Source organism: Trachinotus anak, unplaced genomic scaffold (genome assembly GCF_046630095.1).
Source record: "Trachinotus anak isolate AG129_WGS33_773 ecotype Australia unplaced genomic scaffold, CSIRO_AGI_Tana_v1 ptg000032l, whole genome shotgun sequence".
In the NCBI taxonomy this organism is placed as follows: Eukaryota; Metazoa; Chordata; class Actinopteri; order Carangiformes; family Carangidae; genus Trachinotus; species Trachinotus anak.
The window spans coordinates 28920535-28992623 of record NW_027273883.1 but is presented as its reverse complement, the minus strand read 5'-3'; the positions used below and the strand labels follow the sequence as shown (position 1 = coordinate 28992623).

The window sequence follows — 72089 nt, the reverse complement described above, 5'->3', positions numbered from 1 at the left end:
TGTCCATAGCACTGAAATCAGAGGGGGGATTTAAAGGAATAAGGAGATATGTAGAGGAGCATTGGGTCTCATTGTATGCTGATGACCTTTTTCTGTATGTAAGCGATCCCCAGTTAAGCCTTCCACCTATTTTCTCAATTCTGGACTCTTTTAGTATATTTTCCGGATATAAACTCAACATCTCCAAAAGTGAGTGGTTCCCAATAAATCAACTAGCTACAGAAATTCCAACTCACCTCATACCATTTAAGACCGTTGTGGTGGGCATAAAATATTTAGGAATAATGGTCACACGATCTATGCGCACCCTGAAAGAACAGAACTTTTGACGGCAGCGGTCAAACAAGATCTTCAAAAATGGAGCCGTTTACAGCTATCTCTAGCAGGCAGAGTGCAAACAGTGAAAATGAATATCGTACCAAGGTTCCTTTACCTTTTCCAATGTTTACCAATCTACCTCCCACGTTCATTTTTCAATCTTATTAACAGCATCATATCTACGTTCATTTGGGCAGGTAAGCGGGCCAGAGCCAATAAATCCTTGCTCCAGAGGGGCAGATCAGAGGGTGGCCTAGGACTCCCCAATCTCCTTGGGTACTATTGGGCGGCTAACGCACAAAAGATATTACTCTGGTTCACCTCTCCGCAACATGGCTGGTACCAATTGGAAGCGAATTCATGTGCCACATCCCTTCAAGCACTAGCCTGTAGTACCCTCCCCCTTTCTCTCGCAAATTTCACATCCAACCCCATTGTAATTAATACGTTAAAAATTTGGATTCAAATCAGGAAACGGTGTGGATGGCTTTCCCTCCCCCAGACTACACCTATTCATAATAACCACTTATTTGTACCGGCCAAGATTGACCCACGTTTTGCGGCTCTAGAAAACAAAGGCCTGAGATGCCTGGGAGACTTGTACATGGATGGACTGTTTGCCAGTTTCAGCTATGTTCAACTTTCGGACTAAATAATACAGACTTCTTTCGCTTCTTCCAACTTCGTGATTTTGCTCAAACCTACTCTCCTCAGTTCCCACAAGCCCCACCCCCCAGCAGCAAGGATCTGGTACTCCAGGCTAAGTCCCTGCCTAAGGGCCATGTCTCATATCTCTATAATCTCTTATCACCAATAAACAATTCATCTGTGAATAAGAGCAGGGCGGACTGGGAAACTGAACTACAGATAGGCATTTCTGATACCTTATGGAAAAAAGCGTTGAAAGCTGTTAATTCCTCTTCTAGCTGCGCCAGACTTTCTGTTATCCAATTTAAAGTACTTTTTAGGCAGAACGACTAAAAAACTCTTCAAATTTTATCCAGACAAGACTTCTGAAACTTGTGACAGATGCTCTCAGATGCCATGCAATCTGACGCATATGTTCTGGGTATGCTCTAAGTTGTTGAGTTACTGGCAATCAATTTTTAAATCTATCTCTGACATCCTAGGTATACCTGTAAGTCCTTCACCACAGATAGCTTTTTTTGGGGTGCCTCCTGATGAACTTGTAACCACATCCCTGCAGGATAATGTTATAGCTTTTGCGTCCCTGATTGCACGCAGGAAAATTCTTCTTCTATGGAAGTCTTCCCAGCCACCTTCCTTTAAATCCTGGCTACATGATTTATTATTTCTACTGAAACTGGAGAAAATCAAATTCAGCCTTAGAGGCTGCCCTGAGAAGTTCTATTCACACTGGAAACCACTTCTGGATTATGTCTATAAACTTCCTGCCGCTGAAACGTCCCCCTGATTCTAGGAGGAATGGTGAGCTGATCAGCTGAAACATGCAGAGACGCAGGTAGCAAACAACTTATGTCGCATCATTTTTTCCTTTTTTTTTCCTTCGTTTGTTCGTTTGTTTGTTTGTACCACTACTATTTTTGATATTTGTATTATTTGTATTGTATTATTTATTCATTTATTTATCTTGAACAAGTATGCACTGTTATCCAAAACTGATTTGGCATATTATGCTGTTGATGCAATGTTTGAAGGGTCTCTGGGATAGGTGGGAACGGTCCGGGGCTATACAAAATGAAAATGAAACAGTCTTTGAATGTACTGTTTACTGCAAATGTGAAATCAATAAAAAAATTATTAAAAAAAAAAAAAAAGAATCAAGTCAGTGTTACCACTGAGTTGGTCCACCCACAAACTGAGTGAGACCAACGTGTCAGTAATCCCCAGAAAGGCTTTACTTAGAAGGTCACAGGCTTAAATTAGATAAATATTAAAGTCACCAATAATTAGAAAGAAAGATGGAATGGTTGGAGTCTTTCATCCTGGAGTGGGCAATTCATAACTGGTGGAAATCATTTCAATACAAGAGCCTCAAAAGAGTTAAAGGTCGCTTCAAGATTAGAGCCTAGTTTGAAATTGGACTTATTAAAAAATTTAATTAAATTAATGCCACACCCCATGTTTAACACTGACAATGGCAGTCAGTAGTCAAGTTATCACGTTTTGGCAGTCATTAAGTGCCAATTCCATACACCTGTGTGAGCCATACACTCTTATGGAAGTTAGAATTTACACTCTTACCCAAGGCCGAGATTGAATTTAGAACCTTTTATGCCCTAAAGTCAAATCAAGTGGCAGATGAGTTAAGCACTTAGCCACATAGACATAGACTACTGCAGAATTCCTTAACTTCACATTTTGTTGAAGAACAAATGTTTAGTTAGAGCTTGTTCATAGTTTGTGTAGCTACACATGAGAATATTATGTATGTTTCCACACTCCAAACACTAATTTGTTACTAATTTAAGAAATGTGAAGCTGAGGAGAAAAGCTGAGAAAGTCAGTCTGCAGTTTCTGTGGCAGTAAATGAAAGCTTAACTATAGGTTACCCATCAATTAAGTAAATCTTAATTGTCTCACTCAGTCTCAAATTATATTTATTTTTATTTTTAGTTGTTTAGTGATTATGGGAACCTTGAGTACTTTTATTATGTTTTTCTGTTGTCTGTGTGTTTGTAAAATGTGTGTCACTATGGATGTTTCATCTACTGCAAACAAAATAACCTTCGATTATCATCTCTGTCTACTTTTCTTAATTGTTTACAGTGTGATAATAAGTCTATTTTCAGTCTTTATATTCACAATCCTTATCTTACCTTAAGCATTTCTTCGATAAGGAAGGTGGGAATGTATTTTGCTAATTAATACAATCCACTGTATGCTGTCCCACCACGAATGTCGTGTCACAGGTACTTCTTCATGTACCATTTGATTAAAAGGTCAATTCCAAAGTAACATGCTCTTATTTATTGTTTTCTCTGGTGGGTTGCAATGGTGGAAGTGTTGATTAATGCGATTGACTTTGGAAATGGTATTCTGCACTTTTGAAATTCATGATCTACTTTATGCACTACCTGGAAAAAAGAACAAGAGCTCTCTTTCTCATATCCTATCTGTGGTAACAGACTACTCTGCATAGAAGCTGCAGCATAATTCCACTGGGCCGATTTGTTTATATCTGCTAAGTGCTAGTGTCACATTAAATGTAGTACACTGGAGACAGGGTAGAATATATTTTGTGAGTGAGTGTGTATTTCTCCATGTATTCTAAACTAATAAATTGGTCCAATTAGTGGGCCAATTAACAATACCAAGAGCTGTGCAGTTCTCCAACAACATATATAATAATTCATCTTAAGTTCAAAGTTCCAGGAATCTCCAGCACATTGATGGGGCTCTCTGACAACCACAAATCGTATTGTGTGCATCAGCCCATGAAACCCCTGTTCTGTGCATCTTGCCCTGTCTGGTCACTTGTACTGTATTTTAATACAGACATATTTATGACCTACGCTTACCAAGCACTTTATCAGGAACGCCTGTACACCAGCTTAATCATGCAATTATCAAATAGGCCAATTATAAGGCAGCGGTGCCACGCAGAAAATCATGCAGATACAGGTCAGGAACTTAAGTAAATGTCCAGAAAAGCCAAAAAAGCAAAAAAAACATTCAATTAATGGCTGTTCTATGAATGTCTTGTTAATGAGAGAGATCAGAGGAAAATGCCCTGAGCAATTCAAGCTGACAGAAAGGCTACAGTGAGCAGGAAAGCATATATACAGAACAGTTTTTGGTTGATTGCTGCCATGGCCTAACATAGCACAGCACGGCTAAGGACAGGACTGTTAACTTTGTTGATGTACATTAGGTGATCTAGTTAATGTGTCTACCAAGCTTTGTTGTTGTTATATATACTCAGGTTATTGGTTAGCCACACTGTTAACTGATACATGTATGTTCACACGTACCTGTAGCACTCCCCAGTACTAGAAATTGCATGCAGCTAACCCTCCTTTTAACCTAGACTACTGGAATTGCCTTAAACAAAGAAACTCACACTCCCCCTCCCCCACATGCCATGTAGTCTCAGTGCCCATCTTTAGGTCTGCTATCTTGTGTAGTTTCTTTGTTCACAGCCATCTTCTTTGTAGTCTTCTTTGGGGGGTGGGGCTTGTGGGAACTGAGGAGAGTAGGTTTGAGCAAAATCACGAAGTTGGAAGAAGCGAAAGAAGTCTGTATTATTTAGTCCGAAAGTTGAACATAGCTGAAACTGGCAAACAGTCCATCCATGTACAAATCTCCCAGGCATCTCAGGCCTTTGTTTTCTAGAGCCGCAAAACGTGGGTCAATCTTGGCCGGTACAAATAACACACACACACACACACTTGTAGATACACTGCCTGGCCAAAAAAAAAGTAATCACCTGGATTTAACTAAGCAAATAGGTACGAGCTTCCTATTGGATAATTACTGCATGGGTGATTATCTTTCAGCTGGCAACAAGTTATTTAACCCCAACTGGTGCAATGAGTTGCTTCTCATTTCTTAAACAACCATGTCAAAAGACACATCCCGTGGTCGTGGAAACGATGTTAGTCTGTTTGAGAAGGGTCAAATCATTGGCATGCATCAAGGAGAGAAAACATCTAAGGAGATTGCAGAAACTACTAAAATTGGGTTAAGAACTGTCCAACGTATTATTAAAAATTGGAAGGCTAGTGGGGACCCATCATCTTCGAGGAAGAAATGTGGCCGGAAAAAAATCCTGATTGATTGTGATCGGCGATCACTTTAACGTTTGGTGAAATCAAATCGAAGAAAAACAACAGCAGAACTCAGGGCTATGTTTAATAGTGAAAGTAAGAGCATTTCCAACTCAAGGGATTGGGACTGAACAGCTGTGTAGCCTTAAGAAAACCATCAGTGAGGGTAACCGGAAAAAAAGGCTTCAATTTGCTAGGGAGCATAAAGATTGGACTCTGGAGCAATGGAAGAAGGTCATGTGGTCTGATGAGTCTAGATTTACCCTGTTCCAGAATGATGGGTGCATCAGGGTAAGAAGAGAGGCAGATGAAGTGATGCACCCATCATGCCTAGTGCCTACTGTACAAGCCTGTGGGGGCAGTGCTCTGGGGTTGCTGCAGTTAGTCAGGTCTAGGTTCAGCAACAGTATGTGCTCAAAGAATGAGGTCAGCTGACTACCTGGATATACTGAATGACCAGGTTATTCCATCAATGGACTTTTTCTTCCGTGATGGCACAGGCATATTCCAAGATGACAATGCCAGGATTCATTGGGCTCAAATTGTGAAAGAGTGGTTCAGGGAGCATGAGACATCATTTTCACACATGGATTGGCCACCACAGAGTCCAGACCTTAACAAACATCTTTGGGATGTGCTGGAGAAGGCTTTGCGCAGCGGTCAGACTCTACCATCATCAATACAAGATCTTGGTGAGAAATTAATGCAACACTGGATGGAAATAAATCTTGTGACATTGCAGAAGCTTATCGAAACAATGCCACAGCGAATGCGTGCCGTAATCAAAGCTAAAGGCGGTCCAACGAAGTGTGTGACCTTTTTTTTTGGTGGCGACTTTTTTTTTGGCCAGACAGTGTATTTAGTGGACACTGTATGTTCTTTACAGCTCTGTAAATGTATTGAAACATCTACTTTTGTCTTTAATGTTGCACAAAGAAGAATCTTGCCAACCTCTTCTCAATAGAACTTCCATACTTCAACTTTACTTACACTTGATGTAGGAATTTTGGTTGTAATTATTAAGTTAATTCTTAATCAGTCCCAAATTAGTAATCCAACAGTGATTAGAGACTGTACAATATTATCTTTTACCATTCAGGCTGGTGCCCTGAGGATAACTCCAATAAATTTTGGAGTTATCATTTATTATTAATATTTTAAATATTAATATTTTATTCATTTTTGATAGTCAGTAATTGATAACTACCAATGCCCAACAAAATGGTTGCTGTTGGCAAGCATTCTTAACTGTGCAATCTTAATTTCAGAACAATTTGGCCAAAACTACAAAAGGGTAGAACTTTAAATTCTAGTTTGCCACAGGAGTCCAGCACGCCTTGAAGTACTTAAGTTTATAGCTAAGGACGTGGAATGCTTTGACCTTGACAACTGTGATTATCACAGTTGGGAATTAGACTACAACCTAACTGACATGCAACCCAAAGGGAGAGTAACGTGTGGAAAACAAGCTCTAAAGCTGTACACAAATTCATATAGTCACTGCCTTCCAGTGTAAGAAATGACTACAAAGAGCTCTGTGAAGCACTGACAAAAGAATTCTCTTCTACTGCTGATGAGATCACACACTGAAAATGGAGACAGACTGAGAGCAGTTGAGGATAAGCTCTGTGTGTGCCTTTCTTCAATTCCTAGCAGCCTTTGAGCTTTGTGTTGATGTAAACAGGTTTTGCAATGAGTGAGTATAACACAGGATTCCTAACAAGTAAGTTTCTTTCAAATATCTTGGGAATGTTTTGGATCAAGCCTTCCTTTTGTGAGCAGGTGAATTCATAAAAAATCACAACGAATTGCACAAACTGAGGGTCTTTGAGGTTATACGACACATTTTAAACAGTGCATAAATCTCTCATATAAAGGGTTTTTACTTACTTTACTTAACATTATGTCCGGGTACAAATACCTGACTGTCATCACCTTCATTGTTTGCATCAGGGAGATAGTACAGGGGCCCCTCTGCAAAGAAAATATCTATTAAAAAAATCATCCCATTTGCCATACATCAGTAAAACTGGTATAAACAGACATGATTTTTTTAAAAATCTATTCTTTACTTTTTTATTATTGCATCTACTGTAGTGTATTTAAATGCTTGCTTTTGTATCGCTTTGTTTTTTCATGCATTGTTTATGTAATGCCTAATGCAAAATTCAATGTTGATTGTCTCTTGTCAATTAAGTTGTTCTGATTTTGAAGTCCAAACAGCTAAGTCACTTCCCAATTTTTATTATTCTGTTATTATTATTATTATATTATTATTCTTCTAATTGCATCTACTCCTTGATCATATGTAGTTTGAATCATGAAGTAAGTACGTTACTTTTGACAAAAGCATCTACCATATGAATGTGATATGATGTAATGTAACTTGACCCCTCTTACACTCTCTGAAATTACTGATATGAAATATTATGAATATTTCTATTTATTTTAAAATGCTTAAGCCATTATTTTACTGTATTTGCATTCTTCTTAAAAAAGTTCCCAATGTCTGAGACCTGTACTTACAGTTAAACTACACACAGAAACAGATCAATGATTAGAGTACAGTAAACTTTAGGAAATTACTTGTTAACAGAAAAGAGGGAAAAATATTTTTGCATTCAACATTCAACAAAAAGATCCTCATGTCTGTTTTTGGTGGCATGATATCTGCAGTGTGTTGGCAAGGACAAAAGGTTATGTGTGCTGTGCAGTTCAGGCAATAGAGGAAAGGGAGTCACCTGAAATACTAAATATTCACCCATGTTTTAGGTATGGATTGACAGCACTGACAACTTTATTTTCAAAGTGATTTGCTTTTAATGTGAATTGGTGAGAGAGTGACAGGAAGGGGTATGATATACAGCCCAAGTGCCCATGCTGGATTTGAAATGGGGAAACTGCGGTAAGGATTGAAGCTTAGTGGTATGCGTTCTACCAGGTGAGCCACCGGGCAACCCCGTGATAAACAATTTATCATTTTCAGTACACTGTTCTTCTCTCATCTCCTCCATGCCCAGCAGTAAATGTGATATTTGTACTTGAAGTGAGCCTTCCGATAGTCTTCCCCCTTTCAGCCAATCAAATACTACCATGCCTAAATCTGTCATCTTGGAGACAAAGCCTCTGGGAGGGCACATTATCTACGATGACATTACTCCAAACAGTGCAACAAGTTCACTCAAATATTGGTAGGGATAATTCTGTTCACCCAAAATATTGGTAGGAACATGTCCCTACCGACCATAGATAAGACACCAATGACAGGCAACAAAATGAAACAGACCATTGCCACAATTAAAATCATGGATTTTGCTAGGTTTGAAAATGGCTGGAAACATTTGGAATAATGTAACTGCACATCTCAAAAATATACAACCTAAGTCTAAGGAATTTTTAGACATTTTGAAAAAGTAACATATTGTAGCTTTGAGATGGTCATTAAAAACAGGATGAAACGCCCTCACCCAATGTCAGCTGGGATTGGCTCCAGCCCCACCATGACCCTGTACGGATAAGCGGTATAGATAATGGATGGGTGGAAATTTAGCCAGTATGTGTGATGTAAATCTTTTTGTCCTTATTTTTCACTCTGTCTTGTTCTGACTCTAAAATTGCCCATAGGTGTGAGTGTGAGAGTGCCTGGTTGTTGGTCTCTATATGTCAGCCTTGTGATAAACTGGCTTCCTGTCCAGGCTGTGCATCGCCAGTAGCCATGACTTTGACTTTCTAATAAACTCAGCAGTTCCATCCAGTATGGGATGTATGCCATCCCTTCTAATTAGGCCAGGTGTGCCCCAGACAGCCTACTAATTGTCAACAAAGCCCACATCGTTTGGTCGACATCCTCTCAACAACCAGCAGTTGAATGATGACATGTGGCTGTACATGTCACCGCTGTTCAGATTAGGCAGGGGCCTAGAGAAAACTACGGAGTCCAACATTGTCTTTGCATATGTACGCACTGACGTCACATTAATCTTAGTTACCTTGGCATAATCGGGTGTCATACGTGAATAGTAATCATACTGCATTTACATTTATCCATCAGTTTTAAATTTGACTCTTGCATCGCCCACTCTGGCCCCAGGAATGCATTTGACTATGGTCAAATTTGACTGTGGAATAATGCATTCCTGTGTGAACAAGTTGGTGGTGAACTTGCTGCTTCTTCTTGTGAACAGTTACCCAGCCGCCCTGGCCTCCCAGCTACTTGGTGTCTCCTGAGGGGAGAGTAGGAGCTACAGGGGGAGCTAACTAGAGTAGTTGACCCCCTCAATGTAGACCGTAAGCATAGTGAGCCTGTGCCTCCAGAAGTCCACCACCATCTCCTTGGTCTTGGAGGTGTTCAGTTGCAGGTGGTTTGACCTGCACCATTTCAAAGTCCTCCACCAGGTTCCTGTAGTATCCCTCCTGCCCATCCCTAATATACCCCAAAAATGCAGTATCATCTAAAAACTTTTGCAAGTGGCATGACTCCGTGTTGTATTTGAAGTCAGAAGTGTACAAGGTGAACAAGACAGGGGAAAGCCCCGTCCCCTGTGGTGTGGCGGTACTGCTTACCACGGTCTCGGAGGAGCAGTCCCTCAGCCTGAAGAACTGTGGTCTCCCAGTGAGATAGTTCATTATCCAGGATACCAGGTATGGGTCCACCCTCATCACAGACAGTTTGTCTATAAGTAGGAGTGGTTGGATAGTGTTAAAAGCGCTGGGCTATCAAACTTGTTAAGGATAGGATAGGATAGGATATGGCTTTATTGTCATTGTAACAGTACGAGTACAATTGCAGCGAAATTTCAACAATCACCCCGTCAACACATAACATAACAGGATGACTGTAGCAAAAAAAGGGGGGGGGGGGGGGTGGGGGGGGGAGAGAGGAGAAAAAAAAGAAATAAGCCAGCCTTAGCCGCTGCCATTATGGCACAGCCATCGGACCCCGCCCGCCGCACTGGATGGGAGGAAGCGGCGAAGGCATGGGATGGGGGTCGGGGGTTGGGGTGCGTGTTGCATATGTACATGTGAGGAGTGCCGTGAATGTGTGTGTGTGTGCATAGGCCTGGAGAGACGCTTCGTCTAGTTCACAATCAGTGCCTCAGTTCGCAGGGTGTCATTGCGAACACAGCAAGTTGCCATGAAGACATCCTTGATCGGGTCCCGGACGGTGTCAACAATCAACAGGTGTCTGTGGAGGAAAGGAGGGAGGAGTAGGAGTAGAAGCGTCTCACTGCAGCGATCTCGTGGGGGAGTTGTTCCAGCACCGGCCTTGGCCAAGGCTGGTGCTGCGGGGGCCGGAACACAGATTAGATTATGATTGTTTGGGTTAGGACGAGCAGTCGTATTTCAATAGACACGGCTTACTCTGTTTGTCCATTCTGGTCATCTTCATCCATTCTCCTTTGCAAAGCTGAAAGCTTCTCCAAGATGTTGCCCATATTGCGATTTATGACCACAGTCTGAGCGTTAACAGCTCTGTCTATTACCACAGACAGGGTGTTGACAGTTCCTTCCAAGGTGGTTCCCAAGTTGCGGTTCACAATCACAGTCTGAGTGCTTACAGCTTTACTCACTCCATCAATTATGTCGGGCAGCGTGGGGATTTGGACTGCTGTCACCGTCTTCTGAATTTTCCGATACACCAGGGCAATGCCTAATCCAATCAGCAGAAAGCCTGATATCACAATTCCGAATATATAAAGATCTTCGATGTCCTCAATGGAAAGAATCGCCAGGCACACGAACCTCCACTGCTCCCAGGAGTCCCTCATGTAGCCAGCGGCATACGTTCCGCCAGGGCAGACAGGTTCCCCCGAACCCGGGCTTCTCGTCGAGAAGATCCTGTCAATTGCGTTGAGAGACCAGTTGACTAATTCCATGATTTTAGATTTAGAGAGCAGTGCGGAGAGAGGCTTCCAAGGTTTAAACAAGACAGGACGAGACGTGAGATGCAAAGCAGGGAAAAAAAAGGGAGAGGAGAGAGGGGGAAGATGCGTCCGCCTTCGTTGAGAGCCGGAAGAAGTGGTTAAGCCGGTTAGCCCTCACCACGTCCCCATCTGCAGCACCTGGGGCTCTGCTTGCCTCCTGTGATGGTTTTCATGCAGTGAAGTTGATGGAGAACAACATGAGGGAGGTCTGGGATGGCATTAAAACCATCACAGGATGCAAGCAGAGCCCGGGTGCTGCAGATGAAACTGTAACTTCATCTATTATTCATATTGAACAAACATGCATACAATAACACACACAGATTATTTTGTTCTGGTCTTTCTCCCTTGTGTTCATTACACACCTCTTAACTCATCTACTTATCAAGCAACCAGATCAAAAACCCCAGCTACTCTCCACTCATTTGTCAGATGGTTCATTCTGCTCATCTTTAAGCATCACTAAGAAAACCATCCACCTAAATTGGAAAAACAGAATAAAATTAAACATCCCACAATGGATATACTTCTTTGTAGAATGCATAACAACAGAAAAACTGACTGCATCTATAAAGCACAAAATGTATCAGTTCCAGAAAGAATGGGAGCCAATCCTCATTGTATTACTTCCTGAATGGCATATACAGCCCAACACTCATCTACATTACTTATACCTACACCCTAACCGATATCAGCCAGACCAATAATCAGAAAAATGCTGAGTATTGCATCCATTGCAGTTATTTTTTTTTAACCAATACAAATGGGCTACTGGGGCTCGGATGCAGTCACTTGTCCCTGTCTGTTGTCAGTACTCTGTGTTCTGGAGCAGTGTCCCACCCAGAGCACCATCTGATTGTTAATCTTGGTTATCATCTCGAATAATAGCCTATCAATGCTGAGGGCTACTGTGCACACAAATGGGCACAAACTAGAGCAGCTCCATTTAGCAAGCTGTGTGTCGAAGGTAAGACAGCAGACATTGCTGAAATTGTAATACACATCAAAATCCTCCACATTTAAGTTACAAAAACACCACACTCTTACGAACAAGTTCATTTCAAGAGAGAAAGGATATTAGGACTGTTAAATGATTAATTTTTTCTTAATCGCGATTAATCGCTAAATTCAATAGTTAATTGCGATTAATCACATGTTTTGTCACAATTAAAATTATATTATTTTTGCATTTCAGAACTGTTTTATCTTGCTTGACATTACATAACTGTCACTCTGTCTGAACTAGAAGCTAACATTAGCATGTCTGACGTGTAATTATGAAGATGTCTGATAATTTATTTATCTGTAGACGAGCTTGTTCCCAAACTCATTCGATCATTACCAACAATGATTCAGGTATTGGATTTAAGACTTTAGATTTCCTGACACGCGCCCTTATGCAGACCAGAACCATCCGCCTTTTGCTCCCATAGACATGACTTGCCATGAAGTATCTTGCTCCACCATGTAAAATCTTTGTAGGAAGTGTCTGTGGCAGACTGACAACAAGTAAGGGTCAAAATAGTAGCAGCCAAAGATTCTAGAATGTAGCGCTCTAGAATCTTTGGTAACAGCACCACTGGTGGTGTAAAATAAAGAATCTTTGGCAGCACATGGTTTCTTTTTTAGATAATATCAGAATCAGAATCAGAATCAGTTTTATTGCCAAGTATGTTTTCACATACAAGGAATTTTTGAGCTGGGATGATTGTGTTGAAGTCCACAAACGGGATCCTGGCATAGGTCCCTGAGGAGTCCAGGTGCTGGAGGATGAAGTGGAGAGCCATGTTGATGGCGTCATCTACAGACCTGTTGGCTCTGTAGGCGAACTGCAGGGGGTCCAGGAGTGGGTCAGTGATGGATTTGAGGTGGGACAGGACAAGGCGCTCAAATGATTTCATGACCACAGAGGTCAGGGCAATGGGTCTGTAGTCCTTTAGTCCTGTGGGCCTTGGTTTTTTGGGGACAGGGATGATGGTGGAGGATTTGAAGCAGGCTGGCACGTGGCAGGTCTCCAGTGAGGTGTTGAAGATGTCCGTGAACACCGGAGACAGCTGATCAGCACAGTGCTTCAGGGATGATGGAGCGACAGAGTCAGGACCGGCTGCTTTGCGGGGGTTCTGCTTCTTAAAAAGCCTGTTGACATCTCTCTCCAGGATAGAGAGAGACGTTCTACGCCTATTATTCACATACTTTTCATACTCAAACCATTCAGTGACTCCTTGTGCCTGATTTAGGGGCATTTTCATTCTGGTTCTCCTCCCATTTGTCACCTGTCATTATATATTGCTGTTTTCTGTTATTAATGCCAGTATGGCTAAAATTATTAACATTATTAATATTATTATAGACACTCGCCACCTCTGATTGATAAAATGTGCAGCATTTCACTGCAGACGTCAAAGGACTTGAGCTTCCTGGGAAAAAAGAGCTGGCTCTGCCTCTTCAATCCACACTGTAAAACCCAATAAGTTAATACAACTCAAAAAAATGTTTGAAACTGATTACATCGAAAATTTTAAGCAACCTTGACTCAAATGTTTAAGTAGAAGAAACTATCTTTACTAAGTATCTTTTACTGAATCATTTAAATTAATAATAACAATACAAAATTTTATCCTCCAAGTCTCTGATCAGAATAAACCTCTTCTGTGTTAGCTGCAAATGTCCATTGATAATGTATTCTGTGTGACATACTGTGTCATTTAGTTCTGAGAATTGATGCAAAGAGAAGTTGTACGATGATGTTAGCTCAAATGACTTTAAATGCTCAATGTACTAACAGTCATAGTTCTTATAAAGAAAATAAGTTGTTTACAAGAAGGATATTTTCAATCCTACTTAAGTTTGGAAGTCCTCCTGCCTGGCCTGCAGACATTCCATTTGTATACTCTATGCCATCTATGGAGACATTTGATGTACTGTATTGGCTATCTGTCTTGAAGTCTTTTGCCACTTGGAGCAGAGTGGCAACTTGGACAGAGGTGACACTTGAGCCTTGTATATGTGGTCTGAAAAATAATGGTGCATTGAGGTGATATGCCATCATGTCCTGATGCCTGTTTGCAAGAGTTTTCAAGATGTTCTTGAATTTCTTTGTGTCTTGTATCACCCTTTTGAAAAATCAATGTTTTCCCTCAATTCTCATGGTCCACAGGTGAACAAGAGGCCCAAAGCGCTTTGTCAGTTCTGGTTAGTGTTCAAGATAATAATGCTTGGGTCGGAGTTTTAGGTCTGGAAACACTGCTTTTGAAAACCTGTTTGTGATCACTTATTTTAGACTGCATATACAAGATGGATTCCTCTGTGGAAGGACACAACATTAGCTGCACAATTTCTTTAAGGTTCATCAATATGGCCCATGCCTCATCTCCTTCAGGCACTTTACCTCTAACCATAAGAGATAACAACCTCAACAAAGTGGAATTTTTATGCCCATTCCCACCAGTGCTTAGCTTGGCTACAAAATTCTTTGGGATTGGCTGTGGTTTATCAAACCGATGAGAATGCTGGTATGGGAATGTGTGAATACTAGATATTCAAGACAGAAATACTTAAGTCGAATCATTTCACGGATGCACAAAGCCAACACAACAGGCACAATACCCTCAAACAGATTGTGCAGTATGTCACGAGGGAAAGTAATGAGATGAAAATGCTGCAGGGCCTTGCTTAGAGCACTCTTGGCGGTGACACTGAAATGTGTTGCAATTTCTCCTTGCACAACGTGTTGTACATGACTATCATGGCAACTCTCCCCCAGAAATGTCACTGTCCTGTATTTGGTATGAAGTACAGTAACAGAATCGGCAGACATAGTTTACTCAGAAAGACTGTACATAGTCTGCAATACCATGAGCACCAAGACTTCCATCCTGCTCAAGAGTGTGAGTGAACACTTAACCACTTAACATAACCACACTTCTGCAAGTCACTTACTTTACATAGCAGAGCTAACCATATGACATGTAGACTGGACCTGTAAATTGGCAAGCAACCAATATACTACACAAAGCTTGTGGATCTTTCTAGCTGTGCCTAAAGGATTTGCTAGTTCAATGTCATCCACATACAAAATCAGTGATAATTTCAGCTCTCCTACTGCTGACAAAAACTGATTTTCTTTGAAATATGTCCGATCTTCATTCGACATATAAATTCCTGGTGGTGATGGTTGACAACTTGACAACTTGACTCTGCATTGGTGAACTGTCAAGATGATGTCCTTCTTAAAATCGGACATCGGAAATCGGACATCATTATCTGGATGATTCCTACTTTTGTGGGCATTGAAGGAGGAATACACATTACTACGGTAGTGGCAATTTTTTAATGGACAACAATCTCATGTTGTTTTAAATGTTCCCTTAAGTGACTAAAAAGGGTTTTATGATTAAAGGGCTGCTTAAATCCACACAAAGGACAAATGATACACACTCCACCTCAGTTCCACAATTCGAAACTGTCTGTGAATGTAACCGTGTTAAGCATATTTTCAAAGCATTCACTGACTGAAATGTGCAAACACAAGACATGGCAATTCACTGACCGAGGAAACATTGCTGTGATGTACACGATAGTGTTCCATCACCTGTGTCATCTTGTCAAAGACAGCTGCACAAAGTTTGCACTTCCAAGCTGTTGGATTGTTTATGTGTAGTGCACTCATTCACATTTTTTCAATTAACGCCATACCAGTCTGAAAACTCTCCACATCAGCCAGCAGCATCAGCTTCATCCTAAAAGGGGGAAGAAAGAAAAACAGTAATGTTAGAACATTTGCAAAAACCTGAAAAACAACTGAGAAACACTTGACAATCATTAGATACCAAATTAATAAGCATCAAAAAATGGCACTGTCCATGACCCCATGATACAAATCCACCCTAAAGAAATTTGGTTTGGAGGTAGGGTATTATATAACAAATATAACAATATGTATTTATATTGAACACTTTATCTTTTGAAAAGTTAAAGGTGAGGAGTGTTGGGGCACAGGTAGGAGCAATTTGGTTATTGGCTTATAATATTAATGATAATCACCAATACATATATAGATGTTTACTACAAGTAGTAACCTCGGGGCACCACCCTGTCACCAGGGACCAATGACCAAATTGATGGCTCAAAATACAATCTCAGAAGGTTGGTTGAAGGATAAATTCGAGCACTGACTGTTGTGAATCCAACTGTTATGACAAATATAATCACAATAATCACAGACAACGACGAGTTAAATTATAACAGGATTTATTAATAAGAGTAATAATTATTCAAAATAACATTACTTAATATTAAACCGATTATAATTCAACTATAACTAAAACAAACATTGGTTACTAACTAGATGATCAAAGGCAAAACACATATGTACAACCGTGTGTGTGTGTGTGTGTGTGAGAGAGAGAGAGAGAGAGACAGGATGTGACGAGGTCACATGAGTGACGTGTCAGTAGGAACCAAGATGACAGCAGAGTGAGGTACTCGCTAGAGCCAAGATGGCGGCTGGCCGCAGCGTGTGAAGGGCGTGAGCAACGAGAACAAGGGAGGAGCCTTGAGCTTTACGTGTATGACGCGACCACACTCTAGGGCCTGAATGAGAGAGAGATGTAGATGAGGTGCGTGATTGGGAGGAAAGAGGGAGAATAGAGGTGAAGAGAGGAAAGAGTCCACAAGAGATCGCCACCACAGTTAATAATCACCACAACATCACTACACAATAACGGAGCCAGAGAACTGGAGTTCGTCTGGTCGGATATTGTCCTTTAACTAGTGATATTTGGCTTATTAAGCTGATCACAGTGAACGATCTAAAACAACAGGATGTGCAGCACTTATATGTCAGATAGCAAAATAAAACATGCTACACTAATTGTGTCTCTGCCCAGACATCAGCCTCTTACTGTGAGTTGCTCCGATCCTTCGGAGTTAGAACAGAAAGTCCGCTCTGGGTCTCCACAGCTCGGTCCTTGGCTGGGAGCTCGGCGGGTCGTGTCTCGCTCTCCTGGCGATGACACTGATGAGTTCCTCGGCGGCAGCAGGAAGATCACAGATAAGGGACGGTGAACTTTGTTTTGTCCTTAACAAAGTCGGTGCTCGTCCTCACAGAACGTGAAATCAGCTGATTGCACAACGATCAGCCTAGTCGCGGAGAGAGCTGGAGTAGCTCTCTACTGTAACTGGTGCATGAGAATTAAGCGCAGGAGGAGGGTCACAGCGCCGCTTTTATTACCTGAGTGACGTCACCGGGGATCCCTGCTGGGAATGCCTGGCCTCGGCCAATGCTGTTGCTGAGTTTCCTTTCAAACTCCAATTTACACATAGGTGTGAATTGTGGGGGTGGTTTTGGCTCCATAGCCTGGAGGGAAATGTAGTCCCCTCCTTTGTTCTTACCATGAGGCATGGTTCGAGACTCAGGCTTCTGGAGGGCATGCAGGCCTCTCCATTGTTCTTTTTCAGAACCCATGGCTTGAGATCCCAACAGGAGCAACACAGAATGTATCAGCTGAATAACAGTGTTGCTGTTTAAACTTGAACAAACTGTTTAAAAACAAAGTATTGCATTAAACATGGGCTGCATCTGACATTTAAAAAAAACAATTATGAATTATTTTTTCTATTAATCCAGCAACCTATCTGTTATTTTTTTGGTCATGACAGATTAGTTCATCACTGGAGTCAAGTGAGGAAAATAACAGATAGGATTTAGTGATTATAACTACACTCACATACTATTAATATGTTTCTATTATTTGGTGGAAAGCACAAGACAACAAAACATGTTTAACAGAACTGATTTTCACTTAATTGCTTCACAAGTGACTCTTTCTGAACAGAGAAGAAAATTTCTGGTCTTCATTAAATATCACATCTTCAACTACAGAAAACTGCTGCACGCCACAAGCATTTAACCTGAAAATGTCTTAAAGGAATTGTGAAAGGAAAAATACCTCATATTCATTGAAAATCTGTGAAAAAAGTCCAAGTTCTTCAGGGAGGCGGGCTCAGGCAACATGGCAGTCTCTGAATTTTCCTCACATATGATGAACATGGATGTAATACATCCATGATGATGAAGCGCCACAAACCTTACGTCCGCGCATGATGTAACTATTTAGACCTACTGTTCAGTTCAAAACCTAAAATAAGTTAAAGCGTTTGGGCACTGTAAACTTAAAATTAAAAATAAGTACAAATGACTCATGATGCAAATTAACTTTCTCTTTGTTTTTGAGTAATTACAACCCAGTTTCTTTATCACACTTTTACTGTTTGGTCTTACACTGCAGTTTACAGATTATTTATCCTTCCAACCATTTCATGTCACTACAAAAAGAGGACATATGATCATTTTTAGCATTCATCATTTTATTCTTGCTGTCTACTAAAATAGTTTTACCTCCTTCAATGTTCCAAAAAGGCAATTATTTCTCTTGTATTGTACATCACATACTGTAGTCTGTTCAGATGGCTTAAGATACAAAATTAGACTCAAGTTGCAAAAGCATGTAACTGTCCTTTTCATGATAAAATATACTTTGAAAGCAGTTGTTAAAGAATAAGGATCAACGACATGTCAAGATAGTTGTCACAGACAAGTAGACGAACACACACAAAGACATGAGCTTTTGTTTTAGAACCAGTCTGCTGGGTTGTCTATTATCTTTTCATTATTGATGAGCCCTGCCTTATGGCCATTTTCAAGTCAGCCGTGCAGCGTGGCTCCTCTGCAATCAGGCGGGGAGTCAGTCTAACTGAGAGGGATGCCAGCCAGTTCTCCAGAGGGAAGCTGGAGTCTAATTTTCCACAGTTTAAGAAAGAGTAAGTGTAAGAAATGCTGGAGCTAAACCTACTATGGGGTTGCATTCCCTCCCCTGCCTGAACCTCAGGTGGGCACTTAATCAAACAGTTGAGACTTTCCTCTTGCACCCCTTTTCTAGGTATGCCAGGGACAGCCCAATTGCAAGTCAGCCTAATATAAATAACTCTAATAATACTTCCCTGCATACCCCAGCCTGGTCTTTTCTCTCCAGAGTCTTTAAGTCTTTTATTAAAAATGAACAAAGTGCTCTCTCTGAGTTGTACAGAGTTACTAACACTGAAAATAAAAAGCAGGTCAGGAAAATAAGAAAGAGGTGGCCCTGTCTAAGACTCTTCTAAATACAGACTATAGAGGAACTAACTCCTACTGTATGCATCAGCAACACATCCTGTTATTCACTGCCATTTATGTATATGGTAAACAATAGTGGCGTGCTGTCAGATGAAACAAGGCAGTGCTTGCCCAGTTAAAGCTAAAACCAGACATCAATTAAAACAATACTCAAGTGTAAGTGATATTTATCTGTGCATCTGATCTCAGAATAGCAATCCCTTGACAGTGAAAAATCTCAAATTTCACAGTAGACTAGTAAATGAGGCCAAGGACAAGGCGAGGAATGACCTGAGGCTCGATCAGTCAGACAGTGACTCCATGCCAGCAGTTTCTTAAACTTAAATTTGCAACTTGTCAGCGGTTTTGCAAATGAAAATGTTCCCTTGATGATAGTCAATCAACACAGTAAAACTAATTTTCATTTTTTCATTCATTTTTTTCCATAATATCAGCAAAGTTCTTACAACTCCACCTGATGGAGGATAAGTATATGGAACAATGAAGGGAAAGGAGAGCTCAAATCTATTTTGCAAATGACATTATTTTTGTATTTTAAAGCCCTTTGTAATCAGAGGAAACTAGCTGCATTGTTTGATATAGATCTGTGCAACATTTGTGTGAAAAGATACTAACTTTTGAAAATTGTTTTGCAATAATTAAAAATACAGAAATCACGGTAGTGGGTCTGCAAACAGTAAAACAAATAAGCATCCTGTCTAGTGAGAGGGAAAACAAGAAGAGAAGCAGAACAAAAACACATCCAGCACAATCTTACTCACCACTTAAACCGCTAAAAGGCGTCAAAAGAACATCTTGGATTATTACTGCCTTTGAGAACAGAGATGCATTTAGAAAATGATCCCCCACTAATCTGTAAACATCCTGGAATCCTTGCTGTCAAAGGAGAAATCCTCAAATCATTTTAGCGCATAACAGCCTTTTTAGCAGAACTGGGTCGTTTTAGTTAATTTACCTATTGCAAAAGACTTTTCATTTCCTTCCAGAGGGAGATGCTCAAACAGCATTTCTAAATTAGGAAATAAAATCTGCACTAGCAGCCTAAAAGATGAGCAAAAGGCAAAAAAAAAAACTTAACCGCTACAAGGAAGGAATGTAGGCTGTTGAAACATTTGTCTTATACTTTTGTATTGGTGACAACACAGACTGACATAAAAGATGGATGGAATGCTAAAACATGCAGAATGTAATGTAAAAAAAAATAAATAAAAAGATAATAAAATCATCTGATCATCTGATATCATCTGATAAAAAAAGGAATCATTGCACAGTACCTGTTGTAATTATCAACACAGAGAGGACTCTTAACCACTGATATTCAAAATGAACTGCATCTGCAAATCTGTCAGATCTTCAGGAGCACCACAGTGAGAACAGAGATGCAAAGCGTTGAGCAGGCCATGGCTCAGTCAAGTACCACCCTCACCATGCTTTCACCAGGAGAGAAGAAGGCCAACCTAATGACCATAAGCATAGAACAGAGTAAGGAAAAAAACTTATGTTGAAATAAGCCATAATCACTTTTTTTTTTTTAATAATGCAAGAGTATTTGTGAGGAGTGAAGTTGTGACCATCCTTCAGTTTGCTGACAAACTCTCTTGTATATTTGCTTTAAATTTTAATACCACTGTAAATTAGTAAGTGTGGTTTAGGTTGACTCAGACTCCCCATGCAGCAAACTATCCATGCAATAGCACAGCAACAGTCCATTCATGTGCACAGGACCACCCTTCACCATGTCTGCTGCTTCAGAATCTTGCTTGGGTAATACAAGACTGAAGATTAACCTGATAATACCCATTGAATACACAAAAAAATATTGGTAATCTCTCCACTATCTGTTGTCTTCTTCAGGCCAAAAGAACCACAACTGATATCAAATTTGGCTCTTCTCAAATGTAGCCTTGCATCTTCGAGATGTATTCAGTATCATCTAGGCATTTTGTGGTTCAAAAACTTTATTTAAGTATATGTGGGAGGACTATTTTAAAGTTGAGTATCAATAAATATAAATACTTTTGATCTAAAACTTTTACTGGCTATCAAGGATTGGAGTTGCATACCAGACCTGCAATTAATTTATACATACTAAAACCAAATTTTTTCCCTCACCTTACTTATTTTAATTGCAGTTATTATTGATATTTTTATAATAACAATGTATACAATTTCATTGCTTAGCTGTCTTACTGTTTTGGTTCATTCTTTATTTGGTTCTTTTACAGAGGCTTCTTCAAGAGATGACCCTGGAGGAGTGGAGGGACCTTGGAAGAGGTCTTTTTGAACAGCAGCCAGGGCTGGTTTTTGATGCCCTAATGATGCATCAGCACCGGCTTGGTGCTCCCCCATCTGCAGGGGTTCAAGAAGTACCATAGCATGTGTGTGGAAACCGCAGAGACATGCCGACAGACATGGAGAGGTGCTGTCACCAGGAGCCAGCCCTTTGCATCAGCCGACTGCCATTGTTCTCCTTGTAGTGCCTGGATGCAGGGATTCTGCGTATTCACAGGAACTTCAGGGAGGACATCACATTACTTGGCAGAGCAAGGGAGCCTGGGGATGACAACCAGGAGTACCACTACGCTGCATACTGATCCTTTATCCATTGACAATATGGTTCAGTGGGCCAGCTGCTGTGCAGGGCAGATCAGGGACAAGTGGCCTGATCCCCAGGGGTAGTATACTGGTTTTATTCCAGGACACAAGCACTTTTGTTGCAGTCCTTCATTTCCTACACACACTACATTTATGGCCACATACATCATCAGGACACCAAAAGCCTAACAATTCAGCCATTTACTGGAGCCTTTTTTGTAAATAATCTACGACTGTATAATGTTTCTAAAATCAATAAAATATTCTTTCAGAAAAATTATGCTGACATCAATTACCTTTCCTAATACTCTTTATCTCTTACAAAATACTCCTCATACAATAAACTGACGGTTTATTTTTAGCTACAGTCACAAGGGAAATTGACAAGATAAATATAAGCCCTTTCTAGTTTATTTGTATACAGCAATGCAAACATATACCCTGTAGATGATGAATGGAAACAAAGGAACTGAAGACATAGAACAGCATAAAAACAGTGCAATAGAAAGAATCTGTAAAAGTAATTTTGTAAATATATACAGAGAAAAAAATATACAATTAGATTTACCTAAACAGTAGAGCACTTATAAAATAGTAGCTGTGGAATATGCAATTCTGAAGTGTAATACAATATTTTTATAGTCTGCAAAGAGTGTGGTGCATAATGGAGGTAGGTGTGCATGTACAGGTTTGGGTGCCGGTGGGTTGCTGTCCAGTGTTTGACATCTTTTGATGAAGATGCCAAAAGTTAATGGGCTTGTCCATCAGCTGTCGTATCACTACTATCACAGTTGACTTGCATTTTCAAAAATTGGACAGTGATAATCAATTATAATTTTGTTAATGTTATTTGTTTAGATTATCTCATCTCAACACATTAGTATACTCAAATTACACAATACATGCATCATTTTATGTTTTACATACCATACCAATTCTGAGTTGTTTCTCAGCAAGTTCTTCAGTGGGTGTGTTGTAGTCATTTTCACTAAAAAGTACTAAGTATTGTAAAATATAACCAAGCATCATGAACATACATCTTGCAATGTGTTATGTGATCTAACATGATTAAGATGTACTCTGTACTGCAAAATATATCAAATTCTGAATTTATGCACTAAACACATCAACTATGTTCATGTTTGAAGATGGAATTATATGATTAGAAATTTGTGATGTAACTTAGTTTGAATAAAGTTGTTTTTTTTTTAAAATAGAGTCAGAGGAACCTTGGAGATAAGGGTGTCAGATTTCCAGCTCTGGTCTACTTGTGGTTTCCAGAGTTTCTAATAGCAGAACGGGGTCAGAGCCTTCAGCTATCAAGCTCCTCAGCGCCCAGTGTGGGTTCAGGAGGCAGACCTTTAGATCCCTGATCTACCTTTAAGATCAGGCTTAAAACTGTCCTCTTTGATAAAACTTATAGTTAGGGCTGGCTCGGGTATGTCCTGAACCATCCCTTAGTTATGTTGCTATAGAGCTAGACTGCTGAGGGATTCCCATGATGCATTGGGCTCTCTCCCTCTCTCTCTCTCTCTCTCTCTCAAATACTCTATGCCATTAACTTTGTTTTTTTTTCTCCCATAGTTTGTGCTTCTCCTCTCTCTCTCTCTCTGTCCACATTCTGCAGGTATCTCTGTTTCTGGAGCAGCAGGATGTACCACTACTCATCATTACTATTAATTATTATAAGTGTTATCTGTCATTATTATTGATAACACCATTACCTATACAGCTGTTCCTGCCCTCTCTCTCTGTCTTTCTTTTCTCCTCTCTCCTCCCCCCACCTGCTCTTTCTCCTCTTAAACCCAACCGGTCGAGGCACACAGCCGCCCACCCTGAGCCCAGTTCTGTTGGAGGTTTCTTCCTGTTAAAAGGGAGTTTTTCCTCTCCCCTGTCGGCAAGCGCTTGCTCTTTGTGTGAACTGTTGGGTTTTTCTCTATAACAGGGGTCGGTAACCCGCGGCTCTGGAGCCATATGTGGCTCTTTCATCCCTCTGCTGTGGCTCCCTGTGACTTTGGAAAATAAATAATGAATATTTAATTTAAATTTATTTTATTTTAGTTCGTTATATATGAACATGAAAAAGTATGCATTTGGAATCTTGTCGATCTTCGGATCCACATACATATGTGAGCAGGTCTTCTCCAACATGAACTATATTGACAACAAACATCGCTCACACCTCACAGACGACAGCTTACAATCCTGTGTGAAGATGAAGGTGACGTCTTACAGCCCTGATGTGCACACACTGTGTGCTGAGGTTCAGTAGCAAAAATCCAGGTAAAATAAATATTGTAATTGGCTATTATTTTGCAAATATATATTTTACATTGTTAAGTGAAAGAGTCCTTTTTTTATTCAGGTTGACAGCTGACTGCACGCTCCAGTACACACGATAAAAGGATGACAGCACACAGAAGCAGACATTTTTGGTTTGCATTTTTGGTTTACTGCAGGTGGATAATTTAAGTTCGGCTTTTTATTTCATAAATACGAGGAGGACTCAAATAAACATTGAGTACTTTATTTGAATGTAACCTTCAACCCAGCGTCTTTTTTTTCGGAGTTCAAAATATTTTTGTTGCATGTAGACATAAAATTTCATTTTCTCTGTAGCAGTTCATTTATTTCATAAATGCAACATATATATAGTTTTTTTTATATACATAGAATAAAGGTAAAAAACGATATATGCAGTGTTATCTTCATTTTAGATGTCAAAAGGGTTTTGTGGTTCCCGGTGTTTTCTTTTCTGTGGGAAACGGGTCCAAATGGCTCTTTGAGTGTTTAAGGTTGCCGACCCCTGCTCTATAACAGTAAGGTCTCAGCCTTACCCTGTAAAATGCCTTGAGATAATGTGTATTATGATTTTGCGCTATACAAATAAAATTGAACTGAATTTAAATGTTGGAAGATACAGTAAGTGTTATAAGAGAGACTCAGACTTAGTCTCTGACCCATATCTGGACTTGTGCTAACCAACAGGTGGCAGGGGAATAGGTGGGAGTGGGCCAAGCCGTTAGGGGTCATCTGGGCGCTGGGTCCTTATTTTTGGCATCCCCACACTCCACCATCTGGCATTTTCTTTGTACAACCTTTTGATTCTGAAACACAGCACTTCAATACTTTTGGCTACTATAGGAAATTTCCTTGCAAGCCATGTGGTTGTTCCCTTTTTGTCACATCCATCCAACAGCAAATACAGATATATTATTTCTCACTGCAATCTGCATTCTTAGAATTTTAATTGTAATTGTATTTGTGTGAAACTCCCATCTTTTTGCCATCTTTAGATAGCATCAGCAGTCTGTTCAGGTGAAAGTTGTAATCCAAGGCAGCAAGCAGAATGCAAAACGTAGCTCAGTAGTAGCTCTATGAGGAAATAAAACACATATTTTTAACATATTCATTTGTCAATTTCAGTGTTTTACACAGGTACAAACACAAAATTCCTTAAGTATTTGTGCATATCCTTTAGCCACTGCTTGTTCTCAACTATATTCGGGAGAGTCTTGTGCGTCACTGAGTTTACCTGGATAAACTCCTTGTGACTGAAGTCCTCCAGTTGGCCATGATGGCAGGTTCCAACAGCCCAGCTGTGACTGCCACAGACATGGTGGATGATTCCAATCCAAAGTCCCTTACAATATTAGAAAAAAATGACACTGTTGTTTTTTATGTTCATGTGTATCACTGAGTGCATTGTTTCCTCTGCATTAATTCAGCAATTGACCTACATTGTAAACACTTAAGCACAACTACTACATAAAAACAAAACAACAAAAAACAACATTATAATTTGTTAAAAGCCACAAAATAGGACAGGCCCAACACTTACAAGTATTTCATTAATTGCAATTGAGTATACAAACAATTCAATTCTATTTTATCTCAAGTTATGGGGTAAGGTCGAGACCAAAGAATATTATACAGAGAAAGCCAACAGTTCCCATGACTCCCTTTTAACAGGAAGAAACCTCCAGCAGAGCCAGACTCAGGATGGACGACTGTCTGCCTTGACTGACTGGGTTTGAGAGGAGAAAGGTTGTGGGGCAGGGGGCATATAACTCAAGTCTGTGTAAGCACATGAAAGATTAAAAAAAAAAAAAAACACTAACAAAAAAACTCTTCTGTTGTCTCTGCCTTCTTGCAGCACCACCAGTAATGGTTGACTGCATGCTTCAACCAGGTGAGGATGCCATTACCTTTGACCTATGCAGCCTTAAGAGATCATGATAGCAAACATTACATTTTTATTTATTTTCCACAAAGCAAAAATTCTCATAGGTAATGAATTATGCTCACTGCTACAGTCTTTTTTGCTAAGTTCTTGGCACCATGCCACATGTCAAGGCTGTGCCTTATCCCAAGGTCTTTATACTTCCCTGTGTCTGGGTCTGCAAAAGGAAGGATTGGGTATTGTGCTGACATACTAGATTCAGCCTATATAGAATATAACCAACTAGCAAAACCATTGTCATGTATACTCACTCATGAGGGCACCAATCTGTACCTGCGCATCTGCGCAGAATTCCAGGAGTTGAATCTCAGTGTGAAGTTTGCCAACTGTCTGGATAAAGGCCTCCTTCTTCATGAAGACCGAGAACCGCCCTGTCTGCTGGCTTATGTCAATGTTCCGGTCAATAGCCCAATATTGTATCAACAGCAACAGCATGCTTTATGATATGATATATAGTACTACCTGGTGAGTCATTCCTCCTAAAAATAAAAAACAAGTAGTAAATTGGGATCCAAAAATATATACTTAAATAAGTATTTTTAAAAGTATATTTCATATACTTTAGTTAACTTTTTATATGCTTAAAATGAGTATACTTTAAGTTGTGTTAAAATGAAACCACTGAAGTTGTACTTAATATACTGAGAGTTAAAGTCATGCTTAAATAAATTAAATGTACACTCTTCTTGTATTTCTTGGTACTTTCGCCTGTCCTAAAATATACTTAATACATCAGAAGTAGAATTTTCCAAATGCTAAAAAAGTATACTGACATTGAATTTATAGGGTTCTACAAATACATTCTGAAATCTAAACAAATTTACTTAAAATATATTATCAGTGCATTTTAACATAATTTTAGTGCAATCAAAGTATAATTAAATTGCACTGGAAATATGGAAGATGTATACTAAGGTATATTTTCTAAAAAAAACATTTTTGTATGCTATGATGTACTGAAAATAAGTATACTTACATTGGGTTAAATTGCAATTACTTAGGGTAAGACTAAGTGCATTAAAAGTTACAGTTTAGATATGCCTTAATATATTAAAATTATATTTGGTGCATATTTTTAGATACTTCAGACTACAGTAATGGCACACTATCCTATAACTACACTATAAGTACTAGAAGTGTACTTTCAGTATCAAATGTGCCCTTATTTACTTTAAAACATTCAGAAATGAACAGATTTTAAAACTATTTCAATATTTACACAAAGCCACCACATTTGAATAGGCCTGCGTGCTAACATCGCTAGCGCGCTAATGCGCTAATCACGATTAGCATCTCATTTTTAACACACTACATATTGATGAAGCGGTATGCCGGTTACCCGTTGATAACGCTCTTTACAGGCATTTTATTCTCCTGCAGCTTTTACAACTTTCATAGCTTCTCTCATTAGGCCGTGGGTTCCTCTCCAGCTCACCTTGATCCTGCTCCTCCCACTTTAGATTGGCTGAAAAACTGAAAAACCAATGAAATTAACAAAATGTCAAGATGGACAAGCTGATGCCTGCTAGCCAAGGAATGCACAGTAAACAAACTATTTGAAATTAAATGAACTTTATGAACACAATGACAAACTGGAAGTGAACTGTAAACACTTTAATGTAATACTTGTAATTTTTTTTAAATGATCTATTCATCGGTATTTGTTTGTAAATATTTGTCTAAAATAAAATATTTTTAGACAGGCTACATCAATAATAAAAAGGAAAATGTTTACTTACCTGATATAATCTTTTTTGCAGGATACAAGTTAAGTTAACTTTACTTAGATGACCAAACAGATCCATTCAGACCCTTCTTCTGTGACCATATTCCAGTTTTTGGTTCTCTGTAAAAAATGATCAAAATAATGGCTGGCAGATGTAAAATAATCATGGTAATAATCCAGTGTTTTTTCCCATGGTGACTATAAAAAAAGATTTGTTTTAACTTACTTTAAAAGAAAGAAAAGAAATATTCCATATTGAGTTTCATTTTAGGCTGTCATACTTAATAAATTGGTTGAATGCTGCAGATGAATAATAACAATGCATTATAAGGTTTTAATAATACCTATACGCACATACACACAGACACACACACACAGTACAGCACATATATTTCCACACATGGTAGGTTTTTAAGGGCCACCAGAAAGGGTGGGTTGGTCATTCCATTCCTTTGCAGGTGTGATGTACGGTGGTTGCTGTGGACACTGGATCACCAAACGTTGACACCTTGGCCATTGCTTAATAAACACCCTATAACCTACTTATGAAAACTCCAGAGATCACCTTTATTTTAGAGCGATTGCCTAACACACACTAGATCCTGCTAATCTTACTTATCTGAAAGTTTGTCATTCTTGCTTCTTCTACTTCCTGTCTGTACTACTGCAAGGCATTAATACGTTGCCTTTTCTCAGTTTGTCAGATTCATTGGCGTGTAGGCGTTGTGCTTTTACACACTCTGACATCACTGATTGGTTGTGGCGAGAGGCGCAAGATGCCCGATAGTACCCTTTCGGGTGATGTAACAGGTACAACCCACCGTGATGTCACCCACTGGTTTGTGAACTGGGCTGGGGCTGCAGCCAAATCCCAGCTAATTTTGGGTGAGGGCAGGGTACAAAGTTCATCAGTCTATCGCAGGGTGATCATATAGAGACAAACAGCTGCGGTGGCAAAAATGATTTACCTTGTTCAATAATTGAAAAGAAGATCTTCACGCGTCAGCTGTCTTTCTTGAGTTTAATAAACATTCATGAATGGAGTCACACAAACACAACCGAACAGTAGTACAGTCAGTGAGTGAGTGGCCTGAAGATGTTACCCAGGGCCACAATCTTATAGTTCCAAAAACACATTCCACAAAGACAAAATACGATACTCTCTCTCATGGGAAAAAGACAGAATATGATACTCTCTCTCATGGGATTGTCTCTGTGCTGAGTCTTCACCTGCTTGCCTCTCCCCCAACGCAATGTATGAACAACACTCTTATCACAACATCCACATATATTGTCTACATGTGTTCTTCATTAGTTCACACAGAGATCTTTCACACAACCATAAAGGATGTACAAAGGTTAGGTTCAAAAACTTCATTAAAACTATCCACACAGTCATTGGTTACACAGTTTTGAATAGGCACACATGAGTTATACCAAAATTTCCCATTACATTCCACCCTTTTTAGCATTCTTATGCTAAACCATAATAAATGGAAAATTTTGTACTTATCTACCTCATGTCCCCTGTTTCCTGCCTCGCACCAGCTAAACGCTAGCGCTCCCAGTCTCCAACGTAGGAGTTGAAACCCCAGGCAGAAGAACACAGGCCATAAGCACAGAGGAGCCAAAAGTCCCCCCCCCATTTGACAAGAGGGGGCAAAAAGACCCATCTGTCTAACTACACTTAGTCTAGGGAAAAGGGAAAAACCTCAGATATGATGAGGAAAAAGCCCTGTTTCTACTACTGGGCTAATCTACTTCAAATAATAAAAGAATAAAAGACAAAAACCCTCTGGTTTTTGGAACTCACACTGTCCTGTACTTACTGTCGTATAATAATGAGAATTAATAAAGAAAAGGATTACAAAGAATTATAACAAATTGAATAACATGAGAATAAAAAAGAAAGAGAAAATAAAATAAGATCAACACAATTATATATATATAATATTGATTGGCTTATTTAAGATATTAAAGAATCAACTTGATCGGATAAGAAAATAAAAATTTTAGAGGAGTTCATCTTGACCATGAAAAGGGGGAACCCACTCATCATTTATTGCATCCATCTGCACAAATCAACCCACTGTAGCCGAAATCATTGATTCCACTAGTGATTTACTCAGTGGCACAAGGCAGCATCCAATGAAACACAGAATAGCAAGAATGATCAGGATTGGGGCAAGCAAATGCAGCAGTGCATTTTTCCAACCTGTGAGTGAAACCCACGACCCCCAATCACTCCCAGCATTTTCTTTGGTGTCCCGGTTCTTCTGGAAATGAAGCAGGTCATTTAGGTGTGCAACAACATGGGTCATGTTATCAGATATATCAGGAATATAAGTACAGCAGTCAGTGCCCACAACATGACAAACCCCCCCTTGGTTTGCTAGCACCATGTCCAGGGCCAGCCTGTTCTGCAGAGCCACATTGCTGAGGCCCTGCACAGCCGGCGTGAGTGTCCCGAACCCAATGGCCACAGTGCTGGTGAGATCTTCCAAGTCCAGGGCAATTGCATTTATCTTTACTGCGTTGTTCGTTGTCCCGTACCCAGGCAGGAGAGCACCGAAAACTTTCTCCACAGTGCTAACACGTTCTGCCTTTGTGTCAGTGTCTCTCCTAGCCCTGTGTGGTGGGTAATAGTGATCATAGTTAGTGTGAAAGTGAGTTAAGTCAGGCACAATCCTGACAGCTGGCAGTAGTTTAGCCAAGTAACATGTGCGACACCAACCTGGCCGTAAAGCCTGATAAACATGTTTTCCACACACCCAGACATGGTGTCTGAGTGATCCAAAACCATCATTTGATGGCATGTAGACGATTGGGTTATCAACACCAGTGCGATTCAGACTCTCGGTACCTGTGAGGTTCAGGGTTCCAACATATGGCATGTGTCCTCGGCAGTTGTTCATGTTGATGTCCCACACTACCCCACATGTCGCTGCCACCCCTTGCACGCATGCTGATGTTCCCAGAAAATGATTTCTGGGAGAGATACAATCTTGAGTGAAACAGACTGTGCCCCTGTGACGGGTAGGATTGGTGGTCATCAGGGAGTGATAGACCCCCTCTTTATCAATTGTGGAAACATTCCAAAAGCGAACTTTTGACCCGTCGTAATTTACGACACTTATGTTAATCTTCAGCAGTTTCTCTGTGAGGTTGTGGATGACGTTGTCAGGGTCATGCTCTCCTTGGGTGAAAGCAATCAGCGCCCCTAAAGTCTCTGAAATATTTAAAGGATAAGGTTGCAGTGGCAATGAATTACCCATTTGATGTGGCATGGCAGCACAGACGTAGCAGCTCTTGTTGGTCAGCCTCCTGGCGATAGCAGCCACGGCTTGGTACCACGTGTTGTCCTCCAGTCTCGATGTTGTGTTGGATGTGATCTCAGCCGGTGAGGTGTGTGTGCTATTTCAGATTCGTTGTCAGGGTGAGATGAGACTGTTGTGCTGTTGTTCTTTACCCTCTGACGTTGGATTTCCTCCACACACAGCACAATCACTCCCACCCAGATGGAAATGACCAGCAGGATGCCAGTCGCCACCCCTAGGCCGCATCCGAGCCGCCTAAGGGGATGGGCCGGTCTTGGCCTCTCGATCAGGTACATGTTGTGCATTTGGATCCGGAACCCGTCTGCAGTGACTGGCATGTATCCACGTAGCCCTCTCTGCAACCTTTACTGCTGTCTCTGTCACCAAAAGCACCTGGAACGGTCCGTTCCACCTGCGAGCTTTCCAGTTCTTTCGTCGGAAGTCCTTCACCACAATGTAGTCGCCCACATTGAGGTCATGGAGTTTCGTCTCTGCTGGTCTGGGCAGGGCAGCTTTCACCTGTTTGTGAATATCAGACAAAACAGACGACAAGGTTGCACAATATCGTAACATTTCATCTTCACACAGGCCAGTGTCTGGCAGCTGTCTCTTAGCGGGCCCAATCCCAGTGTTCAGAGGCCTCCCAAACAGGATTTCAAACGGGCTTAAACCGCTCCTGCTTCTCCTTCTGGCCCTCATATGCATTAGCACAATGGGGAGGGCTTTAGTCCAGGACACTTTAGCGGCCTCGCACACCTTTGCGAGTTAGTTTTTCAAGTGCCATTTTCTCTTTCACATGCTCCACCTGAGGCTGGGTGGTATTCAATTCAATTCAATTCAATTTTATTTGTATAGCACCAAATCATAATATACATTATCTCAAGGCACTTTACAGGGTAAGGTCAAGACCTTACTTTGTTACAGAGAAAAACCCAACAGTTCCCACAACGAGCAAGCGCTTGGCGACAGGGGGGAGGAAAAACTCCCTTTTAACAGGAAGAAACCTCCAACAGAACCGGGCTCAGGGTGGGCGGCCGTCTGCCTCGACCGGTTGGGTTTAGGAGAAGATAGAAAGAGGGGGAGGGGGAGGAGAGGGGAGAGAAGAGAGAGAGAGAGAGAGAGAGACCAGGAACAGCTGTGTAGGTAATGGTGTTATCAATAATAATGATGACAAGTAACAGTGGTTAATAGTAAAGATGAGTAGTGGTGGATCTGGATCCTGCTGCTCCCGAGGCAGAGATACCTGCAGAATGAGGACAGAGAGAGGGAGAGAGAGGAGAAGCACAAACTACGGGAGAGAAAAGGAAACAAAGTTAATGGCATGAGGTCATCGAGAGAGAGAGGGGGAGAGAGACAGAAATAGGGAGAGAGCGCCCAGTGAATCATGGGAATCCCCCAGCAGTCTAGCTCTATAGCAGCATAACTAAGGGATGGGTCAGGACATACCCGAGCCAGCCCTAACTATAAGCTTTACTAAACAAGACAGTTTTAAGCCTGATCTTAAAGGTAGAGAGGGTGTCTGCCTCCCGAACCCACACTGGGAGCTGGTTCCAATGCACAATGTTGTCTTAAATCAATGCCCATGTAATCACCAACCAATTTCAGTGCCCCACTTACAAAAGGAGTTCCATTGTCTGAGCTGATTTTTGCTGGAATTCCCCATCTGGGAATTATCAGATACATCAAGGCCTTTGCCACTGCTGCTGCGTCCTGTTTTGCTGTGGGAAAAGCCTCAGCCCATTTTGAAAACATGCACACAATAACCAAAACAAACCTTTTCCCTTCACTTGGTGTTAGTTCAATAAAATCCATTTGCAAGTGATCAAAAGGTTTGTCTGGTGGTGGGTGAGCAACCTGTGGAAGTTTTAAACCTCTTCCCACATTGTTTGTGGAACAAATCACACATCTTTTACAGAAATCAGTGGCATAGGCTGTGAACCCTCTTGTGAACCAATGTCTCCGTACCTCACTTACCATTCCCCCCTTTGACACATGATCCAATCCGTGTGTCAATTTCGCATAGTGAGGGAAAAGATACCTGGGGAGACAAGGCAGGCCATCAGGGCCTGTCCACACCCTGTCTACTACAGAGCAGCCTGCTTTCTTCCAACAGTGTTTTTCAGCCTGTGAGGCTCTTATCTGCAGGTCCGCTATCTCCACTGTAGTCACAACAGGGGGAATAGAGTTGAAGGTTAGTGAGACACCCAGTGTATCAGGAGACACTGGCCGCTTGGAGGCTGCTTTTGCAGCTGCGTCTGCTCGTGCATTACCTAGAGAGATGGAGTCAGTGTTGTTAGTGTGAGCTTCACATTTACACACAGCAATTTGTTTAGGTAACAAATGAGCAGCAACCAGCACATGATGAGCTATCGGTCTCCCTGTGGAAGTGAGAAAATCTCTGTTTTTCCACATTTGCCCAAAGTCATGAACTACACCCCAAGCACATCTGCTGTCTGTGTAAATGTTAACAGATTTTCCTTTAGCCATCTTGCATGCCTCTGTCAAAGCCACCAACTCAGCCGCCTGAGCTGAGTGTGAAGAAGACAGAGGTTTTGCCATGACAGTGTCATGGAGAGTTGTGACAGCAAAACCTGCGATGTTCTTTCCTGTGTCTGAATCCCTAGAAGCAGAACCATCAACAATGAAATCAAAATCAGCATTTTCAATGGGTACATCAGTCAAATCAGGTCTCGGGGAACAAATAGATGTTATTGTTGCCACACAGTGATGTGGCTCTCCGTCCTCAGCTGTTGGTAAAAGAGTAGCAGGGTTAAGAACAGTACATCTCTTTACCTTAACGTCCAACAAAACAGCATTATATCGTAGCCACCTCGCAGCAGACAAATGTGAATTTTTCTGCTCGAGGAGGATGAGAGACACTGCATGTGGGACTAGTAAGGTCAAATCAGAGTATCCCACTATGTCACATGATGCTATGACTGCCTTCTCTGCAGCTGCTACAGCTCTGAGGCAGTGAGGCAGACCTGCAGCTACAGAGTCAAGCTTAGATGAGAAATAAGCTACAGGTCTTGGTTTGCCCCCGTGGTCTTGCAGTAACACAGAAGTCATGAAACCCCCCTTTTCGTCAACAGTCTGAGTGAAAGGTCGTCAGTAGTCAGGTAACCCAAGTGTCGGAGGCGTCTGTAAAGTCAATTTCAAGTCAATGAAAGCTCTTTCAGCCTCCATAGTCCAGGTGACAGGGTCTGATGCTTTCAGGCCTTTCCCATGAGCGATTGCTGCTAATGGTGCCTCAATTTCAGCATAATGAGTGACCCATTGTCTGCAATAGCCTGTCATGCCCAAGAATGACATCACCTGTTTCTTTGTCACCGGTTCTGGAATTTTCTGAATTGCTTCAATTCTCTTTGATGAGAGGGATTTGCCCTTAGCAGAGATTACGTGACCCAGAAATGTGACCTCTGTGGCAACAAACTGCAGTTTGGACAGGCTGGCTTTGTGCCCCTGTTCAGCCAAGTGGGTCAGAAGAGCCAGAGTAGCTTTAACGCATCCCTCTCTGGTCTCACTTGCAAGCAAAATATCATCAACATACTGCAACAAAGCGCTTCCTTCTGGCAGCACCAGAGTCTCGAGACTGTCCCTCAGAGCCGCGTTATAAATCGTTGGAGATTCACAATAGCCCTGGCACAGACGGGTGAACGTGTACATTTTCTCATCAAAACAAAAGGCAAACCAGAATTGACTGTCAGGATGCACAGGAACACTGAAAAAAGCATTTGAGAGATCAACAACTGAGAACCATTTGCTATTAGATGGAATTTGAGACAAAATGGTGTGTGGATTTGGTACCGTTGGCACTCTGGCCTGCACAGCTGAATTAATGGCTTGCAGGTCTTGCACAAATCTCCACTCTGGAGGCTCGCCTTCCGGTCGAATCTTACGTACCGGAAAAATGGGGGTTCTCACTGGAGAACCAGCACATGGTACAATCACACCAGCTTTCAGCAAAGCGGCAAACACAGGCCTGATGCCTTCAATTGCTTCACGTCTGAGAGGGTATTGGTTACGACAGGGTCTGTAGTCTGTTTTTGGTGTAATGATGACAGGCTCACAATTCTTAATCAGGCCTACATCATGTTTACTTTTTGCCCAGAGGTGGTCAGGAATCTGTTCTAATTCTGGGATCTCTTTAACAGACTGCAGCATGTTGTTATCAGTGCCAGAATCAGGAAAATCAAAACAAACAGTTATATTTGTGATTAGCACCTCACAATCCAACAACTTGCGTTTCGCCCCTAGGGTTTCGTTTACGTACACCTGAGGCTCTGTTGTAGCCTTCCATTCTGTGGAGGCCTTTAATTTTTTCAGCCAATGGTCTAACTTTGTACATGCAGGATTCTCCAATGCGATGTGTGGTTCAGATTGTTGTAAATCTACACTTTTTCCCACTTGCACTGGCAATGTCAGTGAAGCGGCACATTTCATATCATCCCAATATAGCCAATCCAAATGCAAAAATGTATTCTCATGCATCACTTCATTCACAATGTTCTCAATATCACAACTGGAGTGTGTGTGTGTAGTGCAGCGTGGGAGAATGACGTCAATGTGTCTGTGTGTGCTCAGGAGCTGTGTGAAAACAGAGGAGGGGAGAGTTACCTCCCAGTCTACACTGACCACAGGGTCTGGGTGTTGAAAACATTGGTATTTTTCTTCTACTATCCTCTCTACGTGCACCCCGTCTGGTGTGCAAGTTAAAGAAATACCCAGCAGACACATGAGATCCCTCCCCAACAAATTAACTGGACATCTGTCAGAGATGAGAAAAGAGTGTTTGAAAGTTTCCCCAAAATTAGGATCAGTGCATTTCAGCTGAGCTGTGTACCGCTCTATGAAAGGTTTCCCACCCACACCCACTGTCTTCTGATACCTGCCGCTTAGTTTAGGCTGCAGTTCACCAAATTCACAGCTCCGTACAACAGATTCAGTAGCACCGGAGTCAACCAAAAAAGAGATTGTGACATTTTTTACGATCAAAGTGTAGTTGGGCATGTGTTTGTATGCCTCTGCTAGAAATGAAGCAGACATCTCATTCTGCTGCTTATGGTTTTGTTCTGCTTCAAGGCGTTGAATCGTGTCATGAACTAGCTTTACTTCAGTGTCAGGGACAGGTTCTGCAGCGTGTGTCTGTGTATCAGTGTGTTTGTGTGTGTGTGTGCTAGTGTGGGTGCGCTCACGTGTTTTCAGTTTGTTCCCAGCTGCCGGCCCAGTGTCTCCACCAGATCCGTCCTGACTCCCACTTCCACCATATAGTCAGTCACTGTTGTCCCTCTCCAATTTGCCTTTTAGGCAGTCGCGAGTCCAGTGTCCTCTCTTCCCGCACAGGAAACACCGATCCCCTCCACTGTATCCACGTCCCCGGTCACGACCTCTGTTTTGCCACTGACGTCTGCGGGGGTCGCGATCACGGTCATACTCTCTCTTCCCTTTGTCCATCTCCCTTTTCATTTGGTGGATCTGAGCTGAAGCCAGGGATGCCATAATGTCCTTTACCCTGGCTTGTTCTTTCTTTTCCGCCTTTTTCTCAAGTTCCCTTTTGATGGCCTGCTCAGCTCCACTCGCATGCTTGGCGATGTCCTCGAGACATGTGGTTGTCCATGTCAAAAGCCCCTTTTCCACCATCGCGGAAATCTCGGGTCGCAGTCCTCTCATGAACGCCCATGCGATCTGCGTGGTGTATTTGTCGTCTCTTTTCCCTTCCGCTTGTTCTGGTGTCAGGCCACCATAGGTCACCAATGCGGCTCTCATTCTGTAGAGGAATGCAGTGACAGTTTCACCGACTTCTTGTTTGACAGCAGCCTTGTTCCAGTCAACGATGATGGGGAAAAGTTCTTTTATTTTTGCACACAGCGTGGTGAAGAGTGCCTTATATTCCGCATTTTCAGCTTTATCCATGTCAGGGTGCTTCAACCTGTGGTTCTCCGCATCGCGGAGAACGGGGGAGACTTTGTTCCAGTCCCCCTTCATATGACAGACCAGCAGACGCCTCAGTTCATCAATTGTCGGCCTGTACGATTCCACCACCATTGTTAGCTGTTCAACTAACTTTTCGCCTCCCTCCGATATCGGTGGCAACTGTGCACAGACCTCACGCACATCAGCCACTGTCCATGGCCTGTATACAAGCTGTGTCTCACCATTTCCCGCTGCCACTTCAATCATGGGAGCCATCAGCTCTCCCTCAGGCTCTCCATCAGTCTCTGCCTCCTCCTTTTTGGTCTCTGTGTTATTCTTATACTCCAAGCCCGAACGGGTCATCCCACCGAGTTCGGGATAGAGGTGTGAAGTCACCTCCAGCCTCCTTCGTGGTGGTTTGGTGCCTTCAACTTTTGGAGTGAGGTTGTTCAGTAATATGTCGAGCAGCTGTTCAGCTTTTGGCGGAGGTATCGGTGAGGAGTATGAGGCAGCAGGGCCGTGGTCATACTGGGGTGCGGAGGCAGCAGCCCCAGCGACCTCTGTTTGCTCAGGTGTAGGGAGGGGGCCGGCATAGGGTGGGGGCAAGGGATGTCGGTCCGGAGCAGCTGGAGCTGGAACTGGAACTGGAGCCGGAGCCGGAGCTGGAGGTGGAGGTGGAGCGGAGTCCAGGTCCGGATCCAGCTTCACACACTGGGGCGCAGTTTCTCTGGGAGCCTGCCTACGCTTTGCCTCACTCATCCACATATCAAAAACTTTCCAATTTGGCTCACTTCCCTTCTTGCTCCTAGTTTTTTGACGCATTTCTTCTCTATTTTTAAGCACTGCACGCAGACCCTCCAGCTGTTTAACACTCAGGCTGCCTGTCCTTGGGAAACTACACTCCCTGACCCACACATCTAACTGGGCTATGGCTTCTTTTCCATAGTTTACTGTCATGTACTTCACATTTGGGGCATTATAATCTGGTCCCTCAGAGGGTTTACTTTGTTCTGATCCCATAATTATTTCCTCTCAGACGTTTCAGCAATCTTTCAATCAAATCTACATTATTTTATACTACTTACCGTTAGTTGTATTTTAACAATACAATTGTTGATTCTGCTCTTGGATTATCTTATTTTATTATTATATTATTATTATTATTTTTGCAAACTGAATTTAATTCTCCTAAGACAGTCAAAAATGTTAAGCCGAAACAAACAAGAGAAACGTAACACACTAAACCCTCTTCCTCTCCCTTCACGGAGGCTGGTAAATCCAACTTACCCCTTAGATCCCAGATCTAACCGCTAGATTCCGAATCTAGACGCCCTGGTTCCCTACACCGGGCTAGTACGCTCCCTCAAACACCGTTTTTAATTTTTCCCCAGGAAAAAGAAAACCCGGTGCCCGGCACGTCTGCCGGCACCACTTTCCATTAGCAGGCAGAGGAGCGCAACAACTTCTGCGCAATCAGGCCTTACGCCCTAGGTCCACACTGTCAACAAAAAAAAACCTCTCAGAAAAAACAGCGAGGCGTTTACAGCCACCGGGTTCGTTGGACTCCAACAGTGAAGGGACCTCGCTCCTCCAGACGTCAGGCCCTCCTCTCAACCTTCCTTTTCTGGGGAGTTAGAGGTTTTCCAAGAGCCTGGCTCTTGGTGCGCGCGCGTTCTAACACCCTCGGTCTAGAGGTCCTGAAGTCCGCTCACGGATGGAGTCCCATCTGGGGTGCCAAAATTGCGGTGGCAAAAATGATTTACCTTGTTCAATAATTGAAAAGAAGATCTTCACGCGTCAGCTGTCTTTCTTGAGTTTAATAAACATTCATGAATGGAGTCACACAAACACAACCGAACAGTAGTACAGTCAGTGAGTGAGTGGCCTGAAGATGTTACCCAGGGCCACAGTCCTATAGTTCCAAAAACACATTCCACAAAGACAAAATACGATACTCTCTCTCATGGGAAAAAGACAGAATACGATACTCTTTCTCATGGGATTGTCTCTGTGCTGAGTCTTCACCTGCTTGCCTCTCCCCCAACGCAATGTATGAACAACACTCTTATCACAACATCCACATATATTGTCTACATGTGTTCTTCATTAGTTCACACAGAGATCTTTCACACAACTATAAAGGATGTACAAAGGTTAGGTTCAAAAACTTCATTAAAACTATCCACACAGTCATTGGTTACACAGTTTTGAATAGGCACACATGAGTTATACCAAAATTTCCCATTACACAGCCACACACTCTCACATTCACACCTATGGGCAGTGAGCTGGATGACTTGGAGGGAACCCACACAAACACGGGGGGAACATGCCAACTCCACACAGAAAGGTCCCAGGCCTGGGGTTTGAACCCAGAACTTGCTGTGAGGAAACAGCACCACGTGCCGCCCCTTTATCTACATTTGTATGTTGATGAAAAATACTTTGGAAATAATATAGTATTTTTTCTGGAAAAAAAAGATAAATTGACATAATTGGTGTAATTGGCATAATACTGTAACAGTCTGGTTGTTCATTTACAGATAATATATAATCTTACTATAATTTTACAGAGTTCTGTATACAATATAAACAACAAAAAACTAATGTCATTCACATTAATATAGACATTAATTCATTATATTAATTCATATAATATATTTAATCATATAATACTATAATACTTATAGGTCAAAGCTTACATGACTGTTTCAGTAAAGTTTTTCAGACTTATACAAGTACAAACATATATTAAAGAAAAATGTACTTACTTGTACACATAGAGACAAACAACCACACAGACACTCACACACCTACAGGCAATTTAGAGTCACCAAGTAACTCTTTGGACTGTGGGAGGAAGCCAGACTACCCAGAGGGGCCCCACATAGACATGGGGAGAACATACTCCACTCAGAAAAGCCAGGCCCAGGGTTCAAACCCAGAACCTTCTTGCTGTGAGGCTACAGCACTAACCACTGCACCACCACACTGCCCATAATTAAGAATATGTGATATATATAAAAACATATTTTTAAAAAGTATTACATTAGTTCAACTTTTATATATAACTTTTAATACATTTTTGAAAAGTATATGTTTTTGTAGTTAAAAATATATTTAAAAGAGAGTGCACTTTTAGCAAATGCACTAAATTACAAATTAAGTTGTGGTATCTTATCAATATGCTTTGGAAAAATCTACTTTGGATACACTTTCATTGTATTTCTGACTCTTTCATCAAAAAATGCACTGTTAGTATGCCTTAACACAAGTACAAATGTACATGTTGAAACCATTAACACGCTTTGTATGCTAATAGTATAGCTTAAGTATAGAAAAATAAACTTATTTTTTACTTGGGTATACTCATGGCTACATAATGTTATACATCTGTTTTAATTAGTGACCGGCTACAGTAAGCATGATAAAGTTGGCTAACTTGTTCAACAAATGTTGCTATCTAGTTGTCTTACTGCAAACATTGCTGTGCAACATAACACAGCAATGCTGGCATGAGCTAATGATTCTGGCAGGATTATTTTTTTATCGCTCGTGTACACAGCATTTGTATGCTTGGGGTTCATCATTAATTATGCCCACATACTGAATACAGATTGTACAACAACGCACTGATGGAGGTTTTGCCAGAATTTGTAATTAGAAGGCTATTTCTATGTTAGCTTCAATAAACAACATAAATAATACAAAAATTGATCAAATGTGAATGTCCTGGAACATTGACAATGGAGGATCAAACGCCAGATATTTTAGTTTGTGCTTTCCATGTGTTTTATGTACTTTATGTGCTATGAATTATCAATTTCAATGACACTGAACACTCATTCACCAAACTGTACTGTTAAATACATCACAAGGTGCATGGTAAATCTGGAAAACCCAGGCAATACTTCTGTAGTTCATAGAAAATGCTCTCAGTACAGGCAATACTTCTGTAGTTCATAGAAAATGCTCTCAGTACACTTTATTCACAGTAGGTTTATTTAAGATTCCATCAACAAAACTACGATCACAAATTAGAAAAGCACATTAAACATTTCAATAACAGTAACAGCAGATATGAGTAAAACTAATGTACATAAGCTTTACTTCACTATACAAAAGAAAAACCATAAAAGGACATAAAATATCAATTTCTTCACTGCTTTCTTAGCTTGACTGTTCTGAAATCTCACTGTCAAATCTTCAGTACACACCAAAGATTTTGAAAGGCTAATATTTCTGAAGTGGTAACAGCATCTGTTACAGGAGTCACATTTTGCTCCTGGTTGCACTTTTGGTTGGATAGTTGTCCAGTGAAGATTCTTTAAATGTAAAACTGGGAAATACTTTCATTTGTGAAAGTGGTGACTAGAGTAAGACTAGAGTAACACCAAGGACAAAGAATATTAAACAAACTTCTACAGAACTGGTCTGTCTTTCCATCAGAGGCACCTGAACTGGAAATTGTTTTCTGGCATCATCATCACCATACATTTGAGAACTAAGGATGTTGTCCATGCAGCCTCCTTTCTCCACAACCAGATGAATGGAAACAAATACTGTGCTCCACACATGAGGTCCTCCTTCTGTTGGCAGTGGTCCTTCAATTTTCAGTGTGGATACCTTTCAAATTACAGTAAAAGACATACATGTTGGATCTTAGTTAATCACATACATAAACCAGCTGTCAGGATAACTGCATGAATGTCTACTTCAGTTGAGGATTATTGTGTATGCACTTACAGTATCAAATTAATGAACTGCTACATGTTATGTACTAATGTTATTTTCTACATTGTGTATTATACATAACTTCTAACTGTATTGTGATGATTGGCGTGAATGAACAGAACTTCTAAATAGAGATTCTAACGTGTGCTTTTTGTGCACAACACAACACACCACAATTAACACTTGACTTCAAGGCAACATAATCTCTAGGGTACTTCAAATTATGACATATTATATTTGTTTGTCCAGTAAGAAGAATATCTGGGTCAAATAAAAAGGACAGATCCAGTAAATGCTATTGTTACTATCTGCTGCTTGTGAAATGAGGACATGACCAGAAAATGTATTGCCTTCTGTTGTTCCAGTCAGCATAATTTGCAGTCTACATGTTAACCACATTTAAATTACGTTAAGGTTACATTAACCCAAACTTTCACAACATCCAAATTGATATTTTAAAGTGCATTAATGGAGCACAATATGAGCCCAAAACACTAACGCAGTACATTTCGACTGGATCACGTGTTCTAGACATGCAAAAATAACATCGGTACCTTAACATTAGTTATATGCACATTTTAGTTGGGCTATTAACGTTTAATTCAAACAAGTATTAACACCTCTAGAGTAAAAACAGGTCACCATCCCGGTGGAGCCAGGTTCCGTTGGCATAGAAAACGGTTGGTAATCAGCTAGTGCTAGCTAGCCAGCTGGGTTAGCAAGGTGCATTTGTAATTTATCTATACTACGATATCAATTGGTCATTGTAATGCTAATTTTGGCTAGCGAAAAACAGACTTAAGCTAAAGATAAAATGTACTTACTGGATAAACTGAACAGATGATTCCTTAGAGTGTCTTTTGGTACAAGCAGACGCTGAACAATGCTGATATTTTAGGCGACCAAAATTTAAAACAAAAAAACGATGAAACGTCAAAATTTAAACTGTATGTGGAAAACTCTAGGACGAAAATTCAACACTACTCCGAAAAATAAGTTCACGGCTAATTCAACATCATTGGTTCTGTGAAAAGGTTAAAAAGGAAAAAAGTCACAATGTATCAATCACACGTTAGCCATGCCCCAATGCATACCCTACTTTATTATCTATTTTCTTTATGGGACTATAATTTTAAAAATGAACATCATGTTGTATTGAAGAAGACTTGAAACTAGCAATTGAGACCATGAGCTCTTTAAGAAAACGTTTACTAGGGTCATAAACCAAGTGAGAAGTAGGGTCATTTTCTCATAGACTTCTACAGAAACTGACTTCTTTTTGCAACCAGTGGTCTCGCCCCCTGATGGTCTTTTGATAGAATGCAGATTTAAGGCACTGTTGCATTGGCTTTATTTTCCAGAGCCGGCGTCGACGTCCATTTTTATATACAGTCTATGGTTCCACCACATCCTAAAGGTGCTCTCTTTGATTGAGATTGGGTGACTGTGGAGGCCATTTGAGTACAGTGAACTCCTTGTCATGTTCAAGAAACCAGATTGAGATCAGAGATGCTCTTCTGCATTCCCTGTTTATAACGAGTGGTTATTTGAGCTACTGCTTTCCAATCAGAGCAAAGCAGTCTGACCATTCTCCTCTCCCTTCTGGCATCAAAAAGGTATTTTCTCCCAGACAACTGCTGCTCACTGGATATTTTCTCTTTTTCGGACCATTCTCTGTAAACCCTAGAGATGATTGTGTGGGAAAATTCTAGTAGATCAGCAGTTTCTGAAATACTCAGACCAGCCCGTCTGGCACCAACAACCATGCCACCTACAAAGTCACTTAGATCGCCATTCTTCCTCATTCTGATGCTTGGTTTATTGTTGTTTATTACTTTTATTATTGCTTTTAATGCTATATTTTGAATCAAATTGTTTCTCGTAATTTTTATGTGGTCACATTATTTTCTTGCATCTTCATTTTGTATTTTTATAATTTTGTTATATTTCAACCTTACTTAGGTAGAGGCTTTAAATAAGTCCATTGAGCTTTTATGCCCCTCTGCATTGTATGCTATTTTTTTTTTGTTTTTGTTTTTGTTTTTTTGTCATTTTTTCTGTATTTAATTATTATATATTTAACAAATTTAATTGTGCAAAAATAAATATAACTACAAACAAGAAAACTATAAAAAACTATAAAATTATCTGATAACTGATCATCACATTGATCAACTTTGTCTTACTGAAAACTTGTTGCAGCAGGAAGAATATGCGAGTCTGAATGAATCAACACCCCCTACTCATATTGATTTTCACATTCCTTGTGATGCACAGGCTGAGTTCTTATCTGAGTCCTCTGACTTTTTATCTGAGAGAAAACCCAACAGTTCCCACCAAGAGCAAGCACTTGGCGACAGGGGGGAGGAAAAACTCCCTTTTAACAGGAAGAAACCTTCAACAGAACCAGGCTCAGGGTGGGCGGTCGTGTGCCTCGACAGGTTGGGTTTAGGAGGAGAAAGAAGGGGCTGGGGGAGGAGAGAGGAGAAAAGAGAGAGAGAGAGAGAGAGAGAGAGAGAGAGAGAGAGAGAGAGACTAGGAACAGCTGTATAGGTAATGGTGTTCAATAATAATGATAGATAACAGTGGTAAATAGTAATGATGAGTAGTGGTAAATCTGGATCCCGCTGCTCGAGACACAGAGATACCTGCAGAATGAGGACAGAGAGAGAGAGAGAGAGAGAGAGAGAGAGAGAGAGAGAGAGAGGAGAAGCACAAACTACAGGAGAGAAAAAAATACAAAATTGAAGGCATAAAGTAGTTGAGAGAGGAAGAGTGAGAGAGAAAGAGCCCAATGCATCATGGGAATCCCCCAGCAGTCTCTACAACAGCGTAACTAAGGGATGGTTCAGGACATACCTTAGCCAGCCCTAACTATAAGCTTTATCAAAGAGGACAGTTTTAAGCCTGATCTTAAAGCTAGAGAGGGTGTCTGCCGAACCCACACTGGGAGCTGGTTCCACAGGAGAGAAGCCTGATAGCTGAAGGCTCTGCCCCCCCATTCTGCTCTTACAAACTCTGGGAACCACAAGTAGACCTGCGTTTAGAGAGCGAAGTGTCCTATTGGGAACTATAAGCTGTTTAAGGTACAATAGTCTTTTAGCCTTTAATGGCTTTGTTGGTGAAGAGAAGGATTTTAAATTCTATTCTGGATTTTACAGGGAGCCAATGCAGAGATGCTAACACAGGAGAGATGTGATCTTGTTTCCTAGTTCCTGTCAGTACTTGTGCTGCAGCATTTTGTATCAATTGGAGGCTTTTCACTGAATTTTTGGGACATCCTAACAATAAAGAATTACAGTAGTCAAGTCTTGAGGTTACAAATGCATGAACTAGCTTTTCAGCATCCTTTAGACACAGGATGGGTCTGATTTTTGCAATGGTGCGCAGGTGGAAGAAGGCTGTCCTAGAGACTTAATTTATATGTGAAGTAAAGGACAAGTCTTGGTCAAAAACCAAACACCAAGATCTCAGCAGGGATCCTCGGCAACCTCACTCAGGTGATAAAAGCAGCACCGCGACCCTCGGCCCCTTGCTTATTCCCGTGCACCAGGGAGCAATCTGCAAACATTTGACCTTTTTCCACAACTTCTTAAAGCCCAGGTTCAACTCACGGGCCGAGCGCACAGACTGCTTTGTTTGTTTCCTTTTTGTTTTTTCATTTTTCGGATCTGGTGTAGATCGCTGTGCAATCAGCTGATTTCACGTTCTGTGAGGACAAGCACGCTGACTTTTATAGGACAAAACAAAGTTCACCGTCTCTCATCTGTGATCTTCCCGCTGTGGAGAATCAGGGTGGACTTTCTTTTTCTAACTCCGAAGGATCAGAGCAACTCACAGTAAGAGGCTGATGTCTGGGCAGAGACACAATTAGTGTTGCGTGGTGTATTTGTAATTTGACTTATAAGTGCTGCATATCTTGTTGTTTTAGATCGTTCACTGTGATCAGCTTAAAAAGCCAAATATCACTAGTTAAAGGACCAATATCCGACCAGACGAACTCCGGTTCTCTGGCTCCGTTTTTTCTGTAGTGATATTGTGGTGATTATTGACTGTGGTGACGATCTCTTGCGGATTCTTTCCTCTCTTCACCTTTATTCTCCCTCTTTTCTCTCAATCACGCACCTCATCTACTCACTCACATTCAGGCTGCCCTAGGGGGTGATCGCATCATAACACGTAAAGCTCAAGGGCCCCTCCCTTTTGTTCTCGTTGTTCACGCCATTCACACTCTGCGGCCAGCTGCCATCTTGGCTCTAGCGACGACCTCACTCACATTACGCTGCCGCCATCTTGGCTCCTACTGACACGTTTAATATCAAGTAATGTTATTTTGAATAATTATTACTCTTATTAATAAATCCTGTTATAATTTAACTCGTCACTGTCTGTGATTATTGTGACTATATTTGATAACAGCTGTTTGATAACAGCTGGATTCACGGCAGTGTTGGGATCGCAAGCCATGAGTTCTGAGAAGAACAATGGAGAGGCCTACAAGCCACTCCAAGACCTGAGTGTCAAACCATGCATCCTGAAGGGAACAATAGAGAAGCCCGCGAGCTTCTCCTGAGGCCTGACTCGAGCCATGCCTCGTGGGGAGAACAAAGGAGTGGACTACATTTCCCTCCAGGCTATGGGCCAAAACCACCCCCACAATTCACACCTAGGTGTAAAATTGGAGTTTGAAAGAAAACTCCGCAACGGCATTGGCCGCGGCCAGGCATTCCCAGCAGGGATCCCCGGTGACGTCACTCAGGTAATAAAGCTGCGCTGCGACCCTCCTCCTGCGCTTAATTCCCGTGCACCAGTTACAGTAGAGAGCTACTCCAGCTCTCTCAGCGACTCGGCTGCTGAAAGGGAGCAATCTGCCAACATCTGACCTTTTTCCAGAACTTCTTCAAGCCCAGGTCACAGTCTCTAACTCGCAGGCCGAGCGCACAGACTGCTGTGTCTCTTTTCTGTTCGGATCCGACGTAGATCGCTGTGCAATCAGCTGATTTCACGTCCTGTGAGGACGAGCGCCGACTTTGTTAAAGACAAACAAGTTCACCGTCCCGCATCTGTGATCTTCCCGCTGCCGCCGAGGAACTCATCACAGTCACCGCCAGGAGAGAGACACGACCCGCCGAGCTCCCAGCCGAGGACTGAGCTGTGGAGACCCAGAGACTTTCTGTTCTAACTCCGGAGGACCGGAGCAGCTCACAGTAAGAGGCTGATGTCTGGGCAGAGACACAGTTAGTGTAGCGTGTTGTATTGTTGCTATTGACTTATAAGTGCTGCATATCCTGTTGTTTAGATCGTTCACTGTGATCAGCTTAATAAGCCAAATATCACTAGTTAAAGGACCAATATCCGACCAGACGAGCTCCGGTTCTCTAGCTCCGTTATTGTGTAGTGATGTTGTGGTGATTATTAACTGTGGTGACGATCTCATGTGGACTCTTTCCTCTCTTCACCTCTATTCTACCTCTTTTCTCCCAATCACACACCTCATCTACACCTCTCTCACATTCAGGCCCCAGAGTGTGGTCGCGTCATAAACGTAAGGCTCAAGGCCCCTCCCACTGTTCTCGTGTTCACGCCACTCACGCTCTGCGGCCAGCCGCCATCTTGGCTCTAGCGAGTACCTCACTCTGCCGCCATCTTGGTTCCTACTGACACGTCACTCACGTGACCTCGTCACATCCTCTCTCTCTCTCTCTCTCTCTCTCTCTCTCTCACACACACACACACACACACACACACACACACACACACACACACACACGGTTGTACATATGTGTTTTGCCGGTAATCATCTAGTTAGTAACCAATGTTTGTTTTAGTTATAGTTGAATTATAATCGGTTTAATATTAAGTGATGTTATGTTGAATAATTATTACTCTTATTAATAAATCCTGTTATAATTTAACTAGTCGTTGTCTGTGATTATTGTGACTATATTTGTGATAACAGCTGGATTCACAACAGTCAGTGCTCGAATTTATCCTTCAATTAACCTTCTGAGACTGTATTTTGAGCCATCAATTTGGTCATTGGTCCCTGGTGACAGGGTGGTGCCCCGAGGTTACTACTTGTAGTAAACATTTATATATATATTGGTGATTATCACTGATAATCATTAATATGATAAGCCAATAACCAAATTGCTCCTACCTGTGCCCCAACAGCAGTCAGTGCTTGAATTTACCCTTCAACTAACCTTCTGAGACTGTATTTTGAGCCATCAATTTGGTCATTGGTCCCTGGTGACAGGGTGGTGCCCCGAGGTTACTACTTATAGTAAACATCTATATATATATATATTGGTGATTATCACTGATAATCATTAATATTATACGCCAAAAACCAAATTGCCCCTATCTGTGCACAACACCACCTGGTTTGTCTCACCTGGCTTCATGGATAAGTACAGCTGGGTGTCATCTGCATAACAATGAAAATTTATCTGGTGCTTCCCAATAACATTTCCTAGAGGAAGCATATATTATAGATGGGAATTGATATATACACTATCTACACAACCACTTTGTACCGAACAGGCAGTTGCTGTATGTGTCATATTCATAGATTGATGTCACTCTAAAAGATGTTTTTGTTCTACATTGTTTTTCAGAAGCTGTATGGACATAAATGCTGAGAGCGGCACAAAAGCAAGCCATGTGCAGAGCAAAAAGATTTGGAAGGTGGCCAAAAGCAGGTCACTCAGTGATCAGTGATGCCACAGGACTGTTACCCAGTTTAATGTAAGCCATTGTTATTTATTTTAATGTTTAGACTTCCATACTTTACATCAAGTAGACAGAATAGGGTCTGGCAGTAAATATATTATAACACAGGTTGGAGGTTTTAGAGATTTATTTTATTCATTTTAAGACTAGTTTTGGCACTGTTGAATTTGATTATATTGAGGTGTTTCTCATATTTTATCTACACTTCATTATGTAATATACTTTAATATCACAATCTGCAGTTTCTAAATTGAACAACAGCAACAATACTAACTAACAAAACAAAAATAAACTAAATATTTTAATCATCCGTTTTAGCTAACCCTAACTCGATAAGCAAGTGTATTTGAAGCGTATCAAAAAATTACATCTGGCATAGGCAGTTAGTACCTTGTTTGTTGGGTTTTTGTGTAACCACTTATTGGTTTAAACATTAGCCCAATTTCTAAACATTATAAACCATTATTCTAATTATTGTAGCTCTAGTATTGTTCAGTACAAAGTGTTAAGAGGTCAACTGTGAGGAAAAATGTTATACAATATATATTTTAACTATGTTACTTGAGCATTGACGAAGTCACAAAGCATTAAACTCTAATCAAATTTGTGATTTGTGATTCTACCCCTCAGCTCTATGCTGTTCTTTTCCCTCACTCATCCACGTTATCACTCATTATTGGACATTTTGGTAAGAGGTGCACTGACCGTTGCTCTCGCAGTGAAACGCCGGAGGAGAGGAAAACGTGCTGGTGCGCTTGCGCGTCTCCGCCGGCGCGGACTCCGCACACCGCTCCCAGGTATCTTTCTCTCCAACGTCCGTTCACTGCCCAACAAACTGGATGAACTTCAGCTACTGGTGCAGAAGAACAGAGACTTTTCTTCATCTGCCGTCCTGTGCTTCACGGAGACGTGGCTGTGTGGATCGATTCCGGACTCTGCGCTGGAGCTGGCCGGCTTCCAGCTCTTCAGAGCGGATCGTGACACAGAGCTGTCCGGCAAAACCAAAGGTGGAGGAATCTGCTTTTATGCTAACAGTGGCTGGTGCAGAGACGTGACAGTGATCCTGCAGCACTGTTCTCCTGACCTGGAGACTTTCATCATAAACTGCAGGCCCTTCTACTCCCCCCGTGAGTTCACCTCATTCATCCTGGTCGGTGTTTACATCCCACCACAGGCCAACGTGCAGGAGGCACAGCGGGCGCTCGCCGATCAGATACTGTGTGTGGAGCGGACCAACCCGGACTCCGTAGTTATTGTCCTTGGTGACTTTAACAAAGGTAACCTCAACCACGAACTGCCCAAATACAGACAGTTTGTTAATTGCCCGACCAGAGAGGGGAACACTCTGGACCACTGTTACACCACAATCAGTGGAGCTTATCACGCCGTCCCCCGGGCTGCACTGGGCCACTCTGACCATGTCATGGTCCACCTGATTTCCACATACAGGCAGAAACTAAAACTGTGTAAACCTGTTGTGAAGACATCGAAGCAGTGGAGCAGTGAAGCCATAGAGGATCTGCGGGCATGTTTGGACTGCACTGACTGGGAGGTGTTCAGGACTGCTTCCAACAGTCTGGATGAGTCCACAGAGGCTGTGACGTCATACATCAGCTTCTGTGAGGACTGCTGTATCCCATCACGCACCAGGGTGAGTTATAACAATGACAAATCCTGGTTCACAGCTAAGCTCAGTCAGCTCAGGAGGCAAAAGGAGGAAGCTTTCAGGAGTGGGGACAGGGACAAGTTTAAAGAGTCCAAGTACAGGTTTAGCAAAGCGGTGAGAGAAGCTAAACGACTGTACTCTGAGAAACTTCAGCTCCAGTTCTCAGCCAACGACTCTGCTTCTGTCTGGAAAGGGCTCAGAAAGATCACAAACTACAAACCTAAACCCCCCCACTCCATTAACGACTTCCGTCTGGCCAACGATCTGAATGAGTTCTACTGCCGCTTTGAAAGACAGTGGGACAAGCCTGACACTAACCTCCACATCAGAGCCACATCAGAACCCCCCTCCTCCCCTACCAAAGGAACATCTCTCTCTATCCTGGAGAGAGATGTCAACAGGCTTTTTAAGAAGCAGAACCCCCGCAAAGCAGCCGGTCCTGACTCTGTCTCTCCATCATCCCTGAAGCACTGTGCTGATCAGCTGTCTCCGGTGTTCACGGACATCTTCAACATCTCACTGGAGACCTGCCACGTGCCAGCCTGCTTCAAATCCTCCACCATCATCCCTGTCCCCAAAAAACCAAGGCCCACAGGTCTAAATGACTACAGACCCATTGCCCTGACCTCTGTGGTCATGAAATCATTTGAGCGCCTTGTCCTGTCCCATCTCAAATCCATCACTGACCCACTCCTGGACCTCCTGCAGTTCGCCTACAGAGCCAACAGGTCTGTAGATGACGCCGTCAACATGGCTCTCCACTTCATCCTCCAGCACCTGGACTCCTCAGGGACCTATGCCAGGATCCTGTTTGTGGACTTCAGCTCTGCCTTCAACACCATCATCCCGGCTCTGCTGCAGGACAAGCTCTCCCAGCTGAGCGTGCCTGACTCCACCTGCAGGTGGATCACCGACTTCCTGTCTGACAGGAGGCAGCACGTGAAGCTAGGAAAGCACGTGTCTGACTCCCAGACCATCAGCACTGGATCCCCGCAAGGCTGCGTTCTTTCTCCTCTGCTCTTCTCCCTGTACACCAACACCTGCACCTCCAGCCATCAGTCTGTCAAGCTCCTGAAGTTTGCAGACGACACCACTCTCATTGGACTCATCTCTGATGGCGATGAGTCTGCCTACAGGTGGGAGACTGAGCGTCTGGTGACCTGGTGCAGGCAGAACAACCTAGAGCTAAACGCTCTGAAGACAGTGGAAATGATAGTGGACTTCAGGAAGAGCCCAGCCCCACCTACCCCCATCACCCTGTGTGACTCCCCCGTGGCTACCGTGGAGCATTTTCGCTTCTTGGGAACCACCATCACACAGGATCTCAAATGGGAGCTGAACATCAGCTCCCTCATCAAGAAAGCTCAGCAGAGGATGTATTTCCTGAGGCAATTGAAGAAGTTCAACCTGCCAAGGACTATGATGGTGAACTTCTACACCTCCATCATTGAGTCCATCCTCAATTCCTCCATCACCATCTGGTACGCTGCTGCCACGGAGAGGGACAATAACAGACTGCAGCGTATCATCCACTCTGCTGAGAAGGTGACTGGCTGCAATCTTCCGTCCCTCCAGGACCTGTACACCTCAAGGACTCTGAGGCGTGCAGGGAAGATTGTAGCTGACTCCTCCCACCCTGGACACAAACTCTTTGTGACACTCCCCTCTGGCAGGAGGCTGCGGTCCTTCAGGACCAAGACCTCTCGCCACAAGAATAGCTTCTTCCCATCTGCTATTAGCCTTATCAACAAGGCTAGAGAGCCCCACTGTTGCTGATCAATTGCACCAATCACCAGAAAAAATTCCTTGTATGTGAAAACATACTTGGCAATAAAACTGATTCTGATTCTGATTCTGATCCCCTTTATTCTGCCATTTTGTCATCTGTCTTTTTCAGCTAAGTGCTGGGAAGAGTAGAACTATCACTTAAGACACCGCTCAATACCACCAATCAGATCCAGGGGGAGTGTTGGCTTGCTGTCAGTCACAGCTCGTGCACACTCTGCAGAAGCAGCTGAGGGGATGTGCTCTTCCTCTGAGGCCTGTACCTCAGTCTCAAAACTCTATCCACATCCACCGGTAAAAATTTCACATTTATCGAAGTACCAGTGAGTAAAACGCTGCAATCAATGCTAACTGTTAGTTATCAGCAACCTAGGCTATGTAAACAAGCTGTACTTTCAGAAACATCACAACCTTACTTTTAACCCAAAGTTGACTATTGCTAAATAAACAGAAGTGCTTTGTCTTACCTAAAGTATAAAGTTAATATCTAATGTTACCTGAGAGTAGAATAGGCTAGTTCTTACTTCCATGTGTTCCATACTTTCTAGCGTCTCCGGTTGCTGTGGATACTGTGCTCGTGCACCTGAGCTAAGATGCATGCACGCTCTCTGGCATGCACTACCTCCTCTGTAGTCGGGTGACAGTTTTGGAGCTCAGTGGAAAGTGGGGGAGGGACCTGAATCTTGTGTATGTTTAAAATTTCTGCCTAAATCCTGGATTTTTGCAAGCTTGCCAACTACTGCTTTAAAAATGAATGGTCATGTTTAGGTTAAGTTAATTATTTTAACAGCATGTTAACATTACTTATATTCATGTGTCAACAACTAGGGTTGCCACAGTGTGGAAAATTTCAGTTACCATGTTAACATACTTTGTGAAACTGGCAGGTTTTGGTCAGTAAACCTTGAGTCTCCTCCCTCTTGCACAGCCAGAAACGCTGTTTTATTTCCTTGCCCATTCAGTGTGTGCAGTGTACTCTTAACTGTTATTTTTCCATCTTATTTTAGCCCTAAATTAGCATTTATGACATTTTTATGTTCATTCAGTGTTTCCCATTAATTACTGAGAGCCACCCCAGTCTAATTTGACCCACCATGGTTTCATAATGAACCAAAAGTTAATGTTAATCTTATAATCACATAAAATATGTCTAATGTGTTTTGTGCCATTGCTTCATTGTGGAGCTGTGTGCAGCGCATCAATTTTGCTTTTCAGTTGCCTCTTTGCTGTAGGTGCCCTGTCAGAAGCAGTTTTATGTTGTTTTTTCTTTTTAAACAGTATCTTTAACCATGCAAACAGTGGTGTTGGGCAAACACTTTCAAAGAGTTTATTGTATATATATGAGCACGTAGTGCAGCAGAAATTTTTCATGTTGGTAATGAAATGGATACTGCTGCTATTTTAAAATACCCCAGCATACCTTATTACCGTATTATGGCCCAACACACTAAATTTCAGTTTAAATAGTAAAAATATGTATGAAGCTTTAGACACATAGAATTATCTCTATCACTCATGATGTGATTGGTTGCAGTGATGGGGTAAAATTCCTACAATATTTTAGAGATGATATGATTATATTTGTCAGTGAGCAGGATTGTGATGCTACTGCAAAATAATAAAAGTGAGTTTTTTATAAATAGACTGTGTGTGGTCTGAACGTTTTTTAACAGTACCTCTGTGACTCTTTAAATTCTCTCTCTTTCTCTCTCTCTCCAAAAGTTATATTTACAACCTTAAAAAGCAGCAGGCAAAGAAACTGAACTAAGAGACATGTTCTGTCTGTCCATCAATCTCTACTCTGTTTAATCACAACAGGGCACCTACATACAACAAGTAGCACTGCAGTGACAGCTGGCTAATGTTGCCATGGTGAATGAAGTATCAGAGCTCCATAAAAGATGGCATTTTTCATTCACTATGCACAATTTTAACTGACTGAACAGCTGTTCTGGAACCAAGACTCCAGTTTTCCATCTCAGGGTTCATCAACTCACAGTTCAGGGTTAGTCAGTCTTTAAAACCTGCATCCTTTCTGGAATAGACCCCTGACCCTACTCTTTGTCTTTTATTGTACTTTCAATGTCTTGTCTTTTGTCCCTATTAGAATGGCACTGCTGTTTTAAACTCAGTGCTATTGCAATAAGAAAGTTATTCTGTTGCTTCTGACTTTGTCTCTGAGCAAGTACGTTACAAGTAAATATAGCCAAAATCACAGCGCAGTCTTTGTCTTTATTTGTTTGGTGATTGTGTCAGATGACGTTGTGGTTATAAAATCGGATTTCACCGTAAGCTGTCCAGCCATATACTAGGTTTTGACTGAGTTTTGTTGTGTCTCAAACTGAAATGACGAGATACCACAGTGGAGGGCCAGAACATGTATAATTCACCAAGGTAACAGCTCATTTAATGCATATAAAATGTTAGCTAACTCAGACATAAACTTTACACAGAGCAAAATGATTTGACTGAATGTCAAATGTGAATATGGTGCTATTCGTGCCAGTACAGACTGTATGCACCGGATGCATTTGATGAAGTGTGCATGTGATGACACCATTAACCTATAAAGCTTGTTGTTAAAATTGGTTTGGTGTAGAAATCACCTCAAATCTCTCTCTGACGTCAAGAGAATTACTCATCAAGATCTATATAGTGAGAATAGCTCAGGGAAATTTCTGGTCCTGGGCCTATAGGTTTCAGGAAATGTGACCTCCTGATCAACATGCTTGAAAAGCATAGTTGTTGTTTTTTTCATTTATTGATTTACCAGATAAATGGGTGTGTGGCTGTCTGATAATGTCTGACACATCTTCTCTACATTATCAAAACTTGTCTGTTACAATAATAAAAGCTAAGAAAAGACATTGTTCCTATCTGTATGGAGCTCAACACTATTATAAATAGAGCCTTTGGCCTGATACTGGTGGAAACTACTAGATCATCTGTGGGCATCAGGGTGTCAATCTGTGGTGTTGCAGTGTCATGGTCCAATGCAGGAGTGGCGGAGCCCCTGCTTCCTATTCACTCTTCTTGGCTGCTAGAACCTCCAGGCAGACCAGTACAGTGCCAGTGTGTGTCAAGGTGAATCAGGGGAGCATGGCTTTCCCTGGACAACTGCTATGGAGACAGTCATCAAGCAGCTAGGGCTCTGACAACTAACTGTAGATATCATCCCTTAACTGTGCCCTGTGTGTGTGGACTGCAAACTTGCCACAATCATTAGCTGGTTTCTAATAGGTAGCGTACCAAGGCCACAATGTTCGAATCAAAATCCTTGTTCGATGGGGCAACATCCTCCTAAGAGTAATTTTAATCTTTTTTAATCTATAAATTCAATTAATCAGTCTAACATCAGAAGCTGTGACTTCTGAGTCAATGGATCTCCAGTCTCTACTCCAAAGGAACACAACAGGACAACAACTGAATTTAAGAGCTTTATAAACTATGCTACTTACTACAGGTTAAATGCAGTATCTAATAATTAGCAAAGGAGCAAGTAACTTTCTATAGAACTTTTGAATTGTTTAATCTGGAGTTATCTATAAAACTCACACATCCATCTTCCACAATCAGCATAAAACATTAAATGAAACAACATATAAACCTAATGGCATTAATAATGACAGAAAGGACCAATAAAAAATGGTGGTTACTAGTCAGTCAGTCATATCAATGTAATGGCAAAATGGCAATTTTGGTTGTTTACTCCAACTTTGCCTTGTGTCCCTTTGTTGATCCTCTGGAGATGACTATTTGACCCATGGTCTGGTTATGTCTGTGTGACCTGCTAGAAGCTGGTCTGTTCATGAAAGAAGGTTCCTTTGTGTCCGTTTCCTAGCAATTTGATGGTTTGATGGTGGGAAGACCAAGATGTCAATCCTGGGGTTCCCTAGCCTACATGTCCTTACCATGAACTTCTTAAATGGCTTGTGACTGATGCCAGGTGTCAAGTGTAAAACAACATGAAAAGTAATCCAACGAAAAGTTGCAAAGATTGGCAGAGAGGCCGAACAAAGCACTACTAAGAGATCAAATTTTTAATGTGTCTTTATAAATCAACAGAGAGGCTATACATAGATGGTATTTCTGTCTGTGCCTATTTCACACTCTGATTTTATTTCACTGTCATTACTAGAGACCTAGTTGCCCCCCTACTCCCTCTCCTTCAATCAAACCTTTTCTGTCAAAGATAAATCACTGCTGATAGGCACTTGAACTGGTCTTCAAAGAGTTTTATGTAACGCCAATCCTTATCTCTTTACACTGGCTCTCTATCAAATTCTTAATTGGTATCTGATTTCTTCTGATCAGGCTTTGTTGGTTGTTCCTTGTTCAAGACTCAAAACTAAAGGATACTGTGCCTTTGAGATTATAGCTCCTAGGCTTTGGAACTTTCTCTAGCTGGAGTTTAGATCTGTGAACCCCTTTTTTTCATCCAATTCCATTTCTGTCTTGCTTTTATCTTTTATCGTGAAGTACTTTGTGATGTGTGATCTAGAAAGGTGTTCTGTAACTTAATTTTACTTACTTACGATGAGAACCATTGTTGTACAGTGCATTATGCTATAATTCTTTCATACATGAACTGCAACCCTGAACTCATCTATACATTACCCAGAGAAGCTGTATGTGAGTGCAAATGTCTGAATCAGTTGGACCGGATATTAAACAGACTTTATCATGACAGCTCCTTAGTACAAAGTTGTTTAATGTCTGATTCAGCCCATGTGTGGAAAAAGTCATTGTATGGAGAATTTGCGGTGACCATGGGGGCATGTGGAAGACATTTCTAGCTCAAACCCAGAAGGATGAAAACATTTGAGGGTGTGAGGGTGAAGTAATTTACACAAAGACTCCAACAAAAATGTCAAGCGACAAGATCTGGAAATGTTGTTTATTGTTAACAAAGCATTGCAAATTCCCCAGCACACATTTTGCATTATGTCCTGCCTCCTGCATGCTCTACCTAGGTGCCACCCCTTGCCAAATCCAAACACAGTATTTCCAGTAGGTGAGAATATGGCTGACATGATCGGTCTACTGTTAAGATAAGATAGGATAAGATAAGATCGCCTTTATTAGTCCCACAGTGGGGAAATTCACAGTGTTACAGCAGCAAAGTGGCAGTGCAGAGAACAGGAAAGCTGCAGAAACTGCAATAACAAATATTTAGAACAATAAATAATAACAATATAATAATGTACTAAATATATAGATACAAAAAAATTACATATTTACAACAACAGTACCCAATGCATGAGGTTGTTGCGGTGGTGAGTTGTCCGTTTCTGGTGTGTGTGTGGTTACTGAGCAAAGTCTGACAGCAGCTGGAAGGAAAGACTTGAGGTATCTCTCCTTCACATACCGTGGGTGCAGCAGCCTGTCACTGAAGGAGCTGCTCAGTGCTGTCAGAGTGTCCTGCATGGGCTGGGAGGTGTTCTCCAACAGGGATGATAGCTTCGCCACCATTCTCCTGTCGCCCACTACCTCCACTGAGTCCAATGGGGCATCCCAGGACAGAGCTGGCCTTCCTGATCAGCCTGTTCAGTCTCCTGTCAGCAGTGGAGATGCTGCTGCCACAGCAGACCACACCGGAAAAGATGGCTGATGCCACCACAGAGTCGTAAAAGGTCTTCAGGAGTCCCCCATGCACCCCAAAAGACCTCAGTCTCCGTAGCAGACTAGCCGTTGCTAGAGCCGTTGTGGCTGTTGCAGACTAGCCACCGTTAGCTCGTCCATCTTATTGGGGAGAGATCTTACGTTCCCCATGATGATGGAGGGGAGAACTGGTTTGTACCGTCTCCTCCTGGCACGTCGCTCCCTCCCGGCATGACTTCCCCATTTCTTCCTCCTCCTCAGGTCGTGGGGAATATCGGGTCTCTCCTCGGGTAACACCGCTGTCTTACAGAGTGCCATCAGCTGTTCCCTGGTGTAAACAATGGAGCCATGGCTACAGGCCGGGTCTCCGGACTTGGACGTGAACAGAGAAGAAGGAAACAGCAGAGTGGCCAGTACGAACACCGCAAGACTATGCATGTCCATAGTGCGCGAATAAGAGAAGCTGACCATTGATCAAAAATGCAATTAAAAGAAGAAGAAAAGGGAAAAAAGGGAAAAAAGCTCAACAATGAGCAGGAGCTGCCGTAACAGGCTGCCACTTGTGCGGCACCATGGAAACAGTCAATTGTGTGTGGAAGGGCAACTCTGGCTAATGACTAGACCTGATTCTCCAGATACTGTGTTGTTTATTAAACAGCGATGATGTAATGATGATGAAGAAAACTCTGCTGACATCGTCTTGCTTGTATATAAAGAGGTTTATTACAAAGAAGTCCAGTATCAAATCAAGCACATTGCCTAAGAGAGGAGTCGAAGCCAATATGAATCTCCTCTGAATAATTGCTCTAACTCCCCGTCTATATAGGTTGGTTGTCTTCATGAACCTAAGACAACGTATATGATCCATACCATAAAAGGCCTCATTTTCAGAGATACAGTCATCTCCCAAAACACCTAGACCTAAGACCAAAAAAGGCCAAATTTTCCTAAACAGAGAAGCACCCATCTCCCAGTGCATCCTCTGACCCCTATCTAAACATACCAAACCCATAAAGTCACATATCCTATAGAACTTCAGATACTACAACTGCCATATCATAAAACAGTTCATATGAGAAAACAGATCTAGACTGTTTGATTCTTCACTTCTCGCACTCAATCTTTTTTTTTTTTTTTTAAATGTTATTGCTGTTTTTATATCTGCCCCCTTTCAATTCAGTTTTTTTGGCTCATTCCCTCTACATTGGCCACATAGTTTCTCTATCTTAGGTACACCCAGTTCAATCACTTCAGCACAGTTGGCAATCATCGGGGTGCTCATTTTAACAACCAACAGCTACACTAGGTGCAAATGGCTTTGGATGAGGAGCAGCTTTTAAAGGTGCAAGTTTCAACTGAGTCACAGTTAGTGAGCGGAACTCAGTGCGCATATTTGTCATATGAGGTAAAAAGGTCTTCTTGATACCCTCATTAATATGGAGATTTAAGACAATAAGTGCATCCTTGCATCATAATAGAGTCATCAAGCTCCTTTTCACACATTTTGTTAATGGAGAATGATAATGACAAAAGAAAGGGAAACACATGTAATGGCAAAAAAACCTCAAAATGATTTCATGTATATTCCACTGCTCCAAACCACCATAAAAAAGCCAGACTACAGTTTGCAATTGCACATGAGGACAAAGATCTTACTTTCTGGTGAAATGCTCTGTGGTCTGATGAAACCAGGGCTGACAGCACCATGTTGTCGAGGACCTTTGCTGCAGAATGGACTGGTGCACTTCAGAAACGGTGGGCACCACGAGAAAGGAAATTTACGTGAACATCAAAATTCACCTTGACACCACAGACACACTGGTGTTCTAGGGGTAGCCCTTCAGCCATTTTGCCACACCCAAGGTCAACACCCATATCTGTTATCAAGTTAAGCCATTTCTGAAGTATCATGAGTTTTTGAGCACCCTTTGCACCTCAAAAAAGCTAACGCAAAAAAGTAATTAGGGTTGCTGTAAAGCCGATATGCCCAATTGCAATATCAAATTTAAATACTTAGTAGTTAGAGCATGGTTACAAAGTTTTGTGAGTTTTTGCACATCCTAAAGACCTAAAAAATGAGTTTGTAAAATGAAAATGGATGTACATAATCCAAAATGGCAAAAATTAAATAAATTGAAAATAATAAATTATCTTCTTAATGATAAGAGCAATGATCCCACAGAATTGCATGAACGTCCAAGCACCTGTATCCTAACAGGCCTGCATTTGGGGGTGCTTTGGAGTCCACTGTCCATATCAGAGCCAGTCACTTAAGAACTTTGCAGATGTGTCTCCCAGGCACCTCTGGCTTGGAAGCATAATAATGAAACCATGACTCTGCTTTGTTCCTTGTGCTCCCTGAAAACAAAGAAAATCAGTAGTGCTGGTAATAGAAATAATTTGTGGAATTGGGTATGTAACCATGGTATATAATAAAACGAATCATTAGTCTACCAGACACCCAAAGTTTTACTTTTATCCATACTTGATTGATGTTTGAGAAAATTTAAGATTGATTGATTACTTAAGCTGTATTCCATATTATTAGTGAATTTTATTCAAACCAGGAAACACATTTCCTTTTCCCTGACTTCGTCACTTTAAGCTTTCCTCCCATCTGTCCCATGTTTCATTAAGTCTCCTGTGGGGAAGATAAGAGATTAGATTATCTGCAGAAAAATGCAAAGAGAGACAATTACCTTGGCTTTTTTTTTTGTGAGGAAAGATTGAGCACTCAAACACCGATCAAAAACTCAGTATGTTTTCTTAAAGGCTCTGATTCTTTTTAAACAAATCTTCAACACACAGAATGTAACTTTTGCTGCTAGGGGTCTCTCAATCAAAACAATAACAAAAGATGCTTTTGAGTGACATCATGAAATAGCATGGGATCATGGGTGTTGATGTCTTAACCACCATTGCGTAAACTCCTCCCGGTTTGGATTTCTTTGGTGTCAGATGTTTAGGAGGTTTTTACCTGGAGCTGAATATCATTGACGCTGTACGGCAGACACAGGACATCAGGGAAGGGCTGGGAGATATCCAGATGTCCGATGATTAAAATTCAACCATCATCCAGTTAAAATATATAGTTGGAAAAGACCAACTTGTAAAAAGTGTATCTGAAAAATGTAGCTTAAAAGAGGAAACCGCAATGATTTTTTTCATCTTTATCGAATAACATTCAGGTGAACCACAACACTGACGCATGTAAATAGGGGATGTGATCTTCATCATTCACAGACGACCAAATGAAACAGAGTATTACCATGATTAAAATTACTTTGGTTTGGGAATTGCTAGAAACATTTGGGATAATGTAAGTACATTACTAAAAAAAGTAGTAAACATAGGTCTAGTCATTTAGACATTTGAATGTAGAAAAGCTACATATTATAATCTTAAATTGATTGATTTTCATTACAAATGACAATATCAGTATAACGATTTCAGTGAAAGTTAAATCTTTAAAAATGGTCATTGTTTGTCGTAGGATTTGATATGTCCCCCTTTTAATGACAGCATACTCCCAAGCCGGTGTGCACTCTACAAGTTTGTCAATTCATGCTTTGATAATATGGTCATCAGGCTTTGCACAATGTTAAAAAGAGCTCATTGTGATGTCAAGAATGCTTGGCTTTGTAAGTGTCGATGATCCCCTATAAATGTTCAATGGGGTTGAAGTCAGGTGACTGTGGAGGGAAGTCCATGAAAGTTCACAACAGCCCTAGTTCTTCTTTGGTGTTCAAGTAATTCTAGCAAAGCTTTCTGTCAAGGTTGGGGTTGAAGATGGAGCTGACAGATTGGTGTGGCTGGAGTGCTCAAGTTTAACTAATTCCAGGAGTGGACTTGTGTGGAGGGCTCTGGAACTCCTCAGGAGATGGTGAACTCTGGATGTGGCAGGAAACACTGGTAGATGTGGTAATGAACCCAGGACACAATGAAACTCAGAATGACTTCAAATGTATACAACAAATAACTAGCAGCTGGCCTTAATGTGAACACCACAAGGCCTGAAATTTGCTTAAATTTTTAATTGTTGATGTAGAAAGGGCAGTATCTTCATATTTCTGCTTAATTTTAATTCATGACATTTCTTATGTGGTCAAATGTGTCTCATCCTCAAACTTTGTGTTTATTTCCAGATTTGCATGGAATTATTAAATATTTTCAATGTGATCTCAGATTTTTTCTTTTTTCTCAAAAGCACCATTAGCACCACACTGTACGCTCAATTTTCCAATGAGAACAAATGTACTGTGGTCAGAATAGAATATTGTGGCATTATAGTCTTTAGGTTAATCATTATAGCAAAATGACAGAAATGGAGTTGAGTGTGATAACTGTTTAATTTGACTTACTGTAGCCATTTTCCCCTTGAGGTTCTCCCATCCATTTATATGTAGATGATGTCCATTCTATATCACTCTGTCATAATTGGGCATACAATCTGTAAAGGAGTGAAGTACAAATTCCTATTCATTATCAGTCTGACAGGAACTGTGTTAGGAAGCATGTGTTCTGATTTGTAGCTAAAGTATGTATTCATTTGTGTGTCTGCATTTGATTAAATTTGTGTGCCAGTCTCTGAGTAGATATATGAGTGGTGAAGGAGAGCCGTTATCTCAAAGGCTGGAATCACAAAGCAGGCACATCTCAGATGTTAATTTGAAAATGAAAGATATCTCTCATGCTTTTTCTTTCCCACATTTAGCCCACTCTTCACATCTTGAGAGGGCTCTCCATATATCTGAGAAATGCTGGGGTTGGGTTTATCTGTTTGTCCCTTGAAGGTTGCCCTGTTTCACTTCGGTCCCTATTCTGCCACTATAAATACATTGTCAGCTGTACCCAAATCATTTCAAGGATAGACGGCTTCTTAATATGTGACCTTGTTTACACCAAGGTTGTTGTGTCTTATCAGAGACAAGAGAAAGAGACAGAGAATGGCAGCAGAGAACTCCTGCAATCTAGTTTAATTTGCCTGAAATTGTTATCAAATTTCCTCTTCTCAGATTCAATATCGCTCAAATGAGTGCTTTCACAGGCCGCTGTTGAAAATCAATAAGTTAGTCATCCCTTCCAACAGACATGCACAACAGCTCAATACAGGCAACAACACTGGTACACGGCTGGAAAAGACACCTGCATATCCTTGGTACTTACAATTTTCATGAAGAGAAGGTTCAAATCAACCCCAGAGTTTGTTGCGTCAAGAAAGAAATGCATGCTTGGTATTCAATCAGAATTCCCAAAAATTCAGTGTTTTATCTGATTATCTCTGTATTGTTCATTGTTTTCTTCCATTTCCATCTTAGTGATGTGCTAATATACTAACAGATTATTGTCAATCCTTGATTTTAATTGCCAGTATTTTACTCATCTTCATCTCAAAATCTTTTTTTGTTTTAAGTCCTCATAATGTTAGGTTCAAGAGTGCAGAGTTGCCATATTTGTGTATAGAGATTTTTGTGTACAGTGACACAGGTGATACCTGGCTGTACTATGTGTTGTTGGCTACTTGCAAAACTAGCACTGAGTTTAATCTGTTTAGCCAGTGGATAAGCAAGATACAGCACGGTGGTTTAGTGGTTAGCACTGTCCCCTGGGGCCTTTCTGTGTGGAGTTTGCACATTCTCCCTGTGTCCCTGTGATTACCTCCAGGTACTCCAGCTTCCTCCTGCAGTCCAAAGACATGCACATTAGGCATTAGGTTGATTGGAGATTCTAAATTGCCCATAGGTATGAATATGAGTGTGAATGGTTGTTTGTCTCTACTATATATGTCAGCCCTGTGATAGACTGGCGTCCTGTCCAGGGTGTACCCCACTGTCACCCAGTGTCAGCTGGGATTGGCTCCAGCCCCTACACAACCCTGTATGGATAAGCGATATAGATAAGCTATATAGATAATGGATGGAATGGATGGATAAGCAAGGCAAGCCGGGGTGATGAGTCCAAGATAAAAATAGACATATTAGAATGATAAGCAATATCTCTCCTTATGTCTCAGAGCAGCATTCTGTCCCATCAAGGATCTGATATTGCCTGTTTGCATTCATCTTGTAATTTACCTCCTTCCTCTGGCTGCAGTAGACTATTGTTTCTCAAAGCTAGATGACCAGTCATTGTACCTATCATTTCTGTTATTTTCATGGGCATGGCCATGTTCAGTGACAAAGGCTGGGGCTTGGCAAACAGAGGGAGAGCAGCATCTTTTGGAAATTTGCACACGCACATTGTCCTGGGATCTTTGATAGATGACTACCAATAGCTAGCAGACAATGTACTCATCAAGCTGCCCTTGACTCAGCTATCATCGTTCACGTATGATATGTCATATATAGATGAGTGTGGAAACTGTACTTATATTTGTATGAAGACCTAGAGGTGTAATATACTGTACCTTAACATATAAGCAACTTCTGCTAAGATATTCAGACCAAACTGCTCAATTACCAAAAACTAGTTTGTAATATTAAATATATTAATATTACATTAATGATGTGAATTCTGCAATGCAGATCTTGGCTGCTGTCAAAGAGTTTTAAAAATCAATTTCCCTAACCACTTCAAGAGTGTAAAGGAGAATTCATAAGGACTTCAGGGGAGACAACGGCAGCGCAGAGTCTCCGCACTTATACTAGAATTTTTTTTTTTTTTTTTAAACAAACTTTATTAATAATGCAAGGACGATAAGAAGTTCATTTTCTAACCAGAAAAACAATGCAAACTGTATTGAAATGCTGAAATAAGATAACATGAAAGTAACACACAAATATAGAAAGTTGTGCCATGAAAATAAATAAAGATAAATAAATGAAAAGGAAATGAGCAAGGGGCAAGGATAAATTATTTTCAGGCAAAAGTATAGATTTTCCTGGCATATACACATTCTGCCTTTTTTAAATATATTTGTTAAGTGTATTAAAGAAAATAAAATTTTCAAAGAGGAAAATAAAATTTTTAGTATATTCCATAATAGGGGGCATTCCGTAATGGGACCGTATTTAGTGTTTTGATAATATTGTTAACTAGAAATTCAACATGCTTGTTCTTCCAGATGACTCCCAACTGGATAGATTTGAAAGAGAATACATATATATTTAGGTTAGATAGATTTGGAGCTCAGCCAGTCATACAAGGAGACAACTCAACCCGCTCTCGATCTAAGTGAGCCTATCAGAATCCAACAACTTTCATTCCTGCTGGAAAACCACAGGGACATTATGAAGGAAGACATGACAGCGCTTATACAAGCCTCATCCTAATCACGACAAGCTTCAATGGACATGTTGAACTCATTAAACAAGTGGCTCACTGAAGCAGAAACAAGATTGGGGGAAAACTTTGATGGGTAAGGAACTGAAACAGTTCATAGCGGATTTAGTGCTGGAGGCTGTGGGGGGTGGAGGTGTTCACATCATCGATGCTTATCGTACCCACGCACAGCACTCTTCTATCAGAAGATCATCCAAATCCAGGTCTTTCATCATCTGCCTCCACAACTACTCAGACAAGGAAAAAACATTAAAGTGGGCCATGAAACACAACCTAAAATATTGCAATGTGACTTTGAGAGCGTACCAGGATATGAGTGCTATGCTTGCCTTTAATGACATTAAGCATGAGCTGTACAAGAAAGAGGTGCGCTTTGGACTGTTATACCTGGCACACCTGCACATGACCTTTGAAGGAGAAACTATTTACTTTGACTCTCCTGAAGAAGCAAAATGCTTCTATGACTGGTGGATAGCGGGCTAAAGTGGTCATGGCATCTAAAAACTGAAACACGAGCAGGCATGCACAGCGTGCTGCATATATGCCAGCATGCATATATGTACACTCTTATGCCCTGATATGCAGGCTGTTGATGACCATCACCCCTACCAACATTTTTTTTAAAGAGACAGCAATTCACTTTATCCATATCCTGGATAGTACAAGTGTAGGGTTTTATAAGTCTTGCCATATAATTGTTATAGGTAATTATACTGCATTTTGTCACACACAAGTTGATTGTGTTGGGTGTGCTTCTGATTTAAGAAAACTTGGGAAGAATTTACTGGGAGGACAAAGATGAGGGAATCCTGCTAGCAGCAGCCCCTGTTAAGGAGACCAGCATAGAATTGGTTAAGTATGTTCAAGTTGTTTAGGTTTTTAGGGTGTTACATAGTTCAGAGTTGTATGGGATACAAGCCAGCTCTATGATCAACAAAAGGAAAAGAATAAGTCCAAAGTAAACCTGTGTTAAGTGGACTTATAACACTTAAATCGGAAATTATTTGACACATCTATCCACAGCAAACCAGTTAAGACAACGAAAACTGTGGGTTGTCAGATTTTCACTCCAATTTCAATAGTAAATCAAGGGGAGTGGCCATTCTCCATAAGAAAGTGCAATTTACTTTAAGATATAATTTCAGAACAAAATGCCCATTGCATCATAATCTCAGGATCACTTTTTCACACACACCAGTGACCAGTACTTGTTAATGTTTATACACCCAAATAGGAGGGTGGGATTTTATAAAGAAAATTTCATATTTGGAGGTGATTTAAATTGTTTAATTAACCCCCTGTTTGGATAGATCAAACCCTGTTTTAATATCCCCTCTAAAAATGGCAAAGATCCTGTTAGTTTTTATGAATCAGGTTGGATCCCTGGAAGTTCCACAACTCCAACAATAAAACTTTCAGTCATACTCCCACTGTTTTATAGATAAAGATCCTCTCCCATCAGTAGTAAATATAGAATATTCTGCTATAGTAGAGTCTGACCATGCACTGTTAATTCTTGATCATTTAATCTCTTTCAGAAAACCCGCTCCCTATGGAGGTTCAATCTTCCTCTGTTAGGTGATAAAAGCTTGTGTGACTTGATAAATAGGGTTATTGATGATGATCTCTTTGGGAGGCTCTTAAAGTTGTCATTAGTGGAGAAATCATAGCTTTTTCTTTAAAGCTGTGAAAAGGGGAAAAAAAAAAAAAACACTTTTAAAATTAGAGATTGAGACTTACAAAATTAATTGGCTTCATTCACCTGTTAAAACAGATTACATTTACAAAAAGAATATGACTTATTGTCAACAAGTAAGTCGAAAAACTACTGCAGGCTCATGGATTTAATAATGAATATGGTGAGAAAACAGGAAGGCTATTGGCACACCAACTTAAGGCTAAAGCCAATTCCCAACATATATCACAAATTAAAAATATCTCTGGTGAAATTAAACTGTGTTTACAAAGAATATTGCTGTCAATACCAATCTGAAAGCCCACCAAAATACTCAGACACTGAAAAGTCCCTCAAGGGACTAATATTTGCTAAAATGGAAAAATGACCAGGTTGTGAAACCAGATCAACTATTGAATATAGGCAAGATAACAAAATAAAAATTAAGCAAAGTGGCAGGTTACCTGGAACCAGATGGTTTCCCCATTGAGAAATTCAGATAGACTATCCCCACTTTTATTGAACATGTTTAATGACTCCTTGGCCTCAGGTACCCTGCCAGAAACCCTTACGATGGCATCAATTACTTTACTGTTAAAACCTGGAAAGGATGCTTTTACGTGCAAATGAATGTGGTTTGTGTCAAACCATATCCTTTCTTTATGCAGATAATAAAATACTGTTAAAGGTTCTAGCTATGCAATTGGAAACCAATCCATCGTTTCTGACAATCAAACTGGTTTCATAAGTAACCACCACTAATTTAGTAATATTCATCACCTGTTGAATGTTATTTACTCTCCCACATCTGAGGAGCTCCCAGAGATGGTTCTCTTTGGATGCGGGGAAGGCATTTGATAGGGTGGAATGGCCATATCCATTTAGGATTTTTTTGGAAAGGTTTGGTTTTGATTCTGAATTTATGACATGGGTAAAACTTCTCTACTTTTCACCCAAGGCCTCAGTCATTACAAACAGATTAACTTATTTTAATTTATAAAGAGGTACCTGTCAAGGCTGCCCTTTAAGCCACTAATTATTGAACAATTACCCATTGCACTTAAAGCATCCCCCAACATTAAAGCAATATATAGATGGAGCAATGAACAGTGTTGACTTATACACAATTTTTTTAGTTTATATCTCTGATCTGTTTATTTCTGATCCAGTAAAATCTGATGCTGAATGAATAGACAGCCGCCCACCCTGAGTCTGGTTCTGTTGGAGGTTTCTTCCTGTTAAAAGGGAGTTTTTTTTTCTCCTCCCTGTCACCAAGCGCTTGCTCTTTTTGGGAACTGTTGGGTTTTTCTCTATAACAAAGTAAGGCCTCGGCCTTACCCCGTAAAGTGCCTTGAGATAATGTATATTATGATTTGGCGCTATACAAATAAAACTGAATTGAACAGAAATCCTCAAGTACTATGGGTCATTTTTTGGGATACAAGTTGAATTTTTCCAAAAGTTTATGTTTTCCTTTAAATAATTTGGCTGGGTATCTGTGTGACTTGTAAATTTAAGAAAGGATAGGAATTTCTCCCCACTACTTAATGTCACACCCTGGACAGGACACTCGTCTCAGGGCTGACATATAGAGACAAACAACCATAACACTCACATTCACACCTACAGATAATTTAGAATCTCCAATCAACCTAATGTGCATGTCTTTGGACTGTGGGAGGAAGCCAGAGTACCCAGAGGGAACCCATGCAGGCACAGGGGAGACGATGCAGACAGAAAGGCTGCAGGCCCCAAATTCGAATCCAAGACTTTCTTGCTGTGAGGCAACAGTGCTTACCACTGCCCAGTTGATTTTAAAGACTTTATTGTTCCTTATTAGGGTTAGGGTTACACTCTGTTCTCTAAACGCAGGTCTACTTGGGGTTCCTAAAGTTTTTAAGAGTAGAATTGTTACGACTCATATTGTTTCTCCTGAGGGAGAACAAAGGACACGACCCAAAGCGTCAGCCCCAAGGGAAATGAGCCAGCGACACGAACAGGCTGCAGGCTTGGGCACATTGTACACCCATACCCAGTATCATGCTAGCCAACGCACAATCTATCAAGAACAAGCCTGATGACCTCAGGCCACAGTTAAGTTCCAGGGAGACAATTGGGACTGCAACCTCCTCTGCTTTACAAAGACATGGCTGAACCATATTTTGGTGTCCATGGCCTTTATATGCTCATGAGAAGAGTAACTAGATTACATCTTACTCAAGTGCCTAGAGTAATCAGTAGTAGTGATGTCTTGTTCTGGACCACACTTTTGTATGACCTAAATGCTAATATCAACATGCTCAAGCTGATGTTTTGAAGGACATATTGACCATACTCACCATCTTAAGTTATGTTTAGGCAACTCAAAACATTCACTCAAGGTTAGATAAGGATAGTGGTCTTGGAAAAGTATTACTTGGATAAGTACTGCATTCTGTTGCTCATAAAGCTTCCTATCATAGCTTCACCATGTCTGTGTCACACTTTCTGTTTCTCCAAATGGGATTAATCTATTTGTCCAATAACTGTTCCTGTGACCTTGCTCTTGTATCTATACTTCAAACTTTTGTCTAAAAGCCTGAGCTGAAAGGCTCTCAAGTGGGTTGTTGCTTTTACTGTGATGTATTAGCTGGATACTGAGCCATAGATAGCCACCATGGAATTGCTGTAATATGGCACTCTATTACCATGTACTCACAATAACTTTGACTCACTTGCTCTGCCAGTTATCTGTTCTTGCTTACTGCATTAACACCCAGAGAGGGAACAGGAGAGAAACACTCCCTGAAAGGCTCTGTAAATCTGTTTTACTTTACTCTGTTAACAACAGAGATTCCAGTATGAATTGTAGTGTTATTCATTTTGCAGCGGCACAGTTAAGTGCTTTCAGTGACAAGTCTACTTTCAAAATGGATCTCAACCTCCTTAAAAATATATGATCTGCAATTGCAAACTGACAGAAGCGCAGGTAATACAAAGAACATTCAACATAATTTTTCATAGTAGTTCCACCAGGAGCCTGAACAACAGCATCAATCATTTATTGCACTTTAGACTAGTACAAGGATGATCAGCATGTTTTGAGAATGGTGTTGGACAGTTTGGTCTAGCATATTGCTTTAAAATTTCCCAAAGATGTTATGTTGGGCTGAGATATGGTGATTGTTAAAACATATAATCTAAATACTCATCAAGTACTGCTCATCAAAAACATTACAACTGGTTTTGTGCTTCACTTGGCATTATAAACCAATGTGTTTCTCAGTGTCATCTCTGTGTTCCTGGGTTGATGTTACACAAATGAATCATAAGAGGATTTGTTCATTAGTCATTATTTTTGGCTGTTTCCATTTGTCTCTCCAGCCATGAGGAGTAGGATATGTCTCTCTGGTCAGATAACCAAAATATTAGCTGTGGATATTTGGACTCCAGAGGATGATTTGTAATGTGATTTGACCTTTTGGCAAGTATTAGGAAAAGGACTGAAACTAACTGCTCTTTTAAAATTCCCCTCTAGATGTGTTTTAAACTTTGGGCTAGGGCTCTAAGCACATCTCAGAATCAGAATCAGAATCGGTTTTATTGCCAAGTATGTTTCCACATACAAGGAATGTGTGCTGGTGATTGGTGCAATTGGGGATCAGGGGGGATCAGTGACAGTGGGGCTCTCTAGCCTTGTTGATAAGGCTGATAACAGATGGGAAGAAGCTGTTTTTGTGGCAAGAGGTTTTGGTCCCGAAGGACCGCAGCCTCCTGCTAGAGGGGAGTGACTCAAAGAGTTTGTGTCCAGGGTGGGAGGAGTCAGCTACAATCTTCCCTGCACGCCTCAGGGACGCCTCAGAGTCCTTGAGGCGTACAGGTCCTGGAGGGATGGTAGATTGCAGCCAATCACCTTCTCAGCAGAGTGGATGATACGCTGCAGTCTGTTATTGTCCTTCTCCGTGGCAGCAGCGTACCAGATGGTGATGGAGGAGGTGAGGATGGACTCAATGATGGAGGTGTAGAAGTTCACCGTCATAGTCCTTGGCAGGTTGAACTTCTTCAACTGCCTCAGGAAATACATCCTCTGCTGAGCTTTCTTGATGAGGGAGCTGATGTTCAGCTCCCACTTAATGTCCTGTGTAATGGTGGTTCCCAAGAAGCGAAATGCTCCACGGTGGCCACGGGGGAGTCACACAGGGTGATGGGGGTGGGTGGGGCTGGGTTTTTCCTGAAGTCCACTATCATCTCCACTGTCTTCAGAGCGTTAAGCTCTAGGTTGTTCTGCCTGCACCAAGTCACCAGACGGTCAGTCTCCCACCTGTAGGCAGACTCGTCGCCATCAGAGATGAGTCCAATGAGAGTGGTGTCGTCTGCAAACTTCAGAATCTTGACAGACTGATGGCTGGAGGTGCAGGTGTTAGTGTACAGGGAGAAGAGCAGAGGAGAAAGAACGCAGCCTTGCGGGGATCCAGTGCTGATGGTCTGGGAGTCAGACACGTGCTTTCCTAGCTTCACGTGCTGCCTCCTGTCAGACAGGAAGTCGGTGATCCACCTGCAGGTGGAGTCAGGCATGCTCAGCTGGGACAGCTGTCCTGCAGCAGAGCCGGGATGATGGTGTTGAAGGCAGAGCTGAAGTCCACAAACAGGATCCTGGCATAGGTCCCTGAGGAGTCCAGGTGCTGGAGGATGAAGTGGAGAGCCATGTTGATGGCGTTGTCTACAGACCTGTTGGCTCTGTAGGCGAACTGCAGGGGGTCCAGGAGTGGGTCAGTGATGGATTTGAGGTGGGACAGGACAAGGCGCTCAAATGATTTCATGACCACAGAGGTCAGGGCAATGGGTCTGTAGTCATTTAGTCCTGTGGGCCTTGGTTTTTTGGGGACAGGAATGATGGTGGAGGATTTGAAGCAGGCTGGCACGTGGCAGGTCTCCAGTGAGATGTTGAAGATGTCTGTGAACACCGGAGACAGCTGATCAGTACAGTGCTTCAGGGATGATGGAGAGACAGAGTCAGGACCGGCTGCTTTGCGGGGGTTCTGCTTCTTAAAAAGCCTGTTGACATCTCTCTCCAGGATAGAGAGAGATGTTCCTTTGGTAGGGGAGGAGGGGGGTTCTGATGTGGCTCTGATGTGGAGGTTAGTGTCAGGCTTGTCCCACTGTCTTTCAAAGCGGCAGTAGAACTCATTCAGATCGTTGGCCAGACGGAAGTCATTAATGGAGTGGGGGGGTTTAGGTTTGTAGTTTGTGATCTTTCTGAGCCCTTTCCGGACAGAAGCAGAGTCATTGGCTGAGAACTGGAGCTGAAGTTTCTCAGAGTACAGTTGTTTAGCTTCTCTCACCGCCTTGCTAAACCTGTACTTGGACTCTTTAAACCTGTCCCTGTCCCCACTCCTGAAAGCTTCCTCCTTTTGCTTCCTGAGCTGACTGAGCTTAGTTGTGAACCAGGGTTTGTCACTGTTATAACTCACCCTGGTACGTGATGGGATACAGCAGTCCTCACAGAAGCTGATGTATGATGTCACAACCTCTGTGAACTCATCCAGACTGTTGGAAGCAGTCCTGAACACTTCCCAGTTAGTGCAGATCCTTTATGGCTTCACTGCTCCACTGCTTCGATGTCCTCACAACAGGTTTATACAGTTTTAGTTTCTGCCTGTATGTGGGAATCAG

The 72089-nt window shown here is 41.4% G+C and overlaps 1 long non-coding RNA gene across 1 annotated transcript; it reads right to left on the bottom strand.

Moving 5' to 3' along the window:
• Positions 1 to 23488: 23488 nt before the first annotated feature.
• On the bottom strand, positions 23489 to 26810 carry LOC139613713 (uncharacterized). The gene is made up of 3 exons (XR_011686811.1): positions 26256 to 26810; positions 25297 to 25404; positions 23489 to 25136 (listed from the first exon to the last, which is right to left on the bottom strand). It is a non-coding gene; the product is annotated as an uncharacterized lncRNA (long non-coding RNA).
• Positions 26811 to 72089: the final 45279 nt, after the last annotated feature.